We start from the raw sequence: 72089 nt of genomic DNA on the forward strand, positions 1-72089 counted from the left end.
AAAGAGCAGAAGAACCAGGTTCCCATGTATGGAACTAGAATATTTATAGACTGTATTGCAGTCGTTTCCAACATCCATCCATCCATTGTCTTCCACTTATTCCTGTTAAGGGTCATGGGGGTGGAGCCTATCGCAGAGTCTACAGGTGAGAGGCGGGGTTCACCCTGGACAGGTCACCAGTCCATCACAGGACCAACACATAGAGACAGACAACCATTCACTCTCACAGTCACACCTACAGTCAATTTAGAGTATCAATCAGCCTCGTCCCCTCTTGATGTCTTTGGACTGTGGGAGGAAGCTGGAGTACCAGAGAGAACCCACACAGGAACAGGAGAACATGCAGACTCACACAGAAAGATCCTGTGCTCCAGCCGGGACTGCAACCCTGAACCTTCTTGCTGTGAGGTATTTTTATCTCACAAGTGGAAAAATGTAGAATCTTCATGTCATTACATGTCGTTCTCCATTGGGTCACTAGGGGGCAGCACCTACCTGCATCACCAATATGAACCTTCAGTCTGTCAGGGGGTAGAATTCAGTCACCACCAATGACATCAGAGTCAGAGTTTAGACATCAAAGACAGACATTAAAGCCTCTCTGATAAAACAAAAATATACTGCAATATTTTTTTCCAAAGTGAGACCCTCTTTATTCTCTAGTTTAATCTGCTGCAATAATAATGAGCATCTTTGTCAGTCTACTGATGAATGTCAGATATCTTTGATGACCAAACCTGGACGTTTGTCTCAGTTTGACTGGAAGTCTCATTCATTCATTTCTCCTCCATGATTTCCTGCCATGATTTCCTGGTTCTGCTCCATTCAGGTTCAGAGAGCTGAGATTAAAATCACTCAGGAATAAAAGAGGAGACACCAACAAGTCAGCATGGAAGAGGAGCAGCTTTTCAAACTGGTCACCCTGGCTGCTGGTCTGGGCCTCCCTTTGCCTCGGTGCTCCTTGAACCAGTGAAGGTCCTGGTCCAGTCTTCTCCACTGAGTCCTCGTCAACAGGGAGCACCTCCCCACCAGAGAGGTGCAGGGCAAAGGAAAGGAAAACTCCAACCAGAATGAACGCTGCACTAAAAACTGCCCTCCATTTCTTGAGGGGAACGTTGGGTCTTCCTCAGGCAAATGGCAGTCAGCAGTGGCTCAACATCTGAACTGAGCCCAGACCAGGTCAGCTGATCATTCACCAGCTCAGCCCCTCCCACTCATGACGAAGACCTTGAAAACCCCAACATCACCTCCTCCACCTCAGTCTGGCGTGTGTGGATGGAGGGCTGTGACGTCAGCAGCGATGACATCACTGACACAAACACACTGATCTCTGACTGGTCTGGTCTGAGTGGGATTCAGTGACATCACACAACCTGCACCAGATGAAGGGGCGGGGCATCCAGGAGCTGTGACATCACTGGTGACTCTTGTTGGGCCGCCTTCTTGGCCAAAGTGGAGGAGAACAGGACCCAAATACAGACGGGGGAGAGGAGCGTTCAACAAAAGGAGGCTTGAATGATGAAAAGACAAAGAACAACAAAGGAACTCAAAGCACCAACAGAGGAGAAAAGACAAAGTAGCAAACAAAAGCCAAACTTCCACTGGAAACTTGGAGGAGCTGGAACAGGAGGGAGAGAACATGAGGCTGAGAACCCTGGAGAATGAGAGGTGGACAAATCCACCAGCGCAGCATCAGGAGAGCAAAGAAACCAGAAGGAGCTTTGAGGAGCTGCTGACATGCAGCCAGGGAGCGTCTGCCTGAGATGGGAGGAGCTGCTCATCCACCCAGATGGAGAAGCAGCCATCTTGCTCTTCTGACGCCGACCGGCAGAAGGAACAGAGGAGGTGAGGGGCCTCATGTTGTCATGGCAACATGGAAACATTCCACTCTGTCAGCGATGCCTCCATCAGACGCACTTTGTCTTTGTGAAGATCAAAGTGAAAGGAAATAATAAAATAAAACAATGAAGGCTGCATGAACTGAGTGACACACTTGAGGATGACATCAGCGAAATGTGTGATGTCACACTGCTGAGTCGTGAGGTCACCACCAGAGAACAAATGAGTGATGAGATGCTGATTATTGACTCTCTACTTTAAATGATCTCACTCTCTTCCAGCTTGAAGAAGTTTGAGGATGAATGAAGTCAAGAACTGGAAAAATGGAGAACGTTCACGTCATTACATGTTGTTCTCCACTGGGTCACTAGGGGGCAGCACCTACCTGCAACTCCTGGGAGCCCTCAGTCTCACCTCATTTTCAGGCTCCAACTAAAATGAAGCTTCAACTCTTCTGAATCCTCTCCACCTGTCAGATCTGTTTGAAACTTCCAGGTTTGATCAACATCCCAGTCTGAACACATCTACAGGTCAGCAGTGACCACAGCGCCACCTACTGGCAGCAGGAAATGACAGATTTGACACTGAGATGTCCTCGTCACGGCGTGATGGAGAGTTCTGATGATTCATCAGCACAATCAGACTCTGAGAACTCCTCCCTGCATGGTTGATGAGGGTCAAAGTTCCCATGTGTCTCACTTCAGGTGGAGGACCAGAGATTTTAGGCTCATGTGAGTGGTTGATTCTAATGTAAGAATAACAGACCACAGACTAGTCAGTGAATAAAACTGCCGACATCTTTATAGACAGAAAATGTCAGAAAAACAAAAACTATTGGTACCAAACCCTTTACATCCACACACATTCAATAAAGGAGTCTCCCTCCAACCAACAGACAGAAACCAAACCTCAGGAGAATCAGGTTATTGACCTCTTTTGAGTCTTATTTGAAGTTAACCCGACTTATTTGAGTTGAGGTTTAATTTGGTGGCTGGATTTCTATGATTGTTTGTTTACTTCACGGTGTCTATTTGAGTTTCCTCAGTCTAGGTTCTCATTTGATCTTGGTTCAGCCTATTTATGAGTTTTAGTTCTACGTTCCCTCTTCCTGTTGGGTTGTTTCACCGGCTCTATCCAAGCTTGAACTCCCTTTCAACAACCCACTCATGTAACACCGATTTGGCACACAATCAGGAAACGTGAACAAAACAAAGTCATAAAAATAAAACTCAGGGCCAAAGTATTTCAATTTACAACTCAATCTCACAAATCAATGATCAGAGTCTCTCCCGTTCATCAGCAGTCTTTTCGTTCAGTCCGTTATCAGTCCAAAAGAAATTCAAGGTGTCTCTGTGAAACCTGTCAGTTCTGTCCTACCACAATCCCACCGTCAGGGTCAGTGTCACCTGGGTGGGTGAGGTTTGCAGCGCCATTTTCCACTCCGACTCTCTCTCTCCTGTGGGTGGCTCGCCATCTTTTCTCCACAGCGTCAGGTGTGTTTGCACACCAGTGATCCCGCCTACAAAACCTGGCCAAATCCTCGTTCACAACGCAATCAACACAATCCAGAATCATGGACAGCAGTTGAGTCCAGTGTCTTCTCAAAAAATGAAGGAACCAAGGAGAAAACCTCAAAAGAGTCTGCTTTGTTTACTCTTTCCTCTCTCATTCTCGAGTCGTCCGTCTGCTTTAGTTTAGTTTATTTATATTTGTACAGCACTTTTCATCCAGAGACTGCAACACAAAGTGCTTCACAGAACTGAGAGAAAACAGGCAACATTCAATAAAATATAAAACAATACAATAAATACATGTTAAGAACCCGGCCTTCCCAACCCACATGACCTCATACATGCACACACCACCCCCCCCACACACACAAATACACACACGCATACACACATACACACACTGACTGTCAGTAGGAACATGGCAGGGCACTGAAAATCCTAGTGAGGAAAGACCACCTATGGGGGCCATCCTCACCAGGAGGTGCCACAGCCCACAACCACAGGGAGCGCCGCCACCCAGACCCCCCGACCCGGACAGACCGGGTACACTCCACATATAATGCAGAGCCCCCCAGCTCTCCGGGCCTGGACGATCCCAAGGACGACGCCCCTGTGGGCGGACCAGACACACCTCCCAGTGTGGAGGGCCCCCACCAGGACACACTGGAGCTAAAAACTAAAAGACTCAAAGAAGGTAGAGTAGGAAAGAACAGAAATTACAATGATATTAAAGTATCAGAATGACATAAAATATATATAAAATCTAAAAGTTTTAAGAACTAATAAAAAAGTAGAATAAAATAATTAAAAGACTAAAGTAACAATAAGATATCGTGATAAAATGAAAGGATAAGAGAGACTAAGTCAGTTAAAAGCTAAGCTAAAAAGGGGAGTCTTGAGCCTCCTTTTAAAAACATCAACAGTCTCGCGGTCCTTCAACACCTCACTGGCGCTGTCACCTGTCCCCACCTGCCTAAAGACTGCCACTATTGTCCCTGTCCCCAAGTGCTCCACAGTGACAGGCCTAAATGACTACCGACCCATTGCACTCACCCCAGTAGTCATGAAGTACTTGGAGAGGCTGGTCAAGGCCCACATAGAGGCCTCCATCGACGTCTCTGTGGACCCCCACCAGTACGCCTACAGGCAACACCGCTCCACTGATGACGCCATTTCACCAGTGGTCCACACAGCCCTCACCCATCTGGAGAGCAGGAACTCCTATGTCCACCTTCTCTTCCTGGACTTCTCCTCTGCCTTCAACACCATCATCCCACATGGGGGACCTGTTCAGTGGACCTGAGGACTGGTGACCTGTTCAGGGTGAACCCTGCTCTCACCAAATGTCACCCCCCCATAACCTTTAACAAATCAGTGGTACAGAAAATGGATGGAGTGACTGATTCACTGCAGAGGCACAGTGATGTTATTAATGGAGGAGTCTTTTCATTAAAGACTGAAGCTCCATACAAGACAGAGTCTGTAGACCAGAACATCACAACCTGGGAAGCTTTCACTTCTTTGGACAGACAGCTTTGATTTCAGCTTCTACCTCTGTAAAATTGAAAGTAAAGTAAATGGAGCACCTGTGAAGGTAAAACTGATGATGTCATGACTTGTTCAGTCCTGCAACGTTAAAGTCCAACACGCTTTTGATTGTCTCTGATTCTCTGTGGCAAAATCCTACAAGAGGAAACAGAAAATCTTGAGGTTGTCTCACTTTTTTTTTAAAGAAACTCTGCATAGGACAGTGATAGGAGGCTTGTTTCCTTGATGAAAGAGACTGGTGCTCTCATCTTCTTCAACATTGACTTGTTCTACCAGGACAAGAGAATCTGAGCTTGGATGTCATTTAGCAGTCAAAGGCTTGTTAAACTGGTCAACATCAGCTGGTGTTCACTCTGATGATGTAGCGATGGTCTGGATTCTTCCTTCTGGAGCACCAAGCTGCTGGGAAGAAGCCTGATGATGTCAGAGTTGTGTTCAGTGGCTCCTGCTGGGTCCATTTCTGACAAATGGGCTCCAAAGAGTTCAGCTGTTTCAAAGGCTCAGAGAAAGCAGCACATCATGGTGGTCAGGAGACGAGGTGGCCGAGTGGTTAAGGTGATGGACTGCTGATCCATTGAGCTCTGCAGGCGTGGGTTCCAATCCCATCCTCGTCGTAGGAGACTTTGGTTTCTACTCCTAGATTCTGGAATTACTGTGAGGCTTTTAACTGACAGACACCAGTTGAGTCAACTTCCCTTTCACAACCTGACCAAAACAACTCTGACACCCAGAGCTCACATGTGTCAATCACCTCTGGAGAAGGTCCCGCCCCCACAGAGCAAAAATCCTCCCATCAGTGAAGAAAACTGCAGACACCTCTTGGATGAGAGCTGAAGTGTCTTCTAGAAACCTGAAACAGTCCACTTGGAACGTTTAAATAATTCTACAATCCTACAGTTTCATTGAGCATTTGTCCAAAGCCACGTGCATGTCTCACATGTATATAATATATATGTGACACTCTTTCATCTACTCATTGACCAAAAATGCAGTCTAATACCAGTAAATTTGTGCAGAAGAAAACGTTATTTGTGCTGCTTCTTTATTTATTTATTTAGTTTAGTTAGTATTTTTTAATGTATTTTCTTTCAAGTCACATTTTGTCCATTAACTTCATAATCAGAGTCACCATCTCATCACATGACTAAAGTCTGGGTTCTGTATTGGTGGTAAAATATCCTTCCATGCCCCTCACTAGTTTGCACACAGAAAAGCATATTTTACTGGTTTCAGATCTCTTAGCTTGTTCTCTCTCTTAAACCTGCTGAGGCAGCTTTCATTGTGTGATTGATTTTAAAATATAAATATGGAACAGAACCATTGGAATCAGATGTCAGGACATTTGAAGGAATGTCAATCTCCTGTTGAAATGTTGCAGTGTGCAGCTGAGGCTCTCTGGCAGTGGCACCAGGAGCCACAATGGCAGAACCTGGACCCTCCTGGAGGAGAACCACAGGTGAGGGCCTTCTTGGCTCCAGATTGATGGAAATCAAGTGTCTGAGGCTGTTAGCAGCCATGAAGTTGATCTGGTTGGCACTGGTATTTGTTCTTGCTGCAGCTCAGGAGTGATTCAGGAGAAGAGGTTCAGAACAGCCAAGGTTGGGGACTGGAATTCTAAAATTTCCCCTGGAACCAAACAACCTTGGAGGGTAAAAGCTCCAATCATAGCCACTCAGATGCAGCAGCAGAAGAAGCTGTCATCCACCCTGACAGTCAGAGCATCAAGTCAAGGAAACATCACCATCTTGTAGTTCCAAACCTCCACCTGTCAGATTCAGCTACTTCTTATTGTGGGACTTTAAACTTGAACACAATGGAATTTGGACAAGGAGTTTTCCTTCCAGTCCAAACATCATCGTCCAGCCTCCAACCAGAGGTCCATCAGTTATCATGGAGCGACAGGTGGAGTCTGGATTCTTTTCTAGAATGAGACGGCAATGAGAGTCCTGCCAAGTGACATCACTGACATGAATGGATGACTTCAGTCACGTGACTGGAGGACACCCAGATAGCAAAGGTCCACTCATGTGTGTCCTCACTGCTCCACAGGTCTGTCAAATGTTCTGTAAAATAGTTGGACCCAGCAGAGCTGCTAGATTAGGAGTTGATGGAGTCGTTGCAGATACCAGGGTCCAAAGTCCAGCTTGAACCTGGTTTGTGCAGTTCTTTGTCAAGCTAGCAGCCATTCTTTTCACTGCCAAGCTAAAGTGACTTCTGTCAACAAAGGTCAACATACAAAAGGATATTTCTACTGTCAGTTCAAGATTTTGATCAAACTCCTTTTTCAGAGCTGGAACCTTCCTCTTGTGTCAGCTTTCTGTTCCCATCTCCATGGTAACGGTCAGTTTTGACCCACGTCTTCAATCAGCTGTCAAATAAACTAAAACAGTTTTCTATCCTCCAAGTTGTTTCCATCTCTTGGTGACCTTGTTAGGCTTCCTTATCCATGGAAATATTGGTTTGAAGATTTAGTTGTGGGCCTCTGGACCTTTTTTTAGTCACTAAACCCTGGATTTATTTTTTCAGCAACAGAACTTTAATACAAACACAAAATGAAAAGCAGAACAAGCCAGAACCCTAAATATGGATTTGCAAGGTCAACAAACAACAACCAGTCAAGCAAACCAAACCAACAGAAACCAACTACAAACTGTTTGAGTCATGACAAAGTCCAGGACCCACTTTTCACCCTACAATGTAAACCAATGGGAGGCTGTCTCCTCAGACACACATAGCCTCAAACTGACGCTTCTCTCGTCTACACTGTAACTCTCTCCACTTCACAAATAACTTCACTACATTCCTGACAAAAATGCCGACGAAAATATGTTACATTCAACTTTTGACCACAATCTGGGGATTGATGAGCCTTTTTCAAACAACAAACTCTCCAAAAATCCTCTCTCCTCTCCACTCTGACAGAGAGCAGCGGGGGAGGGGCTCTTAAGAGGCTCAGCTCTGATTCTCACTTGGTGTCACACTGAGGCTTCTACCTCCTAAACTACAAGTCCCACCGCTCTCATAAAATACATCCTTGGATTCAGGACGACTCCTGCTACTTTTCTGCAGTGGACAGAAGGAGGCTCAGGCCCTAACAACACTGCCTCCAGCTTTAATTAAGACCTCAGTTTTGTTCTCTGCCTCCATGACAGGTTAATGGACATCAACTGGTCCTGAGTCACCGGGAGACACGGCGATGTCCAGCTGAGTGACATCAGCAGGACTGTGGAGGTTTATACTGAGTCTCCTGACGACAAGTGGCAGTACAGAGATATTAAAGAGGGTCTGAGCTAAAACTGAACCTTGGGGAACTTCAACCTTTGATCTCAGAGTTCTATTTTTAATCTTAGAATTCTTTCTTTGATCTCTCCTTGATTTCTCAATGATTTCTTTGTGGACTCCAATTGTCTCTGATCTCTCAGTGAGACAAAGACAGAGCAGCTCCAACCTCAGCCTCCAGGAGGCCCTGATCCTCTAGTGGTCAGTCCTCTGTGTTGTGGCTGCAGCAACCCTGGTTTGAATCAGGGTCCCAGCAGCAACATTCCTACTGACTAGTGTTTGTTGTTCAACTGGACAGTTTGTCTGGTGAAGCTCTCTCAGACACTCCTTTCTTCATCCTGCCTTCAGGCTCAGCAGCATCAGAGTCAATGTGTCTGACTCAGACCAGAACCCTCAACCTGGAGGCTGTGGTGCAATGAGAACACATCTGACAACCAATCAGAGGAGGGTCTGTTTGACCCCTGAAAACTCCATGAAAGCCTGAGAGGAACTTGTTCTTCATCTCCAAATTCCCTCCCTGCACGTTGTCTCTCCAGAAATCATTCCAGTCCAAGTTGAACCTTAGACTAAAAGCTCCCAGTGGGTGATGCAGGCTTCACCTCACTCCTGGTTCTGGAACCTCACCAGTTCTTGCTCTCTCACCACTTGGATCTCATGTTCCTGACATCTCTGAGCTTGTTTCCTATCCACCTGTCTCATGTTGATGAGGTCATCCAGCCTGATGATCTCCATGGTTCTCCTTTGAGTGGTTCCCTCTGGGAGAGTTCTCTCTCTGTAACTTGTGTGTGTGTTTGCTCGTATCCTGTTTCTCCTTGACAGCACTTTAGTGTTTTTTCCACTGGTGTCTCATCTGTGGTTCACCTTTTATTTTACTTCTTTGTCAAAGATGAAGGTGTTTGTGGTCATTCATCAATCATGTGATGGCTCATGTGACTGTGAGTCTGATGGAGAGCTTGTAGCGTCTCTCACTCTGATCACTTCAGGCTATTGAAGCTACTCAGATGTAGCCTGACTAGCTCAGTCGGTAGAGCATGAGACTCTTAATCTCAGGGTCGTGGGTTCAAGCCCCACGTTGGGCGTTCATCTTGAACATCCCTGCTTGTCCTCTCACTTTCTGCAGCTGTGGGGCTTTGATTGGAATTGAAAGAAAAATCGCTGAATGAACAACACAAACACAGGCTGTGTCTGAAGGTCCACACCTGCACCCGACTCAGAATGAAAAAACCAGTGTGGACTCAATTGTATCCACTGTCAATTCTGATTCTGGAGAAATTTCTTCATATGTATTGATGGGCGCGAGCCAAGCAGAAATTTCCCACAATGCCGTAGTGTTTGGTCAGTGTTGAGCAGGCGTCAGTCTGACAATGATCTCATATTATTGTGTCATCACCTGACCAGACCCAAAAGTAGGCTCAGGTATCAGTTTCTTCTCAATGCTAATGTCTGCTAGCTTAGTCTGCTACTTTGATGGCTCTGCCTGCTCAAAGGTCCAGACCCAAAAGTAGGCTCAGGTATCAGTTTCTTCTCAATGCTAATGTCTGCTAGCTTAGTCTGCTACTTTGATGGCTCTGCCTGCTCAAAGGTCCAGACCCCTGGATGTGGTGGTTCCTACCTGAACGTAGATTCTGTCAGCTCATGTTGTTAAATCAACTCACCAGGAACACCAGTAGATTTCAATGGACTGACAATGAGTCTCATTGAATGGGTGTCTCGTCCAACGAGAAACAATCAGTCTCAGGTTGAAGCTCATCAATGAGGTCTTGTGGATCAGTGGCTTGCATGAATGAATGAGTTGGAAGACTTCTTGGAAATTAAAGTGGATTTAATACAATGAAGAAAACCCTTAAGACAGAGTGATAATTCCAGCAGAGTAATTAAGGCCCATATTGAGTAGCAGGTATGAATTAGCCTGGATTTATCTGAGCTTGAACATGAATGGATGACTTCAGTCACGTGACTGGATGACTTCAGTCACATGACCCAAACAGCGACCATCAGTCTCCTTCCAATCCTGTACTTTGGTAAACAACAAAAACAGAGTAAAAGTCTCTGGCAACATATTTGTTTCCTGTAGGGTTTCTTCATGTATGTGTGGTGTACTTGCTCTCCCAGAGGACTGCCATCTTTGTTCTGTGGGCTGACATGTTTTAGTGTCAGCACAGGTCATAGCGCTGAGACTTAACTCTCATTCTCCTCCAAGTATTATTTCCACCTCACACTCCTGCATATATTCAAGTGAACAGGGAACACAAATTCATGCTCAACTTCTCCTGTGTATTCATCCACAGTCACTAAACAACAACCAAACCAAACAAAAGAGGTTTGCTAGCATGGCGATCAGCTGTAGTTCACCATCATCTGGGTTCAAATCCCACCACTGCCATCATGTCCCAGGTCACAGGAGAGGTATGGCAGGTCTCTCGCAGCCTTTCCTTTCACTTCCACAGGTATCTTCAAACCTGTGACCAAAAGAAGAAGTAGGTCCTGAAAACTCTCCAGCTGGTCCAGAACACTGCTGCCCGTGTGTTGACTAGAACTAGTAGAAGAGACCATGTCTCTCCTGTACTGGCTTCTCTGCATGGCTCCCTGTCACATTCAGAATAGAATTCTAAATTCTCCTTCTACCATCAAAGTCCTCAACAGTCAGGCTCCTTCCTACCTGACAGAGCTCCTAGTCCCCTATTATCCAGCTAGAACCCTTCGCTCCCAGGATGCAGGGTTACTGGTGGTTCCTAGAGTTCTAGAAGTAGAATGGAGCCAGAGCCTTCAGCTATCAGGCTCCCCTCCTGTGGAACCGTCTCCCAGTTTCAGTGCTCACAGTGGTCCTCAGTGAGCTCAGGGAGCTTGTGAGGATAACCAGACACATGAAAAACTACAGGGAACATTGGCTGGAGCTCAGTATCTCCTGATGTACATGGCAGGGAAGCTGCTGCTGATGTCATCAAAATGAGCCCTGGAATCACAAGGTTTGCTGTGACGAGAGGCACTGACATCAAGACATGTTTGGAGCTGTTTATGGTTGATGGTTCTGTTCATGCCACTGTCACTAAAAAGAGTCAGCATTGCTGTGACAAACCTCAAAGGAAAAAAAGTCCATGGTGACAAGTGGAAAGACATTGATGAGGGACACCTGGATGCTTCTGTTGGTGTTCTTCTTCTTCCTGGAGTGTTCAGATCCTGCAGTGAGGCCACTGATCGTCTCTGGGACGCATCGACAGGCAGAAATATTTTCCGGGCCACAAGGCCACTTCAGAACTTTCAACGAACATCAAGAGTCCTCAGATTTGACGACAGAGACACCGGAGCAAGAACTGACAAGCTTGCCCCCATTGGGGATGTCTGGGAAAGATGGGTGCAGCTCCTTGCACCAACATTCATCCCAGGGCCAGAGGTGAGAGTGGATGAACGTCTTGTCCCTTTCTGAGGAAAATGCCCCTTCCAGCAGTCCATGCCCAGTAACCAGGAAGGACGGCAGAGCAGAGTTTGTGTTCTGGCTTGTTCTGCTTTTCATTTAGTGTTTATATTAAAGTTCTGTTGCTGAAAAAAAGACTTTTATGCCAAACCCAAAGGTTCATTTTATCATTTTTTTAATTGAAATCAAGGGTTTACTGACTAAAAAAAGGTCCAGAGGCCCACAACAAAATATTCAAATCAATATTTCCATGGATAAGGAAGCCTACCAAGGAAACCAAGAGATGGAAACAACTTGGATGATAGAAAATTGTTTTTAGTGAATTTTACAGCTGATTGAAGATGTGGGTCAAAACTGACCGTTACCATAGAGATGGGAACAGAAAACTCAAATGGAAGCTCAAAAGGGGACTTAGCTCCAATGGTAGAGTGCTAGCTTAGCATGTGGGAGGTAGAGGGATCCATGCCCTCATTCTCCAGAATACTTCAGCTTGTTCTGTTGATCAGAGGAGCTGCTGGGTGATGAATGCTGATGTTTGTCCACTGCTGTGATAAAGTGTCCCCTGTTACTGAGATGAGAATGAACACCTGCTCAGGTCAAAGCTGCAATCAAACCAGGGACTCTGAACCTCCCACACAGTGAAGGAGTTTGTCCTGCAGGTTGATGGACGCTTATTAAGTTCTATCTTTGATCAAATATAAGAAATGTAAAATAATTCAACATTGATTGCATTTCCCTCCTTTCTTTGGTGCCCTCAGACTTTCTGAGAACTGTAGGAGGAACTGCTCTCTGTTTTGTGTTTGTTCTGCTCAGTGTAGGAAGGAACGAAAGACCGGAGCTCTAAGTTTTCCAGTTCCTACATCAGTGAACAGACTTTCTGTGCTGCGAGGAACCAAAGCTACTAAGGAGGATTACAGAGTTTGGGAGTCAGTGACTTAATAGAGTCTAACAAAGGGTTGAACCTGAATGAGACAGTCACCCTTCAACATGGGGCCATGGCAGAGTGAACCAAGAACACTACAATGGGGGTGAGAGTGGAGGCATGATGGATTCACAGTTCATCACCTCCACCATCATGTGGACCACCTGATCACCTCTCCCTCAACCTCTAAATAACTCATTCCCTGACTGGGAATCGAACCCAGGCCGCGGCGGTGAGAGCGCCGAATCCTAGCCACTAGACCATCAGGGACCACATTGAGCTCTCCAACAACAGAGACTATAGACAATGACTCAAGAACACAGGACTCTGTGGTCTCAGCTTGAGATGCAGAGGGTCCACCAAGACCACCACACACCTCACCCTCCTAAAGACAGTCCACCCCAAGGATCCTGTCCCCCTCTGCTCCAACTCAGCCCTCCATTCATAACTGACTTTGTCTCAGTCTCTTCACAATGCCAGTCACTGAAACACTGACAATGTGATGGGGCTTCCTGTCTTTATTACATTTTCTTCAAAGGATCCCGTGTGTCTTCTTTCTCTCTGTCTGTACTTGAGTGTGGTACCAGGCCCAGCTTGAACGGGTGACTGTGTCTGAGTGGGTCGAGGCTGGGCTGCAGGTATTGGGAGGTTAGAACCCATCTGTGAGGCTCCAGGTGGAGCGATCACCTGTGAGGGTCCAGGGACAGCAGGAAGCTGCACAGATGGTAAAGACATGGAGGGGAGACAGGTGGTGCTAGAGCAGTAACAGGAAGTGTCTGGCATTTTGGTTCATCCTGTGAGATGACGTGAGGTTGTGGTTTTGCCTCCAGCCTCACCTCCTCATCAGTGTTCAAAAGGTTCAAAGGTGAAAAAATGGGATTCAACCAAACAGCTGGAATGAAGAGTTGGTAACACTTGCAGAGCTGCAGGGAGCTGGACAGGTCTCACCATGGGGGGATTTGTCCCACAGATCCTGCTGAAGTGGCTCCTCCTCCTGAGACCTGCAATGCTGGCTGGACCTTTGGAAAAAGAACACAACAAATTTTCATAAACATTTACTTCAGCAGGAACACACAAGAAGGTGGGACTGGTTCCTTTTTCATGTTCACTATTTTGTCGTCTTGGTTCATGTTTTGGTTGTCAAAGTTAATTCTGAATATTTGTGGAAAGTTCGCCTGCCTTTACTTGTACCAGTACTTCCTTTAGTAACAAATTAAAAAGCTCAAGCTAAACTTCAGTCAGGACAACCATTCTTTCTCATTCTTCGACCTCTGTTTTATGTCCATGACCATCCTGTCTGTCACCTTTGGTGATGGAGACATCAGTTGATGACATCAGCAACGGTCCTCAACCTAACTGCCTCTGCCAGAAGCGAGCTGTCATCTGTCTCAGGGGACACAGTCAAGTGGACCGGGGCGGATGAGGGCCTGCTGCTTCCTTGAAATATTTCTCAATATTTCAGTTGCAACTGTATAGTGATGGTGGGTCAGTTTAGAGCTGTCAATCAATGTTAATAATTGATCTTAGCATCTGGAGATTATTTTAGGAACACAAATACTTTTACTTCATTCTGAGGATGAGCAGACATTCAATATAATGATTATTTATTAGTCAAAGACTCCTGCTGGTCAGAGAGGATCTGGGCTGGATTGGAAAGCTTCAGAGAGGGAAACCTTCACTCTGGATTGGACTGAGAACGGAGCAGCCTCAGCTTCCTGGAGCCTGACTTGCCTCTGTGGTCTAAGGTTGTGTGGGCTGACATCACAGTGAAACTACCTAGATCACAGAGCCTTTGAGATCACAGGCTGACTTCCTTTTTTCCCTAAAATGAAGAATAATAATTTAAAAAATGTTGTGTCTGTGTTTGTGTTGCTGCATCAGTTAAACAGTGACTCTGACAGAGGGGATGTAGCTCAGTGGTAGAGCGCATGCTTTGCATGTATGAGGCCCTGGGTTCAATCCCCGGCATCTCCAGCTGGTCCTTTGGAGCCTTCATCTTATCAGCTAAATTGATCCATAAATGTGACAACAGTTGATAACAAACTACCAGAAGAGAAACCAGTCTGTTGCATATCAAAGTATTTGTAGCTGCGTCAGTGTGACTGTGAGCCTTCATTTGTTTCCTCCAAAAAGTTTAAAATGAACTCAATGCTGAATCCCTCGTCGTCATCACTGAGCTGCAGAACTGGTCCATGCAGGAGGCTGAGCAGGTCTTCCTCTCTGGTCCAGTGTCTCAGCACAGGTCAGAGTAGAGAATTAAAACATGAACACAAAACTTTATCAGCTGTTTACTGATATCAGTGACTACCTTCAAGTAAGAGTGTTCGTGAATGGACCCTTTTTAAAGTTTATGTTATAATGTTTGAAAAATGATGCTCACAAAATCAATATAAAAGTGTTTGTGCTAAAATGATTCCAGTAGATTTTATTGCCATTTTAAGAGTTCAAGCGTAATTTGATGACATTGTTTGATGTCATGACTCTCAGTTACTTTAGCAGGACCATCGTGACATGAAATCTTCCTCATCATCCCATATTGACCCTCAACCCCTCACACAGAACCAGGAGCCCTCAACTGAAGGAACCTTTAAAACTGAGAAGTTGGACAGAAAGCAGTATTTTGGTGGAACGAACCTTTAAAACTATAAATTAGAAAGTATTTTGTTGGAATGAACCTTAAAAACTATAAATTAGAAAGTATTTTGGTGGAACGAACCTTTAAAACTATAAATTAGTAAGTATTTTGGTGGAATGAACCTTTAAAACTATAAATTAGAAAGTATTTGGTGGAGTGAACCTTTAAAACTATAAATTAGAAAGTATTTTGGTGGAATGAACCTTTAAAACTATAAATTAGAAAGTATTTTGGTGGAACGAACCTTTAAAACTATAAATTAGAAAGTATTTTGTTGGAACGAACCTTTAAAACTATGAATTGTAAGAGTTGCTAATGAACTCAAAATGATGCTAACAGTAATGTAGTGATAGTTGCTAATCAACTCAGTGATGCTTACCGTAATGTAGTAAGTGTTTCGAATAACCTCTAAGTGATGCTGACAGTCATGTAGTAAGAGTTGCTACGAACCTCAAAATAATGCGACAGTAATGTAGTAAAAGTTGCTACGAACCTCAAAATTTTGCGACAGTGATGTCGGAAGAATTGCTAATGAACTTAAAATGATGCTAACAGTAGTGTAGTGATAGTTGCGAATCAACTCAGTGATACTTACAGTAATGTAGTAAGTGTTTCGAATAACCTCAAAAGTGATGGTGACAGTCATGTAGGAAGAGTTGCTACGAACCTCAAAATAATGCGACAGTGATGTAGTAAATGTTGCTACGAACCTCAAAATTATGCGACAGTGATGTCAGAAGAATTGCTAAAGATCTCAAAATGATGCGAAAGTGATTTCGTAAGAATTGCTCATGAACTCAAAATGATGCTAACAGTAATGGAGTTAACGTTTCGAATAACCTCAAAGTGATGCTGACAGTCTTGTAGTAAGAGTTGCTACGAACCTCAAAATAATGCGACAGTGATGTCGGAAGAATTGCTAATGATCTCAAAATGATGCGACAGTGATGTAGTAAGAATTGCTCATGAATTCAAAATGATGCTAACAGTAATGGAGTGAACGTTTCGAATAACCTCAAAGTGATGCTGACAGTAATTTAGTAAGAGTTGCTACGAACCTCAATATAATGCGAAAGTAATGCAGTAAAAGTCGCTACGAACCTCAAAATATTGCGACAGTGATTTAGTCCGAATTGCTAATGAACTCAAAATGATAGTAACAGTAATGGAGTGAACGTTTCGAATAACCTCAAAGTGATGCTGACAGTCATGTACTAAGAGTTGCTACGAACCTCAAAATAATGCGACAGTGATGTCAGAAGAATTGCTATTGAACTCAAAATGATGCTAACAGTAATTTAGTGATAGTTGCTAAGAAACTCAGTGATGCTTACAGTAATGTAGTAAGTGTTTCGAACAACCTCAAAGTGATGCTGACAGTCATTTAGTAAGAGTTGCTAATGAACTCAATTTAATGCTACAGTGATGTCGTGAGAATTGCTCAACAACTCAAAATTATGCTAACAGTAATGTAGTGATAGTTGCTAATAAACTCAAAGTGATGCTGACAGTAATGTAGTAAGAGTTGCTACGAACCTTTAAATAATGCAACAATAATGTAGTAAGAGTTGCTACGAACCTCAAAATATTGCGACAGTGATGTCGTAAGAATTGCTAATGATCTCAAAATGATGCGACAGTGATGTAGTAAGAATTGCTAATGAACTCAAAATGATGCTAACAGTAATGGAGTGAAACTTTCAAATAACCTCAAAGTGATGCTGACAGTAATGTAGTAAGAGTTGCTACGAACCTTTAAATAATGCAACAGTATTGTAGTAAGAGTTGCTACGAACCTCAAAATAATGCGACAGTGATGTCGGAAGAATTGCTAATGATCTCGAAATAATGCGACAGTGATGTAGTAAGAATTGCTAATGAACTCAAAATGATGCTAACAGTAATGGAGTGAACGTTTCGAATAACCTCAAAGTGATGCTGACAGTCATGTAGTAAGAGTTGCGACGAACCTCAAAATATTGCGACAGTGATGTCGGAAGAATTGCTAATGATCTCAAAATGATGCGACAGTGATGTAGTAAGAATTGCTAATAAACTCAAAATGATGCTAACAGTAATGTCGTGATAGTTGCTAATAAACTCAAAGTGATGCTGACAGAACTGTAGTAAGAGTTGCTACGAACCTTTAAATAATGCAACAATAATGTAGTAAGAGTTGCTACGAACCTCAAAATAATGTGACAGTGATGTCAGAAGAATTGCAAATGATCTCAAAATGATGCGACAGTGATGTAGTAAGTGTTTCGAACAACCTCAAAGTGATGCTGAAAGTCATGTAGTAAGAGTTGCTACAAACCTCAAAATAATGCGAAAGGGATGTCGGAAGAATCGCTAATGATCTCAAAATGATGCGACAGTCATGTAGTAAGAATTGCTAATGAACTCAAAATGATGCTAACAGTAATGGAGTGAAAGTTTTGAATAACCTTAAAGTAATGCTGACGGTCATGTAGTAAGAGTTGCTATGAACCTCAAAATAATGCGACAGTGATGTAGTAAAAGTTGATACGAACCTCAAAATATTGCGACAGTGATGTCGTTTGAATTTCTAATGAACTCAAAATGATGCTAACAGTAATGTAGTGAGAGTTGCGAATCAACTCAGTGATGCTTACAGTAATGTAGTAAGTGTTTCGAACAACCTCAAAGTGATGCTGAAAGTCATGTAGTAAGAGTTGCTACGAACCTCAAAATAATGCTACAGTAATGTAGTAAAAGTGGCTACGAACCTCAAAATATTGCGACAGTGATGTCGGAAGAATTGCTAATTAACTCAAAATGATGCTAACAAATGTAGTGATAGTTGCTATTCAACTCAATGATGCTTACAATAATGTAGTAAGTGTTTCGAACAACCTCAAAGTGATGCTGACAGTCATGTAGTACGAGTTGCTACTAACCTCTTTTAATGCTGCAATGATGTCTATGAATTGCTAATAAACTCAAAATGATGCTAACAGTAATGTAGTGATAGTTGCTAATAAACTCAAAGTGATGCTGACAGTAATGTAGTAAGAGTTGCTACGAACCTCAAAATAATGCGGCAGTGATGTAAGAAGAATTGCTAAAGATCTCAAAATGATGCGACAGTGATTCAGTAAGAATTGCTAATGAACTCAAAATGATGCTAACAGTAATGGAGTGAAAGTTTCGAATAACCTCAAAGTGATGCTGACGGTCATGTAGTCAGAGTTGCTACGAACCTCAAAATAATGCGACAGTGATGTAGTAAAAGTTGCTACGAACCTCAAAATATTGCGACAGTGATGTCGGAAGATTTCTAATGAACTCAAAATGATGCTAACAGTAGTGTAGTGATAGTTGCTAATCGACTCAGTGATGCTTACAGTAATGTAGTAAGTGTTTCGAACGACCTCAAAGTGATGCTGACAGTCATGTAGTAGGAGTTTCTTCGAACCTCAAAATAATGCGACAGTGATGTCGGAAGAATCGCTAATGAACTCAAAATGATGCTAACAGTAATGTAGTGATAGTTGCTAATTAACTCAGTGATGCTTACAGTAATGTAGGAAGTGTTTCGAAAAAAACAAAAAGTGGTGCTGACAGTCATGTAGTAAGAGTTGCTACGAACCTTTAAATAATGCAACAGTAATGTAGTAAAAGTTCTTACGAACCTCAAAATAATGTGACAGTGATGTCAGAAGAATTGCTAATGATCTCAAAATGATGCGACAGTGATTTAGGAAGAATTGCTAATTAACTCAAAATGATGCTAAGAGTAATGGAGTGAACGTTAGCATCATTTTGAGTTCATTACAATTCCCTGGTTCAGATTTGACTCGTCTGAATCCAAACACAGCAGTGTTCTTCCACCAGGCCAGATGAGTTGATCATGATAACAAGATATCTTCATGCTACTACAACACACAAACTCATCACAAGAAAAGACTTCATGGTGGAACAACAAATCTCTTCCCAATGGGAAAAACACTGAGTTGAACAATCAACTTTTCCATGATGACATGGAGACCTTGGCAGCAGCAGCAGGCTTCCATTGGGGGCTGATATGCCAGCTCCACTTAGCCTTCTTTGGAATGGTTTCACCTGGAGTGATGCTGTTATTGAGACCTTTTATCTGGAACAACACCACCTGCATGGAGACTGAGGACTTCAACAGATGCAGATGTTGACCCAGAATAAATCTAAATATTCCAGATGTGTTAAATCAATCCAGCAGCAGTGGCGGGAGCGTCGTAAACTCACTCACTCAGCAGCCGTCAGCCTCCGTACCTGCACGGAGTCCAGCCTGATGTGGTCTCTGTTGTCTGCTCCCAGAGGTGGTCTGTCACTCTGAACCAGGGGGCTCATCTCTCTGGTGGGAGGTTAGTGGAGGAGCTGCAGCGGGGGAGGCCAGGATGGGCTCCTGTAGGAGGAGCTCTGGCCCTCCTTCAGCACCAGCCAGTGGGAGGGAGTTTGGAAACCTGAGGAGACACAGGAGGAGCTACAGGGGGAGGGAAGGTGGATCAGAACCGTTCTAACAAGAGCGCCGAGGGGACACAGGAGGAGCTACAGGGGGAGGGAAGGTGGATCAGAACCGTTCTAACAAGAGCGCTGAGGGGACACAGGAGGAGCTACAGGGGGAGGGAAGGTGGATCAGAACCGTTCTAACAAGAGCGCTGTCCCACTAATGTTCCTCACCAGAATCCTCCTGGGGGAACTGTCCATGGGTGCTGATGCAGCGGACTGAAGGTTCAACGTAGTCCATGCTGAACTGGTCTTTAGGCACCAGGTGGACTTTGTGCTAAAAACAGCAGAAAAAAAAGACAAAAAGGGGAGAATTTCAACAAAAGTATGCAAATGAGCTGAAGATCAAAATACAAAAAGTAAATCAAGGTTTTTTCAAATGATTGCCAGCTATTTAGCTAAGAGAAGGACAAATGTCAATCAAGATGTCAGAATGGAACGATCCCACTGGCTTCTGGTCAAGGGAACCATGGAGATGCTAACTTCCTGTTGGACTATCAGGGTGTCTCATCCCTGACATGCTAACTTCCTGTTGGACGATCAGGGTGTCTCATCCCTGACATGCTAACTTCCTGTTGGACGATAAGCGCGTCTCATCCCTGACATGCTAACTTCCTGTTGGACGATAAGCGTGTCTCATCCCTTACATGCTAACTTCCTGTTGGACGATAAGCGTGTCTCATCCCTGACATGCTAACTTCCTTTTGGACTATCAGGGTGTCTCATCCCTGACATGCTAACTTCCTTTTCGACTTTCAATCACTTTCATCAATCATCTTTCAATTCATTCGTAGTATTCGTTCCTCCGCCGTAGCCTGAAACGCGCCTCCAAAAAATCCTGCTTAAGCATCGCGTCGACGCGTGGTGACGTCAACGTCGAGGACTGTGATTGGTCCGCTCAGAACGTTATTTCCGGTTCAGTCGCAGCACAACACCGCCATTTTCAAAGTTTCTGTGGTGAAGGCTCCAAGAAAAAATGGACCAAGCTGAAGAAAGGATTATCGAGGAGGTGCTCAAGTACGACCACCTCTACAACTCCTCTTCGCGGCACTACAAAGACTGACAAATGGCCAACAATTGTTGTCTGTGACCGGAAGAAAACCAAGGAATCTGACAAGAGCCCCGTAAACAATACAAAGACAAAGCCACACCCCCTAGCGGTTCGGCGGTGTATTGCAGAGCAACGCGTTCCCTCGACGCAGAATAAACCAGGCTTTCCAGTCGCACCTGTTTTACGCCCCCGTGCCAGATAAGGACCCCCATCGGGCTGTGCCACTCTGGAGGGAGCGCGTCTCACAGTCAGTCAGCGGAACCATGCGGATCCGGGTCTGAGCTGTGGGAAGGAGCGCCAATTGTATCGGGTTGTTGTTTTCTGGACTGCAGCAGAACAGGAGCAGCCGGGACTGGAATGTAGACGTAGGTTATCTTGAAGTTGACTCAGTTATGGTGAACGATATTGTGGTTCAACACTTTAATGAGCTTTAAGGCAAACATATTTCATGAGGAAACAACGCCGGAATTGGACGGATTTCAGCGGCACACAACAACGTATCCGATACACCTCATTGGAAACCTGGTGGTCTAAGACTAAGAAACACCAGTCACCATGAAGAAAGGAACTTTTAGCTGAGTACTCATGTTCTTTTCTGCAGGTTGAATGTGGCATTTGTTGGACAGAAGCGTCTCATCTCAACAAAAGCACCTCTTCAGTGCTGAGGCATGATGGGGCCAGGCATGAGAATGAAGTCCCAGATCCACCAGGATGAACTCAGGTATACAGCCACTCTCCAACTGACTCACAGTTGCTTCATTGAGAATTAATTCCTATTCATTTCTTCTCTCCTTCATCTTTAACCATCCAGCTTCCAGGAAGCAGATGCTGGATGAGGCTCTGCTGAATTTGATCCTGAAGGACTGCCAGCCCCTCAGCATTGTTGAGAGGGAAGGGTTCAGGGAACTGGTTCAGGTCCTTGAGCCTCATATGTTTGCCAACCAGAAAGGTTTGTGTGGAAATGATCTAAAGCAGTCGTTGATATCTCCAGTTTATTTCATCTCTAATTTCAATGTATTGATTTACTCTGGGCGTCATTTTCAGACCATCAAACAAACGGTGGCCAAAAAGTACCAGGAGGAACGGGAAGGAGTGAAAAAGGAAGTCCAGCTGCCATGTGGACATCTGTGGACATGGAGGCTCCCTTGGCTCTGACCTGTCACTGCATTCATGAGAATGAATGTGTTGGGAGTGCAAGACTTTCCACAAAGTCACCCTGCATCATTTTGAGGTTCCTAGCAACTCTCACCACATCACTGTCGCATCATTTCTTAGGTTAGTTGCAACTCTCATTACATCACTGTAGCATCGTTTTGAGATTCGTAGCAAGTCTCACCACATCACTGTAGCATCATTTTGAGGATCGTAGCAACTCTCACTACATCACTGTCGCATCATTTTGAGGATAGTCGCAACTCTCACGACATTACTGTAGCATCGTTTTGAGATTCGTAGCAACTCTCATTCCATCACTGTAGTATCATTTTGAGGATCTTAGCAACTCTCACTACATCACTGTCGCATCATTTTGAGGATAGTAGCAACTCTCACCACATCACTGTACCATCGTTTTGAGATTCGTAGCAACTCTCATTACATCACTGTAGTATCATTTTGAGGATCGTAGCAACTCCCATGACATTACTGTAGCATCATTTTGAGATTCGTAGCAACTCTCACTACATCACTGTCACCTCATTTTGAGGATAGTAGCAACTCTCATTACATCACTGTCGCATCATTTTCAGGTAATTAACAACTCTCACCACATCACTGGAGCATCATTTCTTTGGTTAGTAGCAATTCTTAAGACATCACTATAGCATCGTTTTTGAGGTTTTTAGCCACTCTCACTACATCACTTTCAACATCATTTTGAGGTTAGTAGCAACTCTCACTACATCACTGTAATTTCATTATGAGCTTCATCGTAATTATCACATCACTGTCGCATCATTTTTAGGATAGTAGCAACTCTCACGTCATTACTGTAGCATCATTTTGAGATTCGTAGCAACTCTCACTACATCACTGTAGCATCATTTCTTCGGTTAGTAGCAACTCTCATTACATCACTGTTGAATCATTTTGAGGTTCGTAGCAACTCTCACCACATCACTGTAGCATCATTTCTTAGGTATGTAGCAACTTTCATTACATCACTTTAGCATGATTTTGAAATTACTATCAACTCTCACCACATGAATGTAGCATCATTTTGAGGATCGTAGCAACTCTCACTACATCAGTCGCATCATTTTGACATTTGAAGCAACTCTCAATTCATCACTGTAGCATCATTTCTTAGGTCAGTAGCAACTCCCATGACATGACTGTAGCATCATTTCTTAGGGAAGTAGCAACTCTCATTACATCACTTTAGCATGATTTTGAAATTACTATCAACTCTCACCACATCACTGTAGCATCATTTCTTAGGTTTGTAGCAAATCTCATTACATCACTCTAGCATCATTTTGAGATTAGTAGCAACTCTCATTACATCACTGTAGCATCATTTCTTAGGGAAGTAGCAACTCTCATTACACCGCTTTAGCGTTATTTTGAAATTACTATCAACTCTCACCACATCACTGTAGCATCACTTCTTAGATTTGTAGCAACTCTCATTACATCACTTTAGCATCATTTTGAGATTAGTATCAACTCTCACTACATCACTATCAGCATCATTTTGAGATTTGTGTCAACTCTCACTACATCATTGCCACCTCATTTTGAGGATCGTAGCACCTCTCACCACATCACTGTCGCATCATTTTGAGGATCGCAGCAACTCTCACTACATCACTGTCGCATCATTTTGAGGATAGTCGCAACTCTCGCGACATTACTGTAGCATCATTTTGAGATTCGTAGGAACTCTCATTACATCACTGTAGCATCATTTTGAGGTTCGTAGCAACTCTCACCACATCACTGTCGCATCATTTCTCAGGTAAGTAGCAACTCTCATTACATCACTTTAGCATGATTTTGAAATTACTATCAACTCTCAGCACATGTCTGTAGCATAATTTCTTAGGTTGGTCGCAAATCTCATTACATCACTCTAGCATCATTTGGTCATTTGTAGCAACTCTCATTACATCACTGTAACATCATTTCTTAGGTTTGTAGCCACTCTCATTACATCACTTAAGCGTCATTTGGACATTTGTAGCAACTCTCATTACATCACTGTTGCATCATTTTGAGGATAGTCGCAACTCTCACGACATTACTGGAGCATCATTTTGAGATTCCTAATAACTGTCATTACATCACTGTACCATCATTTTGAGGTTCGTAGCAACTCTCACCACATCACTGTAGAATCATTTCTTAGGTAAGTATCAACTCTCATTACACCGCTTTAGCATTATTTTGAAATTAGTATCAACTCTCACCACATCACTGTAGCATCACTTCTTAGGTTTGTCGCAACTCTCATTACATCACTGTCAGCATCATTTTGAGATTTGTGTCAACTCTCACAACATCATTGCCACCTCATTTTGAGGATCGTAGCACCTCTCACCACATCACTGTCGCATCATTTTGAGGATCGCAGCAACTCTCACTACATCACTGTCGCATCATTTTGAGGATAGTCGCAACTCTCGCGACATTACTGTAGCATCATTTTGAGATTCGTAGGAACTCTCATTACATCACTGTAGCATCATTTTGAGGTTCGTAGCAACTCTCACCACATCACTGTCGCATCATTTCTCAGGTAAGTAGCAACTCTCATTACATCACTTTAGCATGATTTTGAAATTACTATCAACTCTCAGCACATGTCTGTAGCATAATTTCTTAGGTTGGTCGCAAATCTCATTACATCACTCTAGCATCATTTGGTCATTTGTAGCAACTCTCATTACATCACTGTAACATCATTTCTTAGGTTTGTAGCCACTCTCATTACATCACTTAAGCATCATTTGGACATTTGTAGCAACTCTCATTACATCACTGTTGCATCATTTTGAGGATAGTCGCAACTCTCACGACATTACTGGAGCATCATTTTGAGATTCCGAGCAACTGTCATTACATCACTGTACCATCATTTTGAGGTTCGTAGCAACTCTCACCACATCACTGTAGAATCATTTCTTAGGTAAGTATCAACTCTCATTACACCGCTTTAGCATTATTTTGAAATTAGTATCAACTCTCACCACATCACTGTAGCATCACATCTTAGGTTTGTCGCAACTCTCACCACATCACTGTAGCATCATTTTGAGGTTTGTAGCAACTCTCACTACATTACTGGAAGCATCAGTTTGAGCATCGTACCAACTCTGCCTACATCACTGTAGCATCATTTCTTCGGTTAGAAGAAACTCTCATGACATCACTTTAGCATGATTTTGAAATTACCATCAACTCTCACCACAACACTGTCAGTATAATTTCTTAGGTTAGTAGCAACTGTCATAACATCACTGTAGCATCATTTTGAGGATAGTCGCAACTCTCACCACATCACTGCAGCATCATTTCTTAGGTAAGTAGCAACTCTCAATACATCACTCTAGAATCATTTTGAGATTCGGAGCAACTCTCATTACATCACTTTAGCATCATTTTGAGGTTCGTAGCAACTCTCACCACATCACTGTATTATCATTTCTTAGGTAAGTAGCAACTCTCATTACATCACTTTAGCATCATTTTGAGGATCGTAGCAACTCTCAAGACATCACTTTAGCGTGATTTTGAAATTACTATCAACTCTCACCACATCGCTGGAGCATCATTTTGAGGATCGTAGCAACTCTCACGACATCACTTTAGCGTGATTTTGAAATTACTATCAACTCTCACTACATCACTGTTGCATCATTTTGACATTTGTAGCAACTCTCATTATATAACTGTAGCATCATTTCTTAGGTTAGTAGCAACTCCCATGACATCACTGCAGCATCATTTTGAGGTTTGTAGCAACTCTCACTACATTACTGGAAGTATCAGTTTGAGGTTCGTAGCAACTCTCACCACATCACTGTAGCATCATTTGTTTGGTTAGAAGCAACTCTCATGACATCGCTTTAGCATGATTTTGAAATTACTGTCAACTGTCACCACAACACTGTCAGCATCATTTCTTAGGTTAGGAGCAACTGTCATAACATCACTGTAGAATCATTTTGAGGATCGTAGCAACTCTCACTACATCATTGTCGCATCATTTTGAGGATAGTCGCAACTCTCACGACTTTACTGTAGCATCATTTTGAGATTCGTAGCAACTCTCACCACATCACTGTAGCATCATTTCTGAGGTAAGTAGCAACTCTCATTACATCACTTCAGCGTGATTTTTGAAATTACGATCAACTCTCACCACATCACTGTAGCATCATTTCTTAGGTTTGTAGCAACTCTCATTACATCACTCTAGCATCATTTGGACATTTGTAGCAACTCTCATTACATCACTGTAGCATAATTTTGAGGATAGTCGCAACTCTCACGACATTACTGGAGCATCATTTTGAGATTCCTAGAAACTCTCATTACATCACTGTAGCATCATTTTTAGGTTCGTAGCAACTCTTACTACATTATTGTTGCATTATTTAAAGGTTCGTAGCAACTCTTCCTACATTACTGTCAGCATCACTTTGAGTTTATTAGCAACTATCACTACATTACTGTTAGCATAATTTTGAGTTTTTTAGCAATTCTTACGACATCACTGTCGCATTATTTTGAGGTTAGTAGGAACTCTTACTACATGACTGTCAGCATCACTTTGAGGCTGTTCAAAACTCTTACTACATTACTGTTAGCATCACTGAGTTTCTTAGTAACTATCATTACGTTACTGTTAGCATCGTTTTGAGGTCAATAGCAATTCTTACGACATCACTGTCAGGATCATTTTTAATTTACTCGCAACTCAAACCACATGACTGTCAGCATCACTTTGAGGTTTTTCAAAACTTTCACTCCATTACTGTTAGCATCATTTTGAGTTCATTTGCAATTCTTACTACATCACTGTCACATCATTTTGAGATCATTAGCAATTCTTCCGACATCACTGTCGCATTATTTTGAGGTTCGTAGCAACTCTTACTACATGACTTTCAGCATCACTTTGAGGTTATTCGAAACGTTCACTCCATTACTGTTAGCATCACTGAGTTGAATAGCAACTATCAGTACATTACTGTTAGCATCATTTTGAGTTCATTAGCAATTCTTACTAAATGACTGTCAGCATCACTTTGAGGTTGTTCGAAACTCTTACTACATTACTGAAAGCATCACTGAGTTTCTTAGCAACTACAACTACATTACTGTTAGTATCATTTTAAGTTCATTAGCAATTCTTCCGACATCACTGTCGCAATATTTTGAGGTTCGTAGCAACTTTTACTACATGACTGTCAGCATCACTTTGAGGTTATTCGAAACGTTCACTCCATTACTGTTAGCATCATTTTGAGATCTTAAGCAATTCTTCCGACATCACTGTCGAAATATTTTGAGGTTCGTAGCGACTTTTACTACATTACTGTCGCATTATATTGAGGTCCGTAGCAACTCTTACTACATGACTTTCAGCATCACTTTGAGGTTATTCGAAACACTTACTACATTACTGTAAGCATCACTGAGTTGATTAGCAACTATCACTCCATTACTGTTAGCATCATTTTGAGTTCATTAGCAATTCTTACTAAATCACTGTCGCATAATTTTGAGATCATTAGCAATTCTTCTGACATCACTGTCACATTATTTTGAGGTCCGTAGCAACTCTTACTACATTATTGTTGCATTATTTTAAGGTTCGTAGCAACTCTTACTACATTACTGTAAGCATCACTGAGTTGATTAGCAACTATCACTCCATTACTGTTAGCATCATTTTGAGTTCATTAGCAATTCTTACTAAATCACTGTCGCATCATTTTGAGTTCATTAGCAATTCTTCTGACATCACTGTCACATTATTTTGAGGTTCGTAGGAACTCTTACTACATTATTGTTGCATTATTTTAAGGTTCGTAGCAACTCTTACTACATGACTGTCAGCATCACTTTGAGGTTGTTCGAAACTCTTACTACATTACTGAAAGCATCACTGAGTTTCTTAGCAACTATCACTACATTACTGTTAGCATCATGTTGAGTTCATTCGCAATTCTTACGACATCACTGTCCCATCAGTTTGAGATCATTACCAATTCTTCTGACATCACTGTCGCATCATTTTGAGATCTTTAGCAATTCTTCTGACATCACTGTCGCATTATTTTGAGGTTCGTAGCAACTCTTACTACATGACTGTCAGCATCACTTTGAGGTTGTTCGAAACACTTACTACATTACTGTAAGCATCACTGACTTGATTAGCAACTATCACTACATTACTGTTAGCATCATTTTGAGTTCATTAGCAATCTTCCGACATCACTGTCGCAATATTTTTAGGTTCGCAGCAACTCTTACTACATGACTGTCAGCATCACTTTGAGGTTATTCGAAACTTTCACTCCATTACAGTTAGCATCATTTTGAGTTCATTAGCATTTCTTACTACATCACTGTCGCATCATTTTCAGATCATTAGCAATTCTTCTGACATCACTGTCACATTATTTTGAGGTTCGTAGCAACTCTTACTACATTATTTTTGCATTATTTTAAGGTTCGTAGCAACTCTTACTACATTACTTTCAGCATCACTTTGAGTTTATTAGCAACTTTCACTACATTACTGTTAGCATCATTTTGAGTTTATGAGCAATTCTCACGACATCACTGTAGCATCGAATTGAGTTCATTAGCAACTCTTACTAAATGACTGTCAGCATCACTTTGAGGTTGTTCGAAACCCCTTCTACATTACTGTACGCATCACTGAGTTTCTTAGGAACTATCACTACATTACTGTTAGCATCATCTTGAGTTCATTCGCAATTCTTCCGACATCACTGTCGCAATATTTTGAGGTTCGTAGCAACTTTTACAACATTACTTTCGCATTATTTTGAGGTTTGTAGCAACACTTACTACATGACTGTCAGCATCACTTTGAGGTTATTCGAAAGTTTCACTCCATTACTGTTAGCATCATTTTGAGTTCATTAGCAATTCTTACTACATCACTGTCGCATCATTTTCAGATCATTAGAAATTCTTCCGACATCACTGTCGAATTATTTTGAGGTTCGTAGCAACTCTTAGTACATGACTGTCAGCATCACTTTGAGGTTATTTGAAACGTTCACTCCATTACTGTTAGCATCATTTTGAGTTCATTAGCACTTCTTTCAAAATCACTGTCGCATCATTTTGAGATCTTTAGCAGTTCTTCTGACATCACTGTCGCATTATTTTCAGGTTCGTAGCAACTCTTACTACATGACTGTCACCATCACTTTGAGGTTATTCGAAACACTTACTACATTACTGTTAGCATCATTTTAAGTTCATTAGCAATTCTTCCGACATCACTGTCGCAATATTTTGAGGTTCGTAGCAACTTTAATACATTACTGTCGCATCATATTGAGTTTCGTGGCAACTCTTACTACATCATTGTTGCATTATTTTAAGGTTCGTAGCAACTCTTACTACATTACTGTCAGCATCACTTTGAGGTTATTCGAAACGTTCACTCCATTACTGTTAGCATCATTTTGAGATCATTACCAATTCTTCTGACATCACTGTCGCATCATTTTGAGATCTTTAGCAATTCTTCTGACATCACTGTCGCATTATTTTGAGGTTCGTAGCAACACTTAGTACATGACTGTCAGCATCACTTTGAGGTTGTTCGAAACACTTACTACATTACTCTAAGCATCACTGAGTTTATTAGCAACTATCACTACATTACTTTTAGCATCATTTTGAGTTCATTAGCAATTCTTACTGAATCACTGTCGCATCATTTTGAGATCTTTAGCAATTCTTCTGACATCACTGTCGCATTATTTTGAGGTTCGTAGCAACTCTTAGTACATGACTGTCAGCATCACTTTGAGGTTTTTCGAAACACTTACTACGTTACTTTTAGCATCATGTTGAGTTCATTAGCAATTCTTACGACATCACTGTCCCATCAGTTTGAGATCATTACCAATTCTTCTGACATCACTGTCGCATCATTTTGAGGTTCGTAGCAACACTTAATACATGACTGTCAGCATCACCTTGAGGTTATTCGAAACTTTCACTCCATTACTGTTCGCATCATTTTGAGTTCATTAGCAATTCTTCCAACATCACTTTCGCAATATTTTGAGGTTCGTAGCAACTCTTACTACATTACTGTTGCATTATTTTAAGGTTCGTAGCAACTCTTACTACATGACTGTCAGCATCACTTTGAGGTTGTTCGAAACACTTACTACATTACTGTCAGCATCACTTTGAGTTCATTAGCAATTCTTCCGACATCACTTTCGCAATATTTTGAGGTTCGTAGCAACTTTTACCACATTACTGTCGCATTATTTTGAGGTTCGTAGCAACACTTAATACATGACTGTCAGCATCACCTTGAGGTTATTCGAAACTTTCACTCCATTACTGTTCGCATCATTTTGAGTTCATTTGCAATTCTTCCAACATCACTTTCGCAATATTTTGAGGTTCGTAGCAACTCTTACTACATTACTGTTGCATTATTTAAAGGTTCGTAGCAACTCTGACTACATTACTGTCAGCATCACTTTGAGTTTATTAGCAATTATCACTCCATTACTGTTAGCATCATTTTGAGTTTATTAGCAATTCTTACGACATCACTGTAGCATTAAATTGAGTTTAGTAGCAACTCTTACTCCTCCTGGAACCGTCACCTTACCGTGGTGGAGGATTTTGAGTGCCCTAGTGACCCTAGGAGTTATGCTGTCGGGGGCATTTTTCCCCTGGTAGGGTCAACCTAGGCAGACTGGTCCTAGGCGAAGGGCCAGACAAAGAACGGTTCAACAGACCCTTCATGGAAAATCCAGCAAGTGCTACATGTACCCTGCCCGGAGGGGCACTGGGGCCCCGCCCTGGAGCCAGGCCCAGGGTGGGGGCTCGAAGGCGAGCGCCTGGTGTCCGGGCCTTGGTCCGTGGGGCCCGGCCAGGCCCTGCCCGAAGAGGAGACACAGGCACGTCCTCCCTTGGACTCACCACTCATCGGGGGAACCGGAGGGGTCCGGTGCAATGTGGTTTGGGTGGCAGTTTCAGGCGGGTGTCTCGACTGTCTGAACCACAGACATGGAAGCTGGCTTTTGGGACATGGAACGTTACCTCTCTGGTGGGGAAGGAGCTGGAGCTGGTGGAAGAGGTTGAGTGTTACCGGCTAGATATAGTCGGCCTCACCTCCACACATCGCTCTGGGTCCGGAACCCGAGTCCTTGAGAGGGGTTGGACTTTCTCTTTTGCTGGAGTTGCTCCGGGTGAGAGGCGGAGGGCGGGGGTGGGCTTTTTGGTTGCCCCTCGACTCTCTGCCTGTACGTTGGGGTTTACCCCCGTGGACGAAAGGGTTGCTTCCCTGCGCCTTCGGGTCGGGGAACGGGTCCTGACTGTGGTCTGCGCATATGCGCCGAAAACTAGTTCAGAGTACCCACCCTTTTTGGAGTCCTTGGGAAGGGTACTGGATGGTGCCCCGGCTGGGGACTCCATTGTCCTACTGGGAGACTTCAACGCTCACGTGGGCAACGACAGCATGACCTGGAGAGGTGTGATTGGGAGGAACGGCAGGCTCGACCTGAACCCGAGTGGTGTTCAGTTATTGAACTTCTGTGCAAGTCGCAGTTTGGCCATAACGAACACCATGTTCGAGCATAAGGATGCCCACCGGTGCACATGGCACCAGGACACCCTAGGTCGCAGGTCTATGATCGATTTTATAGTCGTATCATTTGACCTGCGACCGCATGTTCTGGACACTCGGGTGAAGAGAGGAGCTGAGCTGTCAACTGATCACCACCTGGTGGTGAGTTGGATCAGATGGCAGGGGAAGATGCCGCGCAGACCTGGCAGGCCCAAACGAGTAGTGAGGGTTTGTTGGGAACGCCTGGCAGAAGAACCAGTCAGAACGATCTTTAACTCCCACCTCCGGCAGAGCTTTGATCACATCATGGGGGTAGTGGGGGACATTGAGTCCGAATGGGCCATGTTCCGCTCTGCCATTGTCGAGGCGGCTGCTGTGAGCTGTGGCCGCAAGGCTGCTGGGGCCGGCCGCGGGGGTAATCCTCGAACACGCTGGTGGACACCAGAGGTGAGGGGAGCCGTCAGGCTGAAGAAGGAGGCTTACAGGGCATGGCTGGCCTGTGGGTCTCCAGAGGCAGCTGACCGCTACCGGCAGGCCAAACGGTGTGCAGCTGTGGCGGTCGCCAAAGCAAAAACTCGGGCATGGGAAGAGTTCGGTGAGGCCATGGAGAACGACTATCGGTCGGCTCCAAAAAGGTTCTGGCAAACCGTCCGTCGCCTCAGGGGGGGAAGGCGGCAACTTGCCCACACTGTTTACAGTGGGGGTGGGAGGCTGCTGACGTCAACTGGGGAGATAATTGGGCGGTGGAAGGAATACTTTGAGGAACTCCTCAATCCCACCAGCACGTACTCCGTGGAGGAGACAGAGTCTGGGGAGTGCTTGGGGGGGGGGTCGTCCAATCTCAGGGGCAGAAGTCGCCGAGGCAGTTAAACAACTCCGCGGTGGCAGAGCCCCGGGGGTGGATGAGATCCGCCCCGGGTATCTCAAGGCTCTGGATGTAGTGGGGCTGTCTTGGCTGACAGGTCTCTGCAACATTGCGTGGACATCGGGGGAAGTGCCTTTGGAGTGGCAGACCGGGGTGGTGGTCCCCGTCTTTAAGACAGGGGACCAGAGGGGTGTTCCAACTATCGGGGGATCACACTTCTCAGCCTCCCTGGTAAGGTCTACGCCAGGGTACTGGAGAGGAGGGTCAGGGCGATAGTCGAACCTCAGATTGAGGAGGAGCAGTGTGGTTTTCGTCCTGGCCGTGGAACCATGGATCAGCTCTTCACCCTCGCAAGGGTGCTGGAGGGGGCATGGGAGTTTGCCCAACCAGTCCACATGTGCTTTGTGGACTTGGAGAAGGCTTATGACCGTGTTCCCAGGAGCATACTGTGGGGGGTACTCCGGGAGTACGGGGTGGATGGCCCTTTACAAAGGGCCATTCGGCCATTCTACCGGAGGAGTGAGAGTCTGGTCCGTGTGGCCGGTAGTAAGTCGGACTTGTTCCCGGTGAGGGTTGGACTCCGCCAACGCTGCCCTTTGTCACCGGTTCTGTTCATAACTTTTATGGACAGAATTTCTAGGCGCAGCCGGGTGGTGGAGGGGGTTGAGTTTGGTGGCGGGAGGATGTCGTCTTTGCTGTTTGCGGATGACGTAGTCCGCTTAGCGCCATCGGGCCACGACCTCCAGCTCTTGCTGGGACAGTTTGCAGCCGAATGTGAAGCAGCTGGGATGAGAATCAGCACCTCCAAGTCTGAGGCCATGGTCCTCAGCCAGAAAAGGGTGGTTTGCCCACTCCGAGTCGGGGGGGAGGTCTTACCTCAGGTGGAGGAGTTTAAGTATCTCGGGGTCTTCTTCACGAGTGAGGGTAAGATGGAGCAGGAGATTGACAGGCGGATTGGGGCGGCATCCGCAGTCTTGCGGTTGCTAAACCAGTCTGTTGTGGTGAAGAGGGAGCTTAGCCAAAAGGCCAGGCTCTCGATTTACCGGTCAATCTACGTTCCAATCCTCACCTATGGTCATGAGCTTTGGGTAATGACCGAAAGAACAAGATCGCGAATACAAGCGGCCGAAATGAGTTTCCTCCGCAGGGTGGCTGGGCTCTCCCTTAGAGATAGGGTGAGAAGCTCAGTCATTCGGGAGGGACTCAGAGTAGAACCGCTGCTCCTCCATGTCGAGAGGAGCGAGTTGAGGTGGTTCGGGCATCTGGTGAGGATACCTCCTGGGCGCCTCCCTCTGGAGGTTTTCCAGGCATGTCCAACTGGGAGGAGGCCGACCCAGGACACGGTGGAGGGATGATATCTCTCGGCTGGCCTGGGAACGCCTCGGGATCCTCCCGGAAGAGCTGGTTGAAGTGGCTGGGGAGAGGGCAGTCTGACTTCCTTGCTGAGACTGCTGCCCTCGCGACCCGGACCCACCGGATGAAGCGGAGGACGACGAAAGACGACGAAAGAAACTCTTACTACATGACTGTCAGGATCACTTTGAAGTTGTTCGAAACTCTTACGATATGACTGTCAGCATCACTTTGAGGTTGTTCCAAACACTTACTACATGGGTGTCAGCATCACTTTGAGGTTGTTCGAAACACTGACTACATTACTGTAAGCATCACTGAGTTTATTAGCAACTATCACTACATTACTGTTAGCATCATTTTGAGATCATTAGCAATTCTTCCGACATCACTGTCGCAATATTTTGAGGTTCGTAGCAAAACTTACTACATGACTGTCAGCATCACTTTGAGGTTATTCGAAACTTTCACTCCATTACTGTTAGCATCATTTTGAGTTCATTAGCAATTCTTACTACATCACTGTCGCATCATTTTGAGATCATTAGCAATTCTTCTGACATCACTGTCACATTATTTTGAGGTTCGTAGCAACTCTTACTACATTATTGTTGCATTATTTAAAGGTTCGTAGCAACTCTTACTACATTACTGTAAGCATCACTGAGTTTATTACCAACTATCACTACATTACTGTTAGCATCATTTTGAGTTCATTAGCAATTCTTACTAAATCACTTACGCATCATTTTGAGATCTTTAGAAATTCTTCTGACATCACTGTCGCATTATTTGAGGTTCGTAGCAACTCTTACTACATGACTGTCAGCATCACTTTGAGGTTGTTCGAAACACGTACTGCATTACTTTAAGCATCACTGAGTTGATTAGCAACTTTAAGTACATCACTGTTAGCGTCATTTTGACTTCATTAGCAATTCTTACTACATCACTGTCGCATCATTTTGAGATCATTAGCAATTCTTCCGACATCACTGTCGCATTATTTTGAGGTTCGTAGCAACTCTTACTACATTACTGTTGCATTATTTAAAGGTTCGTAGCAACTCTTACTACATTACTGTTAGCATCACTTTGAGATCATTAGCAATTCTTACTCCATCACTGTCGCATCATTTTGAGATCATTGGCAATGTTTCCAACATCACTGTCGCATTATTTTGAGGTTTGAAGCAACTATCACTACATCACTGTTAGCATTATTTTGAGTTCATTAGCAATTCTTCCGACATCACTGTAGCACTATTTTGAGGTTTTGAGGTAAACTTACAAAGCTGAGAAATGTTCATGAAGAAGAAAGGCACACGTTATGATTGAGGCCAGAAACTAAAACTCCACACCAAATGTACTTTGACTTGTAGGATAATGAACTTGAATGTGTTGAAACAGCAGATCAATGAATCCACTACCACACAACAAGATGATGACCCCCTACCACAAGATGGCGTCACAGATCCTGACGCTCTGAGCAGGAAACACCGAGCAAAACATTACAACAAAGCTCCTGTTGTTCCCTCCAGGAAAAACTGTGGCTCTGATGAGAAGAAGGATCCCAGCGTCCTCTGAGGATCCATGGCCGCACCATTGGGTAGAAGGACGATGGGGTCGGCACCAGGAGGAACCCTGGTGTCTCCGATGCAGGGAAGATGGAGCAGTGAAGAGGCCACATTGTGGCGTCCTAAAGAGGACATTTGGTGGAGCCTGAGACAGCAAACATCACGCCCCCTTCATCAGAAGAACCACAGCACCAGAAGAAAGAATCCCGGCAGTGACGACAGGGAGGATCAGGGTGACCTCCTCACCTCCACCTTTGAACCTTCAAATGAACTTCAAAAAGCTTTAGAGTGGAGAAGGATTTTAAAACATTTTATTGTTTTTTCCTTTCATTCTCATTTGTGCGATTGTCTGATTTATTAGAAATAAACACTGTCTGCTGGGTTTCCATTGACTGTGATTCTCTTTTTGCATGCAAGTTGAAAGTTCTGCCAATAAAAACACAAGTATTTGAAGACCAAAGGAAGAACCCCCAAAGTCACGACCCTGAGATCAAAGTGAACGCTCTGATCTCAGAGGTCTGGGATATTTCCCATCCCATGGTCCTTCAAATAAGAGCCCTGTGCCTCTGTCTCAAAGTTTTCAACCGTATTTGTTTGTTAAATTAAAACCAGACGACCACTGTGGTCCTTTTTACACGGTAAGTAAAGCACAGATGCCCTGGTGGACCTGTTGGCACCCTGGACTTTGAATCCAGTGACCTGAGTCCAAGTCTCAGTTCAAGCAGTTTTCCTGCAGCCTTCAGCAGAGCTGCCATGTTTCTCTGTAGAGAACTTAGTGATGCTCTCAGCAGGTTGAGGGCACCACCAACAAGTGAGGTATGAACCTCTGACTTCCTTCTTGTCAAACAGGAAACTCCTAATACCTCATTTGAGTAAAGTACCTCATATTCCTGACATCCAAGTAGTAGTGAAGTGGAGGAAGAAGGGAGGAGATCTCCAACAGGATCCTTCTTTCCTCTGTCCTCCTTGATCTCATGGATCACCACAGTCAAGTGGAGACCCAAGCTCCCGGATGGATCTGGCACTCAGGAACTGCTGAGTTTTCCAGTGGACTTTGTTCCATCCATGGTTCAGGAACAGGACTCCTCCTGGTTAACCTGGTATCTTTCCACCCAACTGTGGGTTCTTGGAGAATTTTTCATGTCGTGTCAAGAAATCAGGCTGGTGGGTTTTTCAATGAGAGAAATTCTGGTAACTTAATTAAGTGGCATGTTTGTTGAAGCAGTAATTAACTGATAAATTAAAGAAGGCCTGGCCAGTCTTTGCTCCCAGGTCATACGATGGAGTTAGAAAGTCCTGAATCAATCTGGAGTTCCATGATTTCCTTGTGGTTCATGATCCTTTTGCCAATGTAGTCTGGAACAAGAGCAAGATGAACCTCCAAATAGCAACAGGTTGATTGCAGGTGATGTCAAGTGGTATTTAGAGGAACCTCCTCCTTGTATTTGGTTCCATGGTGGAATGGTGAGCCCTCTGGACTCTGGATCCAGTGATCCCAGTTCAAGTCTTGGTGGGACCTTCCTGTCTGGAATGTGTCCCATGTAACAAACTGATCAAGAGATGCAATGTGGCTCTAATGTTCTGGTTCATTTCTTACTGCCATGAACACAGACTGTGTGTTTAATGTTAACAATAAATGCAACAACTAAGGAGCCAGTAGCTCCTGTGGAAAAAAATTCTACTTTGTCAGTGAATTAATTCAGTCTGCAACTGTCAGTGTCTGTCAGGATGGCCGAGCGGTCTAAGGCGCAGCGTTCAGGTCGCAGTCTCTCCTGGAGGCGTGGGTTTGAATCCCACTTCTGACAAAGGACATTTTCTCCACATTCCCATGCATCCACAGTGGTACATTCCAAACCCAGTTGAAGCTGCTCTCCACTGATGGGAGTGAGTGGTTAAACTGGCAGCAGAGGAGGCAAAGGAGCTTCCCTGTGATGGTCCAACATTGCCTGGTTTCCTCCAACATGGAGCAGCCACCAAACTCTAACTTCAATGTTGGATTAAAGTCTGCTGAAGAAATGTGTTTGGTTCAAAAACCCATTTGTGTTCATCCTTCAATTCACATTTTGTCCATTAACTTCATCATCAGAGTCTCCATCTCATCACATGACTAAAGTCTGGGTTCTGTATTGGTGGTAAAATATCCTTCCATGCCCCTCACTAGTTTGCACACAGAAAAGCATATTTTACTGGTTTCAGATCTCTTAGCTTGTTCTCTCACTTAAACCAGCTGAGGCAGCTTTCATTGTGTGATTGATTTAAAATATAAATATGGAACAGAACCATTGGAATCAGATGTCAGGACATTTGAAGGAATGTCAATCTCCTGTTGAAATGTTGCAGTGTGCAGCTGAGGCTCTCTGGCAGTGGCACCAGGAGCCACAATGGCAGAACCTGGACCCTCCTGGAGGAGAACCACAGGTGAGGGCCTTCTTGGCTCCAGATTGATGGAAATCAAGTGTCTGAGGCTGTTAGCAGCCATGAAGTTGATCTGGTTGGCACTGGTATTTGTTCTTGCTGCAGCTCAGGAGTGATTCAGGAGAAGAGTTTCAGAACAGCCCAGGTTGGGGACTGGAATTTTAGAATTTCCCCTGGAACCAGACAACCTTGGGAGGTAAAACCTCCAATCATAGCCACTCAGATGCAGCAGCAGAAGAAGCTGTCATCCACCCTGACAGTCAGAGCATCAAGTCAAGGAAACATCACCATCTTATAGTTCCAAACCTCCACCTGTCAGATTCAGCTACTTCTGATTGTGGGACTTTAAACTTGAACACAATGGAATTTGGACAAGGAGTTTTCCTTCCAGTCCAAACATCATCGTCCAGCCTCCAACCAGAGGTCCATCAGTTATCATGGAGCCACAGGTGGAGTCTGGATTCTTTTCTAGAATGAGACGGCAATGAGAGTCCTGCCAAGTGACATCAGTCACACGACTGCATGACTTCAGTCACGCGACTGGATGACTTCAGTCACGCGACTGGATGACTTCAGTCACGTGACTGGATGACTTCAGTTACGTGACTGGATGACAGTGTAGATGCCATTGTAGAGGTTGGGGAAATAGTCTCTGAGAATCCAGCTTGAACCCACAGCCTCCTTGTTTTCCAAAAACCCAAACAGCGACCATCAGTCTCCCTCCAATCCTGTACTTGGGTAAACAACAAAAACAGAGTAAAAGTCTCTGGCAACATATTTGTTTCCTGTAGGGTTTCTTCATGTATGTGTGGTGTACCTGCTTTCCCAGAGGACTGCCATCTTTGTTCTGTGGGCTGACATGTTTTAGTGTCAGCACAGGTCTTTGCGCTGAGACTGAACTCTCATTCTCCTCCAAGTATTATTTCCACCTCACACTCCTGCAGATATTCAAGTGAACAGGGAACACAAATTTATGCTCAACTTCTCCTGTGTTTTCATCCACAGTCACTAAACAACAACCAAACCAAACAAAAGAGGGTTTGCTAGCATGGCGATCAGCTGTAGTTCACCATCTTATCCAGGTCATATGACTCAGGAGTAGCGTGGCCGTCTGGCAACCAAAGGGTGGCTGGTTTGATCCTCACTTTCTCCAGTGACCATGTCAAAGTGTCCTTGAGTAAGAGACTGAACCCCTAAATACTTCTGATGAGTAGGTTGGCTCCTTGCATGGCAGCCTTCAGCATCAGTGTGTGAGTGTGTGTGAATGAGAGGACATTGTTCAGCTCCTTGAGGGCTGCTGAGGTAGAAAGGCTCTGTACAAACTGAGTCCTTTTACCATTTCTTTCCTGCTTCTAGCAGCGCTGTCGTCACTTCCTGTGACCGTGGAGGAAAGGGGTCCCCCTTCAGAATAAGTTTGATATCATTGTTACTTCCTCTTCAACATGCCTTTAGCAGACCAACTCAGAGAGCAGCACAGTGAGGTAGTGTGGCCGAGCGGTCTAAGGCGCTGGATTAAGGCTCCAGTCTCTAAGGAGGCATGGGTTCAAATCCCACCACTGCCATCATGTCCCAGGTCACTGGAGAGGTGTGGCTCTCACAGCCTTTCCTTTCACTTCCACAGGTATCTTCAAACCTGTGACCAAAAGAAGAAGTAGGTCCTGAAAACTCTCCAGCTGGTCCAGAACGCTGCGGCCCGCGTGTTGACTAGAACTAGTAGACAGTACTCCTGTACTGGCTTCTCTGCATGGCTCCCTATCACATTCAGAATAGAATTCTAAATTCTCCTTCTACCATCAAAGTCTTCAACAGTCAGGCTCCTTCCTACCTGACAGAGCTCCGAGTCCCCTATTATCCAGCTAGAACCCTTTGCTCCCAGGATGCAGGGTTACTGGTGGTTCCTAGAGTTCTAAAAGTAGACTGGGAGCCAGAGCCTTCAGCTATCAGGCTCCCCTCCAGTGGAACCGTCTCCCAGTTTCAGTCCAGGATGCAGACACCCTCTCGACCTTTAAGAGCAACCTTTTTGATCAGGCTTATAGTTGGGCTGCTTAGGGTGGCCCTGAGATATGCTGCTATAGGCTTAGGCTACTGGGGGATCTCCCATGGTGCACTGGGCTTCTCTCTACTCCTCTCTGTCCTCCTTTATTTGTCATTTATAAATCATACTCAGATGTGTCACTAACTCCCTCTCCCTTCATCCCAGATGTCGGTGCTGCTGGAGGAGGCTGCAGACCTGAAGAGGCTCAAGCTGCCACCCGTAGCTCCACCTGCTCATCGTCTGTCCATCAGTCTCTTCCCTTCTCTCTCTCTTTATCTCTGTCCCTCTCTTTCCTTCTGTATATCTGTCTTCCTCCATTCTCTGTCTTTGTCTCTGCCCCGCTCTCCTGCTCTCTTTCCCCCCAACCGGTCAAAGCAGAAGGCCGTCCCCACTGATCCTGGATCTGCTCGATGTTCCTGCCTGTTAAAAGGAAGGTTTTTGTCACCACTGTTGAAGGATGTGCTGCTGGTGGAGAACTGTTGGGTGGAGGTTCATTGAAGGAGTTTGGTGCTGGACCTGCTCTACTAGTAAAGAGTCATGAGAGAACTTTGTTGTGATTTGGTTCAATACAAATAAAACTGACTTGACTTGACTACATCTATATACATGTACATCTCTATAGGTTTATCTTTACATCTCTATAACAACATCTTGTCTTATTATGGCAAAAGGTTTCTGAGGTTTGTACAGTAACTTGGGGGGGGGGGTACCACAGCATTAGCTGTTTCCCATGGACTCTGCATCATTCACAACTCCTAAGCAGGTTACTAAAACAATATTATGAAGAATAATAATCATTTACAATATTTTCATAAAGCAGCAAACCGACAGATCCTTGTCCCTGATTCTTCTCTCTCTCTGCCCTCCATGCAGGTTCTACCTCAGACGGTGCTCACAGTGGTTCTCAGTGAGCTCAGGGAGCTTGTGAGGATAACCAGACACATGAAAAACTAGAGGGAACATTGGCTGGAGCTCAGTGTCTCCTGATGTACATGGCAGGGAAGCTGCTGCTGATGTCATCAAAATGAGCCCTGGAATCACAAGGTTTGCTGTGACGAGAGGCACTGACATCAAGACATGTTTGGAGCTGTTTATGGTTGATGGTTCTGTTCATGCCACTGTCACTAAAAAGAGTCAGCATTGCTGTGACAAACCTCAAAGGAAAAAAAGTCCATGGTGACAAGTGGAAAGACATTGATGAGGGACACCTGGATGCTTCTGTTGGTGTTCTTCTTCTTCCTGGAGTGTTCAGATCCTGCAGTGAGGCCACTGATCGTCTCTGGGACGCATCGACAGGCAGAAATATGTTCCGGGCCACAAGGCCACTTCAGAACTTTCAACGAACATCAAGAGTCCTCAGATTTGACGACAGAGACACCGGAGCAAGAACTGACAAGCTTGCCCCCATTGGGGATGTCTGGGAAAGATGGGTGCAGCTCCTTGCACCAACATTCAACCCAGGGCCAGAGGTGAGAGTGGATGAACGTCTTGTCCCTTTCTGAGGAAAATGCCCCTTCCAGCAGTCCATGCCCAGTAACCAGGAAGGACGGCAGAGCAGAGTTTGTGTTCTGGCCTGTTCTGCTTTTCATTTAGTGTTTATATTAAAGTTCTGTTGCTGAAAAAAAGACTTTTATGCCAAACCCAAAGGTTCATTTTATCATTTTTTTAATTGAAATCGAGGGTTTACTGACTAAAAAAAGGTCCAGAGGCCCACAACAAAATATTCAAATCAATATTTCCATGGATAAGGAAGCCTAACAAGGAAACCAAGAGATGGAAACAACTTGGATGATAGAAAATTGTTTTTAGTGAATTTTACAGCTGATTGAAGATGTGGGTCAAAACTGACCGTTACCATAGAGATGGGAACAGAAAACTCAAATGGAAGCTCAAAAGGGGACTTAGCTCCAATGGTAGAGTGCTAGCTTAGCATGTGAGAGGTAGAGGGATCCATGCCCTCCTTCTCAGAATACTTCAGCTTGGTCTGTTGATCAGAGGAGCTGCTGGGTGATGAATGCTGATGTTTGTCCACTGCTGTGATAAAGTGTCCCCTGTTACTGAGATGAGGATGAACACCTGCTCAGGTCAAAGCTGCAATCAAACCAGGGACTCTGAACCTCCCACACAGTGAAGGAGTTTGTCCTGCAGGTTGATGGACGCTTATTAAGTTCTATCTTTGATCAAATATAAGAAATGTAAAATAATTCAACATTGATTGCATTTCCCTCCTTTCTTTGGTGCCCTCAGACTTTCTGAGAACTGTAGGAGGAACTGCTCTCTGTTTTGTGTTTGTTCTGCTCAGTGTAGGAAGGAACGAAGGAACGGAGCTCTAAGTTTTCCAGTTCCTACATCAGTGAACAGACTTTCTGTGCTGCAAGGAACCAAAGCTACTAAGGAGGATTACAGTTTGTCCTTGCAGGAGTCAGTGACTTAATAGAGTCAAACAAAGGGTTGAACCTGAATGAGACAGTCACCCTTCAACATGGGGCCATGGCAGAGTGAACCAAGAACACTACAATGGGGGTGAGAGTGGAGCCATGATGGACTCACAGTTCATCACCTCCACCATCATGTGGACCACCTGATCACCTCTCCCTCAACCTCTAAATAACTCATTCCCTGACCGGGAATCAAACCCCGGCCGCGAGAGCGCCGAATCCTAGCCACTAGACCATCAGGGACCACACTGAGCTCTCCAACAACAGAGACTATAGACAATGACTCAAGAACACAGGACTCTGTGGTCTCAGCTTGAGATGCAGAGGGTCCACCAAGACCACCAGACACCTCAGCCTCCTAAAGACAGTCCACCCCCAGGATCCTGCCCCCCTCTGCTCCAACTCAGCCCTCCATTCATAACTGACTTTGTCTCAGTCTCTTCACAATGCCAGTCACTGAAACACTGACAATGTAATGGGGGCTTCCTGTCTTTACTGCATTTTCTTCAAAGGATCCCGTGTGTCTTCTTTCTCTCTGTCTGTACTGGAGTGTGGTACCAGGCCCAGCTTGAACGGGTGACTGTGTCTGAGTGGGTCGAGGCTGGGCTGCAGGTATTGGGAGGTTAGAACCCATCTGTGAGGCTCCAGGTGGAGCGATCACCTGTGAGGGTCCAGGGACAGCAGGAAGCTGCACAGATGGTAAAGACATGGAGGGGAGACAGGTGGTGCTGGAGCAGTGACAGGAAGTGTCTGGCATTTTGGTTCATCCTGTGAGATGACGTGAGGTTGTGGTTTTGCCTCCAGCCTCACCTCCTCATCAGTGTTCAAAAGGTTCAAAGGTGAAAAAATGGGATTCAACCAAACAGCTGGAATGAAGAGTTGGTAAAACTTGCAGAGCTGCAGGGAGCTGGACAGGTCTCACCGTGGGGGGATTTGTCCCACAGATCCTGCTGAAGTGGCTCCTCCTCCTGAGACCTGCAATGCTGGCTGGACCTTTGGAAAAAGAACACAACAAATCTTCATAAACATTTACTTCAGCAGGAACACACAAGAAGGTGGGACTGGTTCCTTTTTCATGTTCACTATTTTGTCGTCTTGGTTCATGTTTTGGTTGTCAAAGTTAATTCTGAATATTTGTGGAAAGTTCGCCTGCCTTTACTTGTACCAATACTTTCTTTAGTAACAAATTAAAAAGCTCAAGCTAAACTTCAGTCAGGACAACCATTCTTTCTCATTCTACGGCCTCTGTTTTATGTCCATGACCATCCTGTCTGTCACCTTTGGTGATGGAGACATCGGTTGATGACATCAGCAACGGTCCTCAACCCAACTGCCTCTGCCAGAAGTGAGCTGTCATCTGTCTCAGGGGACACAGTCAGGTGGACCGGGGCGGATGAGGGCCTGCTGCTTCCTTGAAATATTTCTCAATATTTCAGTTGCAACTGTATAGTGATGGTGGGTCAGTTTAGAGCTGTCAATCAATGTTAATAATTGATCTTAGCATCTGGAGATTATTTTAGGAACACAAATACTTTTACTTCATTCTGAGGATGAGCAGACGTTCAATATAATTCTCATTTCCTGGTCAAAGACTCCTGCTAGTCAGAGAGGATCTGGACTGGATTGGAAAGCTTCAGAGAGGGAAACCTTCACTCTGGACTGGACTGAGAACGGAGCAGCCTCAGCTTCCTGGAGCCTGACTTGCCTCTGTGGTCTAAGGTTGTGAGGGCTGAAGTCACAGTGAAACTCCTGAGATCACAGAGCCTTTGAGATCACAGGCTGACTTCCTTTTTTCCCTAAAATGAAGAATAATAATTTAAAAAATGTTGTGTCTGTGTTTGTGTTGCTGCATCAGTTAAACAGTGACTCTGACAGAGGGGATGTAGCTCAGTGGTAGAGCGCATGCTTTGCATGTATGAGGCCCCAGGTTCAATCCTCTGCATCTCCAGCTGGTCCTTTGGAGCCTTCATCTTATCAGCTAAATTGATCCATAAATGTGACAACAGTTGATAACAAACTACCAGAAGAGAAACCAGTCTGTTGCATATCAAAGTATTTGTAGCTGGCTCAGTGTGACTGTGAGCCTTCATAGCCAGCATGAAGGAGCTGGTTTTCATCTTTGCTGGGGAAATCCCACACACAGCTGCTCTCAGTTCCAAAAGTGTGTGTCCTAACTCCTCCGTCCTCCTGCTGCCCTCAGAATACAGACACAATTCAACCTGGCAAGTTTGGAGCATAGAAGTGCTCCTGAAGAGATGTGTGTCAGCCCACAGCTGGCTGTTCTTACCTGGGACCTCAAGATGAAACTGCTTCCACAGACTGGAAATGAATCTGATGTTGACTTTTGGACAAATCACCTGTTCATCAGTTCATCATCACTTCCATCCATTTTCTACTGCTTATCTTGTTATAGAAAGGAGTCTATCTGCTGTGTGACTGAGGCAGTTACTGTGAGCTGCTGCATGTCTCAGTGTGTGTGTGTGTGTGTGGGGGGGGGCTGTGTGTGTGAGACTGGTCAGCTGCCAAGGATTATTGATGAGATCAATCATGATCAGCTCAGAGATCACGGCACAGAAGAAGGAGACTTTTTGATTTTTGGGGGTTCAGTTTCTAAGTCAGACACATCATCACAATTTGAAGTTTTCCTCCAGTAAAAAACAAAACAACACAAAACCAAACAAAAACATGATTTGACTTTTGATGTCTACATTTTTTGGAAATTGTGAGTCCAACAAGCAGGAGGCCGTTTGAGCTTGGAAACTGTGAAGCATCACCAGTAACTGCTGGTTAATTTACAGGTGTTTCCTCCAAAAAGTTTAAAATGAACTCAATGCTGAATCCCTCGTCGTCATCACTGAGCTGCAGAACTGGTCCATGCAGGAGGCTGAGCAGGTCTTCCTCTCTGGTCCAGTGTCTCAGCACAGGTCAGAGTAGAGAACTAAAACATGAACACAAATCTTTATCAGCTGTTTACTGATATCAGTGACTACCTTCAAGTAAGAGTGTTAGTGAATGGACCCTTTTTAAAGTTTATGTTATAATGTTTGAAAAATGATGCTCACAAAAAACACAATAAAAGTGTTTGTGGTAAAATGATTCCAGTAGATTTTATTGCCATTTTAAGAGTTCAAGCATATTTTGATGACATTGTTTGATGTCATGACTCACAGTTACTTTAGCAGGACCATCGTGACATGAAATCTTCCTCATCATCCCATATCGACCCTCAACCCCTCACACAGAACCAGGAGCCCTCAACTGAAGGAACCTTTAAAACTGAGAAGTTGGACAGAAAGCAGTATTTTGGTGGAATGAACCTTTAAAACTATAAATTAGAAAGTATTTTGGTGGAATGAACCTTAAAAACTATAAATTAGAAAGTATTTTGGTGGAATGAACCTTTAAAACTATAAATTAGAAAGTATTTTGGTGGAACGAACCTTTAAAACTATAAATTAGAAAGTATTTGGTGGAATTAACCTTTAAAACTATAAATTAGAAAGTATTTTGGTGGAACGAACCTTTAATACTGTAGTTAGAAAGTAGTATTTTGCTATCATCTAATTCGATAGGTGCCGCTGTCACCAAAAAACTAAAGTCCAGGACTGCATTTTATCATCCAATTCAGTAGGTGGTGCTGTGGGGCCCTGGAACTGCAGCTCTCTGGTGCTGCAGGATCTCCTCTTGAAAAGCCTCACACTTCAGAGTCGTTCCAGAATCTAGGAGCAGAAACCAAAGTCTCCTACGACGAGGATGGGATTGGAACCCACACCTGCAGAGCTCAATGGATCAGCAGTCCATCACCTTAACCACTCGGCCACCGCGTCTCCTGACCACCATGATGTGCTGCGTTCTCTGAGCCTTTGAAACAGTGAACTCTTTGGAGCCCATTTGTCAGAAATGGACCCAGCAGGAGCCACTGAACACAACTCTGACATCATCAGGCTTCTTCCCAGCAGCTTGGTGCTCCAGAAGGAAGAATCCAGACCATCGCTACATCATCAGAGTGAACACCAGCTGATGTTGACCAGTTTAACAAGCCTTTGACTGCTAAATGACATCCAAGCTCAGATTCTCTTGTCCTGGTAGAACAAGTCAATGTTGAAGAAGATGAGAGCACCAGTCTCTTTCATCAAGGAAACAAGCCTCCTATCACTGTCCTATGCAGAGTTTCTTTAAAAAAAAAGTGAGACAACCTCAAGATTTTCTGTTTCCTCTTGTAGGATTTTGCCACAGAGAATCAGAGACAATCAAAAGCGTGTTGGACTTTAACGTTGCAGGACTGAACAAGTCATGACATCATCAGTTTTACCTTCACAGGTGCTCCATTTACTTTACTTTCAATTTTACAGAGGTAGAAGCTGAAATCAAAGCTGTCTGTCCAAAGAAGTGAAAGCTTCCCAGGTTGTGATGTTCTGGTCTACAGACTCTGTCTTGTATGGAGCTTCAGTCTTTAATGAAAAGACTCCTCCATTAATAACATCACTGTGCCTCTGCAGTGAATCAGTCACTCCATCCATTTTCTGTACCACTGATTTGTTAAAGGTTATGGGGGGGGTGACATTTGGTGAGAGCAGGGTTCACCCTGAACAGGTCACCAGTCCTCAGGTCCACTGAACAGGTCCCCCATGTGGGATGATGGTGTTGAAGGCAGAGGAGAAGTCCAGGAAGAGAAGGCGGACATAGGAGTTCCTGCTCTCCAGATGGGTGAGGGCTCTGTGGACCACTGGTGAAATGGCGTCATCAGTGGAGCGGTGTTGCCTGTAGGCGTACTGGTGGGGGTCCACAGAGACGTCGATGGAGGCCTCTATGTGGGCCTTGACCAGCCTCTCCAAGTACTTCATGACTACTGGGGTGAGTGCAATGGGTCGGTAGTCATTTAGGCCTGTCACTGTGGAGCACTTGGGGACAGGGACAATAGTGGCAGTCTTTAGGCAGGTGGGAACAGGTGACAGCGCCAGTGAGGTGTTGAAGGACCGCGAGACTGTTGATGTTTTTAAAAGGAGGCTCAAGACTCCCCTTTTTAGCTTAGCTTTTAACTGACTTAGTCTCTCTTATCCTTTCATTTTATCACAATATCTTATTGTTACTTTAGTCTTTTAATTATTTTATTCTACTTTTTTATTAGTTCTTAAAACTTTTAGATTTTATATATATTTTATGTCATTCTGATACTTTAATATCATTGTAATTTCTGTTCTTTCCTACTCTACCTTCTTTGAGTCTTTTAGTTTTTAGCTCCAGTGTGTCCTGGTGGGGGCCCTCCACACTGGGAGGTGTGTCTGGTCCGCCCACAGGGGCGTCGTCCTTGGGATCGTCCAGGCCCGGAGAGCTGGGGGGCTCTGCATTATATGTGGAGTGTACCCGGTCTGTCCGGGTCGGGGGGTCTGGGTGGCGGCGCTCCCTGTGGTTGTGGGCTGTGGCACCTCCTGGTGAGGATGGCCCCCATAGGTGGTCTTTCCTCACTAGGATTTTCAGTGCCCTGCCATGTTCCTACTGACAGTCAGTGTGTGTATGTGTGTATGCGTGTGTGTATTTGTGTGTGTGGGGGGGGTGGTGTGTGCATGTATGAGGTCATGTGGGTTGGGAAGGCCGGGTTCTTAACATGTATTTATTGTATTGTTTTATATTTTATTGAACGTTGCCTGTTTTCTCTCAGTTCTGTGAAGCACTTTGTGTTGCAGTCTCTGAATGAAAAGTGCTGTACAAATATAAATAAACTAAACTAAAGCAGACGGACGACTCGAGAATGAGAGAGGAAAGAGTAAACAAAGCAGACTCTTTTGAGGTTTTCTCCTTGGTCCCTTCATTTTTTGAGAAGACACTGGACTCAACTGCTGTCCATGATTCTGGATTGTGTTGATTGCGTTGTGAACGAGGATTTGGCCAGGTTTTGTAGGCGGGATCACTGGTGTGCGAACACACCTGACGCTGTGGAGAAAAGATGGCGAGCCACCCACAGGAGAGAGACAGTCGGAGTGGAAAATGGCGCTGCAAACCTCACCCACCCAGGTGACACTGACCCTGACGGTGGGATTGTGGTAGGACAGAACTGACAGGTTTCACAGAGACACCTTGAATTTCTTTTGGACTGATAACGGACTGAACGAAAAGACTGCTGATGAACGGGAGAGACTCTGATCATTGATTTGTGAGATTGAGTTGTAAATTGAAATACTTTGGCCCTGAGTTTTATTTTTATAACTTTGTTTTGTTCACGTTTCCTGATTGTGTGCCAAATCGGTGTTACATGAGTGGGTTGTTGAAAGGGAGTTCAAGCTTGGATAGAGCCGGTGAAACAACCCAACAGGAAGAGGGAACGTAGAACTAAAACTCATCAATAGGCTGAACCAAGATCAAATGAGAACCTAGACTGAGGAAACTCAAATAGACACCGTGAAGTAAACAAACAATCATAGAAATCCAGCCACCAAATTAAACCTCAACTCAAATAAGTTGGGTTAACTTCAAATAAGACTCAAAAGAGGTCAATAACCTGATTCTCCTGAGGTCTGGTTTCTGTCTGTTGGTTGGAGGGAGACTCCTTTATTGAATGTGTGTGGATGTAAAGGGTTTGGAACCAATAGTTTTTGTTTTTCTGACATTTTCTGTCTATAAAGAAGTCGGCAGTTTTATTCACTGACTAGTCTGTGGTCTGTTATTCTTACATTAGAATCAACCACTCACATGAGCCTAAAATCTCTGGTCCTCCACCTGAAGTGAGACACATGGGAACTTTGACCCTCATCAACCATGCAGGGAGGAGTTCTCAGAGTCTGATTGTGCTGATGAATCATCAGAACTCTCCATCACGCCGTGACGAGGACATCTCAGTGTCAAATCTGTCATTTCCTGCTGCCAGTAGGTGGCGCTGTGGTCACTGCTGACCTGTAGATGTGTTCAGACTGGGATGTTGATCAAACCTGGAAGTTTCAAACAGATCTGACAGGTGGAGAGGATTCAGAAGAGTTGAAGCTTCATTTTAGTTGGAGCCTGAAAATGAGGTGAGACTGAGGGCTCCCAGGAGTTGCAGGTAGGTGCTGCCCCCTAGTGACCCAGTGGAGAACAACATGTAATGACATGAATGTTCTCCATTTTTCCAGTTCTTGACTTCATTCATCCTCAAACTTCTTCAAGCTGGAAGAGAGTGAGATCATTTAAAGTAGAGAGTCAATAATCAGCATCTCATCACTCATTTGTTCTCTGGTGGTGACCTCACGACTCTGCAGTGTGACATCACACATTTCGCTGATGTCATCCTCAAGTGTGTCACTCAGTTCATGCAGCCTTCATTGTTTTATTTTATTATTTCCTTTCACTTTGATCTTCACAAAGACAAAGTGCGTCTGATGGAGGCACCACTGACAGAGTGGAATGTTTCCATGTCGCCATGACAACGTGAGGCCCCTCACCTCCTCTGTTCCTTCTGAGTCGGCGTCAGAAGAGCAAGATAGCTGCTTCTCCATCTGGGTGGATGAGCAGCTCCTCCCATCTCAGGCAGACGCTCCCTGGCTGCATGTCAGCAGCTCCTCAAAGCTCCTTCTGGTTTCTTTGCTCTCCTGATGCTGCGCTGGTGGATTTGTCCACCTCTCACTCTCCAGGGTTCTCAGCCTCATGTTCTCTCCCTCCTGTTCCAGCTCCTCCAAGTTTCCAGTGGAAGTTTGGCTTTTGTTTGCTACTTTGTCTTTTCTCCTCTGTTGGTGCTTTGAGTTCCTTTGTTGTTCTTTGTCTTTTCATCATTCAAGCCTCCTTTTGTTGAACGCTCCTCTCCCCCGTCTGTATTTGGGTCCTGTTCTCCTCCACTTTGGCCAAGAAGGCGGCCCAACAAGAGTCACCAGTGATGTCACAGCTCCTGGATGCCCCGCCCCTTCATCTGGTGCAGGTTGTGTGATGTCACTGAATCCCACTCAGACCAGACCAGTCAGAGATCAGTGTGTTTGTGTCAGTGATGTCATCGCTGCTGACATCACAGCCCTCCATCCACACACGCCAGACTGAGGTGGAGGAGGTGATGTTGGGGTTTTCAAGGTCTTCGTCATGAGTGGGAGGGGCTGAGCTGGTGAATGATCAGCTGACCTGGTCTGGGCTCAGTTCAGATGTTGAGCCACTGCTGACTGCCATTTGCCTGAGGAAGACCCAACGTTCCCCTCAAGAAATGGAGGGCAGTTTTTAGTGCAGCGTTCATTCTGGTTGGAGTTTTCCTTTCCTTTGCCCTGCACCTCTCTGGTGGGGAGGTGCTCCCTGTTGACGAGGACTCAGTGGAGAAGACTGGACCAGGACCTTCACTGGTTCAAGGAGCACCGAGGCAAAGGGAGGCCCAGACCAGCAGCCAGGGTGACCAGTTTGAAAAGCTGCTCCTCTTCCATGCTGACTTGTTGGTGTCTCCTCTTTTATTCCTGAGTGATTTTAATCTCAGCTCTCTGAACCTGAATGGAGCAGAACCAGGAAATCGTTGCAGGAAATCATGGAGGAGAAATGAATGAATGAGACTTCCAGTCAAACTGAGACAAACGTCCAGGTTTGGTCATCAAAGATATCTGACATTCATCAGTAGACTGACAAAGATGCTCATTATTATTGCAGCAGATTAAACTAGAGAATAAAGAGGGTCTCACTTTGGAAAAAAATATTGCAGTATATTTTTGTTTTATCAGAGAGGCTTTAATGTCTGTCTTTGATGTCTAAACTCTGACTCTGATGTCATTGGTGGTGACTGAATTCTACCCCCTGACAGACTGAAGGCTCATATTGGTGATGCAGGTAGGTGCTGCCCCCTAGTGACCCAATGGAGAACGACATGTAATGACATGAAGATTCTACATTTTTCCACTTGTGAGATAAAAATACCTCACAGCAAGAAGGTTCAGGGTTCCAGTCCCGGCTGGAGCACAGGATCTTTCTGTGTGAGTCTGCATGTTCTCCTGTTCCTGTGTGGGTTCTCTCTGGTACTCCAGCTTCCTCCCACAGTCCAAAGACATCAAGAGGGGACGAGGCTGATTGATACTCTAAATTGACTGTAGGTGTGACTGTGAGAGTGAATGGTTGTCTGTCTCTATGTGTTGGTCCTGTGATGGACTGGTGACCTGTCCAGGGTGAACCCCGCCTCTCACCTGTAGACTCTGCGATAGGCTCCACCCCCATGACCCTTAACAGGAATAAGTGGAAGACAATGGATGGATGGATGTTGGAAACGACTGCAATACAGTCTATAAATATTCTAGTTCCATACATGGGAACCTGGTTCTTCTGCTCTTTAACATCCTGCAATAGGAATGGACCGTCTATGACAAAGTATCAATAAATCTATCAAGGAGGAAGAAGAATTCTGATCAAAGAATTGAAGTCAATCTGGAGATCAGTTGATCTCTGGAAGGAGGAGGAGGAGGCATCCTGTGCTTTTATCTCTCTGTTCATGTTTCCTGCTGAGTGTGTGTGTGTGTGTGTGTGTGTGTGTGTGTGTGTGTGTGTCCCAGCTGCAGCAGTCAGTTCAGGTTCCTTCAGTGTGACTGAGGGAGGTTTCTGTCCGATGGTTTCTCCCAGTGTGAACACAGCCTGACTGCTGATGCTGTGCCGACTCTGACAGTGGTTCAGTTTTTCTCAGTGGCTTTGTTGCTGCTCTCAGATCAGAATGAAAGTTCTCTCAACTCTGAGTTCAGCCTCCACAACATGGAGTCACTTGTTTCTCCTTCCTTTGATCAAATAGCGAACGCTTTTGGACGAGGAGGGAGGAAACCACGGCGTTTCACTGCTTTACATTTCGAATCTCACGCCAAGCCGGAGAAGCAGGTCCTGAATCAGTCACGTGGTCACTGCCGGCTGGAGAGGCTTCGGACGTCACCATATACGTCATCAATACGCGCTTCACAGAACGAGACGAAGACGCGGGACGTTTCAAACAACAAGGAAAGATGGAGAAGTCCGTGAACCCCCGGCCTCGGTCTTTGTCTCCTGAAGGCTGAGTGGCGCCGTAGAACCTCAACATGTGCGCCGCGCAGCTGCTGCGGGTGTCGGTCCAGGAGCGGATCCTCGCCGCCGCTGAAGACTTCCTGCTGCAGCTGGGAGAAGGAGACTCAGCGGCTGGAGTCCCGGTGCTGAGAGCGCTGCTCACCGAGCGGCTGGCGGCGGCCGCGGAGCAGATCGTGGCTCTGCTGGAGGAAACCGTGGCGGAGTACGAGCGGGAGAACCGCCGGCAGAGGTTGCTGCTCGATGCCGTGCTGAAGCCCCGAGTCAGGCTGGACAGAGCAGGTGAGTCCCCTCAGGGACCTGCTGCATTGTTCCCAACATAAAGGGAGGTTTTAGTAGCTCAGAAACAAAGTCTAGGAATTCTAGCTGGAGCTTCATCAGACCAAGTGGTCCAGACCAGCTGGAAAAACCCCTGAGACAAAGTCAAAGAGCAGGCAGCACAATGTTGGTGGGACTCAGTCAGCACACACACACACACACACACACACACACACACACACACACACACACACGTGTCAGCAGTCTCTCTGTCTCCAGCAAGTCACATGATATCCAAATGAGTCCCGTCAGAATGAACCAATGTTACAGTCGATTTAGGGGACAAAATCCAAAGGCAAACCTCCTGCAGACACCAGTGAAGCTCTGTTGTTTCATTTCAATGCAGTTTCAGTCCAGATCAGTGAGTCCAGAGCTGCTAGCTTGACAGCTAAACATGAGCATCACAACACTCAGCAGAACCATAGCTTTTCTTTAATCTCTTCTTTTTAATCCTCCCTTTTCTTTCTCACCTGTCTTCATTCTTTTTGACAGTTTTTCCACACTATCATCACGTTCAAGTCAAGTCAATTTTATTTGTTTGAACCAAATCACAACAAAGTTCTCTCATGACTCTTTACTAGTAGAGCAGGTCTCGAACCAAACTCCTTCAATGAACCTCCACCCAACAATTCTCCACCAGCAGCACATCCTGCAACAGTGGTGATGAAAACCTTCCTTTTAACAGGCAGGAACGTGGAGCAGATCCAGGATCAGTGGGGACGGCCTTCTGCTTTGACTGGTTGGGGGGAAAGAGAGCAGGAGAGCAGGGCAGAGACAAAGACAGAGAATGGAGGAAGACAGATATGCAGAAGGAAAGAGAGGGACAGAGATAAAGAGAGAGAGAAAGGAAGAGACTGATGGACAGACGGGGACGTGAGCAGGTGGAGCTACGGGTGGCAGCTTGAGCCTCTTCAGGTCTGCAGCCTCCTCAGCAGCACCAGGATCTGGGATGAGGGGAGAAGAGGAGTTAGTAATGTGTGTGATTTATGTATGACACATATAGGAGGACAGAGAGGAGGAGAGAGAAGCCCAGTGCCCAGTTCTGTGTTGAGGGAATGCGTTGCTCTGCAGCTCACCTCCAAGCTGCTAGGGGGTGTGGCTGTGTCTTTCTATGGTTTCGGGGGCTCTTGTCAGATTCCAAAACAAAACTATTTCCAACAGAAAGTCCAGTGCTTCTCTTTGAACGACTTTGTTTTCATGAATCAAACTTAAAACCTTGAACATGAAAAACACGACTTGTGGCCATTTTCTTCCGGAGACGCACATTTTGTCGTGGAGGTTCTTCCACCTCTAAATGCATTCGGCGACTCCTCTGAACGGACCAATCACAGTCCTTGATGTTCACGTCACGACGTGTCGACACAATGAATAGTCAGGACATTTTGGAGGTGCACGTCTGCTGCGGCGTAGGGTCCATGTAGGTCTGCGTCGACAGTGTAGGTACGGCGTTGATGCCATGCAGAAGCATAAACCAGGTTGAAGCCTACAGCAAAATATCGAAGGGCCGGTTTAAGCTGTCCTAACTATAAGTTTGATCAAAAAGGAAGGTCTTGGGGGGGGGGGGGGGCATCCCGGACTCAAACTGTTCCACAGGAGGGGAGCCTGATAGCTGAAGGCTCTGGCTCCCATTCTACTTTTAGAACTCTAGGAACCACCAGTAACCCTCCATCCTGGGAGCGAAGGGTTCTAGCTGGATAATAGGGGACTAGGACTGCTTCACTCAGCCTTGCCGTGTCGTGTGTGTGTGTCAGGCTGGCCCAGGATGCTGTGCATGTTGCTTCTTTTTTGACATTAAGATGTAGGCTGACACGGATATTATAAAGGCCTACTTTAAAAAAGAAAGATTTTTCTTGGCGACCTTGGGTTGGACTGGCCGTTCAAGAATTGTCCATTTGTCCCATTATAGACACTAACATTCCAACGAGTGAATGTGATTATGAATGGACAAAGGCATTCAGCAGAGGGGACCTATGACCTTTGACCTGGGTGACACAACGTTGATCCAAGCATCTGAAGCCAGCGTTTCTGTTCCCAGTTTGCTGACTGGTCGTCAGTAGCAGGACGTCTCTTTTCATTGAGTTGATTTCTGTTTCTGTCTGTTGCTCCGCTGTTTCAGAGTCAAATGAAGAGATTTCTGATGTTGCTGTTTGTGTCCTGCAGATGTGGAGCAGCTGCTGGTGATTAAAGAAGAGGTTCCCCCTGAGCTGCAGGACCCAGAGCCCCCCCACATTAAAGAGGAGTGGGAGGAGCTCTGGACCAGTGAGGAGGGAGCGCAGCTTCAAGGGCAGGAGGAGGCTGATATCACCACGTTCCCCTTCACTCTGGTCCCTGTGAAGAGTGAAGGGGACGAAGAGAAACCTCAGTTCCCACAGCTTCATCAGAGTCTAACTGAGGAGAACTTGAAAGAAGAGTCTCTGAGCAGGAGCCCAATTCATCCTCTGAAAACAGAAGCTGATGGAGAAGAGAGTGGAGGACCAGAACCAGAACCAGCCAGCAAGGTAGATCCAGATACACTTGTACAACCTAAGACTGAAGACCAGATGTCAGACTCTTCTGAAGCTGAGACTGAAGTCAGTGAGGACGATTGGGTCAGACCTGATAACACGGCCACCTCTGAGCACAAGGAACCCTTTGGCTCAAGGAGGAATTTGCTTCAGAAACTGAGCCCAGGACAGGAAGTGAGTCATTGCAGCTCAAAAGAGCAAAAACTAAAAACTGGAAGAGAATCAGAAATCATCAGGAACGTGACCTTTGGTCCTTCTGAATCTGAGACAGAAGTCAGTGAGGATGAGCGTCCATTTAGGTGCTCAACATGCAGTAAAGGTTTTCGTTACAGAAGTAGTTTGGATACTCACATGAGAACACACTCTGGTGTGAAACCATTCCCATGCTCAGTGTGTGGCAAAAGATTCTCAGAAAAGCGACATCTTAAAACGCACATGAGAACACATACTGGAGAAAAACCATTCCCCTGCTCAGTTTGCGGCAAAAGATTTTCTGTAAAGGGATGTCTGAATAGACACATGAGAACACATACTGGAGTGAAACCATTCCCATGCCCAGTTTGTGGTAAAAGATTCTCAACGGGGAATCTGAAATCACACATGAGAACACACACTTTGGAGAAACCATTCCCCTGCTCAGTTTGTGGCAGAACGTTTTCAGAAAAGGGATGTCTGAAAAGACACATGAGAACACACACTGGAGAGAAACCTTTTCCATGCTTACTTTGTATCAAAAAATTTTCAGAAAAGGGATGTCTGAAAAGACACATGAGAACGCACACTGGGGAGAAACCATTCCCCTGCTCTGTTTGTGGCATAAAATTTTCAGATAAGGGATGTGTGAAAAGACACATGAGAACACATACTGGGGAGAAACCATTCCCTTGCTCAGTTTGTGGCACAAGATTCTCAGTGAAGGCACATCTAGAATCACACGAGAGCACACACTGGGGAGAAACCATTCCCCTGCTCAGTGTGTAGTAAAAGATTCTCAGAAAAGGGACATCTGAAAAGACACATGAGAATGCACACTGGGGAGAAACCATTCCCCTGCTCAGTTTGTTGCAAAAGATTTTCAGAAAGGGGATGTCTGAAAAGACACATGAAAGTGCACACTGGGGAGAAACCATTCCCTTGCTCAGTATGTCATAAAAGATTCCCAGAAAAGGGACATCTGAAAAGACATATGAAAATGCACACTGGGGAGAAACCATTCCCCTGCACTGTGTGTGGCAAAAGATTCTCAGAAAAGGGATGTCTGAAAAGACACACGAGAATGCACACTGAGGAGAACCCTTCCCCTGCTCAGTTTGTGGTAAAAAATTCTCAGAATAGGGACATCTGAAAAGTCACATGAGAACCCACACTGGGGAGAAACCATTTCTCACGACTTGGCTCTGAAGCAATGGCAAAACAGTGGGAGATGTGGGTAGGAAGCCAAATAATGTTTTTTTTAACCAAGAAAACAACAACAAAACAAAATAGAACAAAAAGAGCCATGGGATTTGACAGGCAATGGAGTCAATGTTATGGTTGCATGAGTGTAAGGGAGCTGTAAGGAAGAGATGTTGGCTGCTGAAAATGAAAGTGACAATGGATGAGGAGGAAGAGCGGCTCCTGGCCGGCAAGGCGGGTTCTTTATGAAGAGAGCAACTAACCAACTAGGAGGAATGAACAGCTCCCCACTCTCCAGCTCCCTGCTGCAACACAAGAAACATCATGAAAGACATCAGCCAAGGGACCATCACACCCCCCTACAAGAACAGGGTCCTGAAGGGAATCCCGCTACCAAAATACCATGAATGTAATTTTTCTTGAATCCCAAAATGATAATTCACTAAACCTCTAAAAACCATATACGTCCCCCATTGGACTGCTCAGATAAGGTCAAACTATCAGGAGGGGAACCAGTGGCCTGCTCCGGTGGTCCAGCATCTCTTGTTGCAATTTAAGAGGCTAGGAAAAGACAAGAGGAGAACCAGAGAGAGGAAAACCGGTCACAATCAAATACCACACTGAGGAACTCTAGACAACACGTCCACCACCACTTTGTTGGTCCCCTTCACATAGCGAATATCCAGTATGACTGCAGGAACAGAGACCACCTGACTGGTCTCTGGTTGGGACACTGCAACGAATGAAGGAAGGTGAGTGGATTATGGTCAGTGGAGACAACGTGTCTACATGGAGAACAATGATGAGAACACACAGCTGAGAGACATCAGTCTTGCTGAGTTAGTTAACAAAGCTCCTCAGGTCAGGAAAACTTGAGACGACGCAACAGAGAAACTTCCTTTGTCCATCCTGTGTTGTGTGACTGAAGCTGAGGAGAAACTGAAACTAATCATGGTGGTGGAGGCCAGACATGAAGGTTGTGGGTGTAAAGAGTTTTTGAAAGCAGAAGGGAAAACACATCAGGAAAGAGACAGGATGAAGCTGAAATCATGGAGCCACCATTGGACAGGAGGGTGTGAGGGCTGATCTGATTTCTCTGAGGTCACCATCAAAGATCCACTTGGCACCAAGTACTGATCTTTATATTGATGTATTGATCCCTGATCAAACACTGAATTGTCTTTGAGATGTGTGAAAATAAATGAGTGGGCGGAGTCTCTGATATCAGTGATGTCATCCAGCTGATGGAGAAATATGTGACATCAGCTGGAGCCTCCGGTGAAGTACCTTTAGTAGTAGTACACATGCAGTATACGCTCAGTACCGGCTCCTACACAGACACAGCGAGCGCTGCTTTAACAAATACATGGTTCCTATGGGAGGGATTGGTTGGATTTCCGGTGTATCAGGACCAGGACTGAAGTTGGTCCCTGACCGTCCTGGAGGGGCGGCTGTAACACAGGATGAGTTTTCACAGTGAAGGTCTTCTTCTTCTACAGCTGAATTAAAGTGTAAACAGCCGTCTACACACCTTTAACTGTCCTTATAAACTTGTCTTTTAATAAACTTTCTGTTCTCTTTTAAAGTTGTCAGTGCTTTTGTTGACATGCAGAGGCTCTACTTGATCACCACCCTGGTGTTTGACTATTTGGAGTGGATGTTCTTGTTATGATTTGTCTGTTTATCTGCTGCCCCCACGACCTGCGGTGGGAGCTAATTAGCAGTATGCACCAAAACCTAGTTAGACATGGATGCTCTCAAACCAAATCCCTGCCATCGTTCGAAATAATAAAAACACAAGAACACATCTGAGGTTCCTTTTTAGCTGGAATGTTCCTTTCAGAGCTTTAAGACTGAGGAGAAGGATTTTAAACTCTGTTCTGGATTGGTGATGTGGTCTCTCCTCCTAGTTCCTGTCCATGCACTTCTTCCTCCACTTCAAGACTGCAGCTGCTTTCTGGAGCAGCTGCAGTCTTGAAGTGGAGGTTCACTTTTCTGGACCTTTGGCCTTCCCAGCTCACCAGGGTGCTCCCAGCAACTGGAGACAGTTCTGGACCCATTGGGTCTGGTCCTGCTGACGCTATCTGCAATGCTCGTGCTAGCGCGAGTGGATAGGCCTGCCATTTAAATACCATCTTACTCACTCCACAGCAAATTCCAGGCGACTGAAATAAAACTCCAGAATATCAATTTAAAGTGTTTGTTGATAGAATCTTTCTGGGGAGGAAACTTTTAGTACATCGCGGTTCTTTTTGAGGGACAAACCTCAGATTTCAGGTGTAATTTTACCTCTCCTCTAGTCGGTAGAAGTGGGCTCACGTTACAGCTTCAGAGGACTGTTATGCTACTGACTGAATGTATTCCTCAGCCATTGATGAGTCGGCCGATATTTATCGATAATATATATTTATATATCCAGTGACTTCTACCAGTGCTGTCTCTGTGCTGGGCTCTAAAACCAGACTGGAACCCTCAAATCAACTCTTGTTATGGAGGAAGTCACTCAGCTGATTAGCAGCTGCTTTCTCCAGGATTTTAGAGAGGAGGGGAGGTCAGCTATCAGTCCATAGTTGGCTAGAACCTCAGGGTATCCACAGCTTCCCTGACCAGGACTTGAACCCTAGGCTGTGGCAGTGAGAGCACCAATTCTAGCCACTAGACCATCAGGGACCACACTGACCAGAGTTTGTCCTTGCAGGAGTCAGTGACTTAATAGAGTCTAACAAAGGGTTGAACCTGAATGAGACAGTTTCCCTTCAACGTGGGGCCATGGCAGAGTGAACCAAGAACACTACAATGGGGGTGAGAGTGGAGCCATGATGGACTCACAGTTCATCACCTCCACCATCATGTGGACCACCTGATCACCTCTCCCTCAACCTCTAAATAACTCATTCCCTGACCGGGAATCGAACCCGGGCCGCGGTGGTGAGAGCGCCGAATCCTAGCCACTAGACCATCAGGGACCACACTGAGCTCTCCAACAACAGAGACTATAGACAATGACTCAAGAACACAGGACTCTGTGGTCTCAGCTTGAGATGCAGAGGGTCCACCAAGACCACCAGACACCTCAGCCTCCTAAAGACAGTCCACCCCCAGGATCCTGCCCCCTCTGCTCCAACTCAGCCCTCCATTCATAACGTGACTTTGTCTCAGTCTCTTCACAATGCCAGTCACTGAAACACTGACAATGTGATGGGGGCTTCCTGTCTTTACTGCATTTTTTTCAAGGCTCACAACTGCTACTTCCTACAGTCGTCTCTACTGTGTACTTGTACTACCAGTTGTTATGAGCAACTGTGGATTTCTAAATATTCCAGTCCTCAGTTTGCAACTGTATAGTGATGATGGGTCAGTTTAGAGCTGTCAATCAATGTTAATAATTGATCTTAACATCTGAAGATTATTTTAGGAACACAAATACTTTTACTTCATTCTGAGGATGAGCAGACGTTCAATATAATTCTCATTTCCTGGTCAAAGACTCCTGCTAGTCAGAGAGGATCTGGGCTGGATTGGAAAGCTTCAGAGAGGAAAACCTTCACTCTGGACTGGACTGAGAACGGAGCAGCCTCAGCTTCCTGGAGCCTGACTTGCCTCTGTGGTCTAAGGTTGTGTGGGCTGACATCACAGTGAAACTACTGAGATCACAGAGCCTTTGAGATCACAGGCTGACTTCCTTTTTATCCCTAAAATGAAGGAGAAAAATGTTGTGTCTGTGTTTGTGTTGCTGCATCAGTTAAACAGTGACTCTGACAGAGGGGATGTAGCTCAGTGGTAGAGGGCATGCTTTGCATGTGTGAGGCCCCGGGTTCAATCCCCGGCATCTCCAGCTGGTCCTTTGGAGCCTTCATCTTACCAGCTAAATTGATCCATAAATGTGACAACAGTTGATAACAAACTACCAGAAGAGAAACCAGTCTGTTGCATATCAAAGTATTTGTAGCTGGGTCAGTGTGACTGTGAGCCTTCATAGCCAGCATGAAGGAGCTGGTTTTATCTTTGCTGGGGAAATCCCACACACAGCTGCTCTCAGTTCCAAATGTGTGTGTCCTCACTCCTCCGTCCTCCTGCTGCCCTCAGAATACAGACACAATTCAACCTGGCAAGTTTGGAGCATAGAAGTGCTCCTGAAGAGATGTGTGTCAGCCCACAGCTGGCTGTTCTTACCTGGAACCTCAAGATGAAACTGCTTCCACAGATTGGAAATGAATCTGATGTTGACTTTTGGACAAATCACCTGTTCATCAGTTCATCATCACTTCCATCCATTTTCTACTGCTTATCTTGTTATAGAAAGGAGTCTATCTGCTGTGTGACTGAGGCAGTTACTGTGAGCTGCTGCATGTCTCAGTGTGTGTGTGTGTGGGGGGGGGGGGCTGTGTGTGACTGGTCGGCTGCCAAGGATTATTGATGAGATCAATCATGATCAGCTCAGAGATCACGGCACAGAAGAAGGAGACTTTTTGATTTTTGGGGGTTCAGTTTCTAAGTCAGACACATCATCACAATTTGAAGTTTTCCTCCAGTAAAAAACAAAACAACACAAAACCAAACAAAAACATGATTTGACTTTTGATGTCTACATTTTTTGGAAATTGTGAGTCCAACAAGCAGGAGGCCGTTTGAGCTTGGAAACTGTGAAGCATCACCAGTAACTGCTGGTTAATTTACAGGTGTTTCCTCCAAAAAGTTTAAAATGAATGAATAAACCTTTAATACTACAGTTAGAAAGTAGTATTTTGCTATCATCTAATTTGATAGGTGGCGCTGTCACCAAAAAACAAAAGTCCAACAAATGCATTTTATCATCCAATTCAGTAGGTGGTGCTGTGGGGTCCTGGAACTGCAGCTCTCAGGTGCTGCAGAATCTCCTCTTGCAAAGCCTCACAGTTCAGAGTCGTTCCAGAATCTAGGAGCAGAAACCAAAGTCTCCTACGACGAGGATGGGATTGGAACCCACGCCTGCAGAGCTCAATGGATCAGCAGTCCATCACCTTAACCACTCGGCCACCTCGTCTCCTGACCGCCATGATGTGCTGCTTTCTCTTAGCCTTTGAAACAGCTGAACTCGTTGGAGCCCATTTGTCAGAAATGGACCCAGCAGGAGCCACTGAACACAACTCTGACATCATCAGGCTTCTTCCCAGCAGCTTGGTGCTCCAGAAGGAAGAATCCAGACCATCGCTACATCATCAGAGTGAACACCAGCTGATGTTGACCAGTTTAACAAGCCTTTGACTGCTAAATGACATCCAAGCTCAGATTCTCTTGTCCTGGTAGAACAAGTCAATGTTGAAGAAGATGAGAGGACCAGACTTTTTCATCCAATGCTGGAACAGCGTTAGACTGAAGGTCTGAAGGTCCCTGGTCTGGTCCAGGTTTCAACAGGGGACCAGCATCAGCCAGCATTTAAATGTGGACAGCAGTGGAGGTGAAGCCCACATCAAGGAAACCAGCCTCCTATCACTGTCCTGTGCTGAGTTTCTTTAAAAAATGTGAGACAACCTCAAGAGTTTCTGTTTCCTGTGTTGGATTTTGGCTCAGAGAATCAGAGCCAATCAGAAGCTTGTTGGTCTTGGATGCTGGTCATCAGGAGCAATGAGGGGCTCAGTGTCTTGCTCAAGGACACTTCAACATGGTCACCAGCTGAAGTGAGAACTGAACCAGCAACTCTGCTAGACGGCCACTCTTCCTCCAGGCCGTGCCCCCCGAACCTGAATCATCATGATGTCATTATTTGTTGCTTTAATTCACCAAATGTGTGACGTGGTGAGTTTGTCAGGAGTTTAAAGACCAAAGTTGTGAACACACAGAGAAGTAAACCTGTCAAAGCTGCTTCACTTGATGAGTGAAACTGAGGAACTGATAGAAGAGCAACAAAGGAAATGGAGTCAGAAGGTCGTCTTCTTCACCGCTCAGTCACAACACTGACACACACACACACACACACACACACACACACACACACACACACACACACACACACACACACACACACACACAAATAGTTTGTCTTTGAGAGAGGACAAAAAATGTTTGACTGTGCTGACATGAACTTTCATTGTCTAATTTCAGTCTCCTACAAAAGTGTGTGAATGTGGTCGTTGTGGCCGAGTGGTGAAGGCGATGGACTAGAAATCCATTGGGGTCTCCCTGCTCAGGTTGGAGTCCTGCCAACAACGTTAAACTGTTTAAAATTTAAATTTGACGCATTTTTCCTCTACACTGTCCTTCATCACAGCATTTAACATCAGGACTGCTCCCAGATCAGCTCCATGACCTCATCTTTGCACCAGAGTACCGCCCAAGTTCATCAAAAACGGCCAAGCATAAATATATAATATGTATATAATGTGAACACACCTTTACAGGTGCGTTAACGTGCTTAATAATAGAGAATGAGTGAAGGGTGCGTTCAGAGTGGAGTGCAGTACCACAGTCAGGCCAGCAGGTGGGGCTTTCGTTGGTGCTGTCTACCTAATTGCGGTGTCTGTGCTCTGCCAGCAGAGGTCGTGCTTCCCCACCAATCTTCTCGGGTGTCTGAGTGGTGCCGCCATGTTCAGGTCGTAGCAGGAGGACGTAGGTTGGTACTTGGCAGTTCGGACGTTGCGAAAGTCACGTTATGAATGGAGGGCTGAGTTGGAGCAGAGGGGGCAGGATCCTGGGGGTGGACTGTCTTTAGGGGGCTGAGGTGTCTGGTGGTCTTGGTGGACCTTCTGCATCTCAATCTGAGACCACAGAGTCCTGTGTTCTTGAGTCATTGTCTATAGTCTCTGTTGTTGGAGAGCTCAGTGTGGTCCCTGATGGTCTAGTGGCTAGGATTTAGCGCTTTCACCGCCGCGGCCTGGGTTTGATTCCTGGTCAGGGAATGAGTTATTTAGAGGTTGAGGGAGAGGTGATCAGGTGGTCCACATGATGGTGGAGGTGATGAACTGTGAGTCCATCATGGCTCCACTCTCACCCCCATTGTAGTGTTCTTGGTTCACTCTGCCATGGCCCCATGTTGAAGGGTGACTGTCTCATTCAGGTCCAACCCTTTGTTAGACTCTATTAAGTCACTGACTCCCAAACTCTGTAATCCTCCTTAGTAGCTTTGGTTATTGATGATCTGCAATGGTTCGTGGGGGTGGAGCCTATCCCTCAGGTGAGGGGCGGGGTTTATCCTGGACAGGTCACCAGTCCATGGCAGGGCCAACACATAGAGACAGATTGATTATAAAAATGTTCATCCCCAGTTTGAAGTTAGAGACAGGATTTAAGTCTGGAAGGTTTTTGTCTTCAATTTAATTCAAAGTGTTGGAAACTGTTTCTAACAAACTCTGCTGTTCAACAGTCAAAATGTTTTCTAACCAAGCTGAATGCTCTCATATACTTTTTAAAGTTGAGTTCCTTTCATGTCCTCCTGAGATCAAAGACAGAATTCTAGGTACAAATAAATACACTATCAAAGCCCTGATGACATCATCATCAATTCTGACTTTGATCTGGAGGCTCTTGCTTTCTTGCTTCAAATAAAAAACGTTGTTCCAGGGAAAAGTCTGCACATAAACACACACACACACACACACACACACACACACACGCACACACACACACACACACACACACACGCACAGCCTGTCTTCAGTATAAAATGGTCTGTCACGTTCTCTCACGTTGGAAGATTTCTCTGACTCCATTGTGAATACAGAGATTCTTCATCTGCCACCTGAGTCTTGATCCACTGATTCCTCTGATCCACCTCTTTCTGCTCCAACAAGGCTGACATGGATCAGGTGGGTCCATGTCATCCAATCAGGAGGTTTCTCCTCTCAGTTAATTTTCTTCATCCCAGTTTAGATTGATTCTTCTCAGCCTCATGAAGGAGCATCTGATCAGGTGTTTGGGTGCTTGTTGGTTGTAATTCCATAGATTTTAATCTCAGATGTTATAGAATTAATAAGAACATCTTAAAGACCTTTGTCCAACACTTGAAACTCTCCTGTCTGTGGAGGCCCAACTGGCCTTTGGTAGTGAGGTGGTGGATGCATGTGTTTGAAATGAGGCTGGTGTTGCTGTGAGGAGCCACTAGAGGGAGACACCTGTCGTTCCTCCCAGCTGACAACGAGGCTTCACAGCTGCATTGGAAGCTGTCCTTTATTGGTCCCAACTGTCTTGAGCTCAGGGGCCAAACTCACCAACAACACTTCCTCCTGGTCATGTGGTCTGTTTGTCAGGAGATTCCCAATCCAAAGTTGTTGACACACAAGAGAAGAAAACACGTCAAAGTTTGTTCATTTTTATGAATCAAACTGAAAATGAACAGAAGAGTGACAGTGAAAATGGATTCAAAAATAATGAATAATCATGAATAATGAATAAATGCTCAGAATTTACTGGCATTTGACTGCATTTAGTGGTTAATCAGTAGATGAAAGAGGAACATATATATTCTATACATGTGATGTACGTACGTGGCTGTGGACAAAAGCGTCTGCTCAATGAAATTGTAGGATTGTAGAATTCTATAAATCTAGAATATAATTGTAGAAATGCTCTCTCTCACCACCCCCAACGTCTGTGCCAGGGTCTCTGGCCAGTGGTCAATGGCTCCTATCACCTGCCCAGGATGGATCCAGCTTGCTTGTCTTTGTAATTCTGCACTTATTAGAGACCTGGAAACAAAGGAATGCTGAAAAAGAGAAAATAGGACCTCACACAAATGGGCTTGTGACAGAAATTAAGATCATTTTGTGAATATCCATCCTCTTCAAATGTGTGTGTGAATGTGGTCGTTGTGGCTGAGTGGTGAAGGCGATGGACTAGAAATCCATTGGGGTGTCCCTGCTCAGGTTGGAGTCCTGCCAGCAACGTTAAGCTGTTGATGTTCTATGTCAGGGTGAACGTCCTACCTGTGCCTGATTCAGTGTGGTGGCTCACACCTGAATTTATCCAAACTAGCTAACTTCTTAACGCCAATCTACACAGTTTGAATCATCAAAACCTCAAACTGCAGTAAGAATTTTCAATTCTCTCATCCACAACAATCCTCATCAATAAAATCTGGAAGAAGGAACCGCAGAAAGTCTGCAGGAGAACGTAGACGAGTGCTGCCACCGACCCGTCATGGGGAGGACCGGTAACGTGGTGACCCCACTTCCCAAAAGAAGCCGACCGTCCAGCGCACCCTCATCACCCAATAAGGACCTCGGGGACATCCTGGACTCAGTTGACAGGAAACTAACAAGTTTCGATGCTGGACTCTCTCGTGGAAATCCTCCACAAAGAGCCTCCATGAGTCTCTGGAACTCAGCCAGCAAAAGGTGGCTTCACTGGCCGCTAAAAATCAAGCCCTTCAAGCCTCCAGCCTCCCATCACTGTTTCCTCCCTCTCAAATATGTATCCTGAAATATGGATTTGAGTCTTTAGATGCTGTAACGTCCAAAGATCATATTCTTATTGACCCTCCCCCTTCTTTGTTCCACCATGGAAAGAGGAGAACTCTATTCTAGTTTAGTGGATGAACATAGAGGGACTACACCTGGATCTCTGTGTTTAACAAACAATTGAGTTAAACATCAGGAGTCGTGAGTTTGCTCAAAACTAATGACTTGGACTGAGTTCAATGAGTATATAGCCAACAATTCTCCATCAGCAGCACATCCTGCAACAGTGGTGATAAAAACCTTCCTTTTAACAGGCAGGAACCTCGAGCAGATCCAGGATCAGTGGGGACGAGGTTACAAACAAAGGTACCTCAAAACCTCAAAACAGTGATGTCGGAAGAATTGCTCATGATCTCAAAATGATGCGACAGTAATGGAGGAAGAGTTGCTAATGAACTCAAAATAATGCTACAATGATGTTGTAAAAATTGCTAATGAACTCAAAATGATGCTAACAGTAATGTAGTGAAAGTTTCGAATAACCTCAAAGTAATGCTGACAGTGATGTAGTAAGAGTTGCTACGAACCTCAAAATAATGCGACAGTGATGTTGGAAACATTGCCAATGATCTCAAAATGATGCGACAGTGATGTAGTAAGAATTACTAATGAACTCAAAATGATGCTAACAGTAATGTAGTGATAGTTGCTAATAAACTCAGTGATTCTTTCAGTAATGAAGTGAAAGTTTCGAACAACCTCAAAGTGATGCTGACAGTCATGTGGTAAGAGTTGCTACTAACCACAAAATAATGATACAGTGATGTCGGAAGAATTGCTAATGAACTCAAAATGATGCGAACAGTAATGTAGTGAAAGTTTCGAATAACCTCAAAGTCATGCTGACAGTCTTGTACTAAGAGTTGCTACGAACCTCAAAATATTGCGACAGTGATGTCGGAAGAATTGCTAATGAACTCAAGATGATGCTAACAGTAATGGAGTGAAACTTTCGAATAACCTCAAAGTGATGCTGACAGCCTTTTAGTAAGAGTTGCTAATGAACTCAATGTAATGCTACAGTGATGTCGTGAGAATTTCTCAAAAACTCAAAATGATGCTAACAGTAATGTAGTGATAGTTGCTAATAAACTCAAAGTGATGCTGAAAGTAATGTAGTAAGAGTTGCTACGAACCTCAAAATAATGCAACAGTAATGTAGTAAGAGTTGCTACGAACCTCAAAATATTGCGACAGTGATGTCGGAAGAATTGCTAATGGTCTCAAAATGATGCGACAGTGATGTAGAAAGAATTGCTAATGAACTCAAAATGATGCTAACAGTAATGGAGTGAAACTTTCGAATAACCTCAAAGTGATGCTGACAGTCATGTAGTAAGTGTTGCTACGAACCTCAAAATATTGCGACAGTGATGTCGGAAGAATTGCTAATGAACTCAAAATGATGCTAAAAGTAATGTAGTGAGAGTTGCTAATAAACTCAGTGATGCTGACAGTAATGTAGTAAGAGTTACTCATAACCTCAAAATAATGCTACAGTGATGTCGTAGGAATTGCTAATGAACTCAAAATAATGCGAAAGTAATGTCGGAAGAATTGCTAATGATCTCAAAATGATGCTACAGTGATGTCATAAGAATTGCTAATGAACTCAAAATGATGCTAAGAGTAATGTAGTGATAGTTGCTAATAAAATCAGTGATGCTGACAGTCATGTAGTGAGAGTTGCTTCGAACGTAAATAATGCGACAGTGATGTTGGAAGAATTGCTGATGATCTCAAAATGTTGCGACAGTGATGGAGTAAGAATTGCTAATAAACTCAAAATGATGCTAAAAGTAATGTAGTGATAGTTGCTCATGATCTCAAAGTGATGCTGACAGAAATGTAGTAAGAGTTGCTACTTACCACAAAATAATACTACAGTGATGTCGGAAGAATTGCTAAAGATCTCAAAATGATGCGACAGTGATGGAGTGAAAGTTTCGAATAACCTCAAAGTCATGCTGACAGTCATGTACTAAGAGTTGCTACGAATCTAAAAATAATGCGACAGTAATGTAGTAAAAGTTGCTACGAACCTCAAAATATTGCGACAGTGATGTCGGAAGAATTGCTAATGAACTCAAGATGATGCTAACAGTATAGAGTGAAACTTTCGAATAACCTCAAAGTGATGCTGACAGCCTTTTAGTAAGAGTTGCTCATGAACTCAATTTAATGCTACAGTGATGTCGTGAGAATTTCTCAACAACTCAAAATGATGCTAACAGTAATGTAGTGATAGTTGCTAATAAACTCAAAGTGATGCTGACAGTAATGTAGTAAGAGTTGCTACGGTCCTTAAAATAATGCAACAGTAATGTAGTAAGAGTTGCTACGAACCTCAAAATAATGCAACAGTAATGTAGTAAGAGTTGCTACGAACCTCAAAATATTGCGACAGTGATGTCGGAAGAATTGCGAATGGTCTCAAAATGATGCGACAGTGATGTAGAAAGAATTGCAAATGAACTCAAAATGATGCTAACAGTAATGGAGTGAAACTTTCGAATAACCTCAAAGTGATGCTGACAGTCATGTAGTAAGAGTTGCTACGAACCTCAAAATATTGCGACAGTGATGTCGGAAGAATTGCTAATGAACTCAAGATGATGCTAACAGTAAGGTAGTGATAGTTGCTAAGAAACTCAGTGATGCTTACAGTAATGTAGTAAGAGTTTCGAACAACCTCAAAGTGATGCTGACAGTCATGTACTAAGAGTTGCTACGAACCTCAAAATAATAAGACAGTAATGTAGTTAAAGTTGCTACGAACCTAAAAATAAATACGACAATGATGTCGGAAGAATTGCTAATGAACTCAAGATGATGCTAACAGTCATGTAGTGATAGTTGCTAAGAAACTCAGTGATGCTTACAGTAATGTAGTAAGAGTTGCTACGAACCTTAAAATAATGCAACAATAATGTAGTAAGACTTGCTACGAACCTCAAAATAATTTGACAGTGAAGTCAGAAGAATTGCTCATGATCTCAAAATGATGCGACAGTGATGTAGTAAGAATTGCTCATGAACTCAAAATGATGCTAAAAGTAATGGAGTGAAAGTTTCCAATAACCTCAAAGTGATGCTGACAGTCATGTAGTGAGAGTTGCTACGAACCTCAAAACAATGCGACAGTAATGTAGTAAAAGTTGCTACGAACCTCAAAATATTGCGACAGTGATGTCAGAAGAATTGCTAATGAACTCAAAATGATGCTAACAGTAATGTAGTGATAGTTGCTAATCAAGTCAGTGATGCTTACAGTAATGTAGTAAGTGTTTCGAATAACCTCAAAGTGATGCTGACAGTCATGTAGTAAGAGTTGCTACGAACCTCAAAATAATGCGACAGTGATGTCAGAAGAATTGCTAAAGATCTTAAAATGATGCGACAGTGATTTAGTAAGAATTGCTCATAAACTCAAAATGATGCGACAGTAATGTAGTGACAGTTGCTAATAAACTCAAAGTGATGATGACAGTAATCTAGTAAGAGTTGCTACGAACCTTAAAATAATGCAACAATAATGTAGTAAGAGTTGCTACGAACCTCAAAATAATGCGAAAGTAATGTAGTAAAAGTTGCTACGAACCTCAAAATATTGCGACAGTGATGTCGGAAGAATTGCTCATGAACTCAAGATGATGCTAACAGCAATGTAGTGATAGTTGCTAAGAAACTCAGTGATGCTTACAGTAATGTAGTAAGAGTTTCGAATAACCTCAAAGTGATGCTGACAGTCATTTAGTAAGAGTTGCTAATGAACTCAGTTCAATGCTACAGTGATGTCGTGAGAATTGCTCATGAACTCAAAATGATGCTAACAGTAATGTAGTGATAGTTGCTAATAAACTCAAAGTAATGCTGACAGTAATGTAGTAAGAGTTGCTACGAACCTTTAAATAAAGCAACAGTAATGTAGTTAGAGTTGCTACGAACCTCAAAATAATGTGACAGTGATGTCAGAAAAAGTGCTAATGATCTCAAAATGATGCGACAGTGATGTAGTAAGAATTGCTAATGAACTCAAAATGATGCTAACAGTAATGGAGTGAAAGTTTCCAATAACCTCAAAGTGATGCTGACAGCCATGTAGTAAGAGTTGCTACGAACCTCAAAACAATGCGACAGTAATGTCGTAAAAGTTGCTACGAACCTCAAAATATTGCGACAGTGATGTCGGAAGAATTGCTATCGAACTCAAGATGATGCTAACAGTAATGTTGTGGTAGTTGCTAATCAACTCAGTCATGCTTACAGTAATGTAGTAAGTGTTTCGAATAACCTCAAAGTGATGCTGACAGTCATGTCGTAAGAGTTGCTACGAACCTCAAAATAATGCGAAAGTAATGTAGTAAAAGTTGCTACGAACCTCAAAATAATGCGAAAGTAATGTAGTAAAAGTTGCTACGAACCTCAAAATATTGCGACAGTGATGTCGGAAGAATTGCTAATGAACTCAAGATGATGCTAACAGTAATGTAGTGGTAGTTGCTAATCAAGTCAGTGATGCTTACAGTAATGTAGTAAGTGTTTCGAACAACCTCAAAGTGATGCTGACAGTCATGTAGTAAGAGTTGCTACGAACCTCAAAATAATGCGACAGTGATGTCGGAAGAATTGCTAATGATCTCAAAATATTGCGACAGTGATGTCGGAAGAATTGCTAATGAACTTAAAATGATGCTAACAGTAATGTAGTGATAGTTGCTAATGACCTCAAAGTGATGCTGACAGTCATGTAGTAAGTGTTGCTACAAACCTCAAAAAAATGGGACAGTAATGTAGTAAAAGTTGCTACGAACCTCAAAATATTGCGACAGTGATGTCTGAAGAATTGCTAATAAACTCAAGATGATGCAAACAGTAATGTAGTGATAGTTGCTAAGAAACTCAGTGATGCTTACAGTAATGTAGTAAGTGTTTCAAACAACCTCACAGTGATGCTGAAAGTCAGTTAGTAAGAGTTGCTAATGAACTCAATTAAATGCTACAGTGATGTCGTGAGAATTGCTCATGAACTCAAAATGATGCTAACAGTAATGTAGTGATAGTTGCTAATAAACTCAAAGTGATGCTGACAGTAATGTATTAAGAGTTGCTACGAACCTGAAAATAATGCAACAAAAATGTAGTAAGAGTTGCTACGAACCTCAAAATATTGCGAAAGTGATGTCGGAAGAACTGCTAATGATCTCAAAATGATGTGAAAGTGATGTAGTAAGAATTGCTAATGAACTCAAAATGATGCTAACAGTAATGGAGTGAAAGTTTCGAATAACCTCAAAGTGATGCTGACAGTCATGTAGTAAGTGTTGCTACGAACCTCAAAATAATGCGACAGTAATGTTGTAAAAGTTGCTACGAACCTCAAAATATTGCGACAGTGATGTCGGAAGAATTGGTAATGAACTCAAAATGATGCTCAAAGTAATGTAGTGATAGTTGCTAATCAAGTCAGTGATGCTTACAGTAATGTAGTAAGTGTTTCGAATAACCTCAAAGTGATGCTGACAGTCTTGTACAAAGAGTTGCTACGAACCTCAAAATAATGCGACAGTGATGTCGGAAGAATTGCTAATGATCTCAAAATGATGCGACAGTGATGTAGTAAGAATTGCTAATGAACTCAAAATGATGCTAACAGTAATGGAGTGAAACTTTCGAAAAACCTCAAAATGATGCTGACAGTCATGGAGTAAGTGTTGCTACAAACCTCAAAATAATGCGACAGTAATGTAGTAAAAGTTGCTACGAACCTCAAAATATTGCGACCGTGATGTCGGAAGAATCTCTAATGAACTCAAGATGATGCTAACAGTAATGTAGTGAAAGTTGCTAAGAAACTCAGTGATGCTTACAGTAATGTAGTAAGAGTTTCGAACAACCTCAAAGTGATGCTGACAGTCATTTAGTAAGAGTTGCTAATGAACTCAATTCAATGCTACAGTGATGTCGTGAGAATTGCTCATAAACTCAAAATAATGCGAACAGTAATGTAGTGATAGTTGCTAATAAACTCAAAGTGATGCTGACAGTAATGTAGTAAGAGTTGCTACGAACCTTAAAATAATGCAACAATAATGTAGTAAGAGTTGCTAATGAACTCAATTCAATGCTACAGTGATGTCGTGAGAATTGCTCATGAACTCAAAATGATGCGAACAGTAATGTAGTGATAGTTGCTAATAAACTCAAAGTGATGCTGACAGTCATGTAGTAAGAGTTGCTACGAACCTTAAAATAATGTGACGGTGATGTCAGAAGAAT

General features: G+C 44.3%; 3 non-coding genes across 3 annotated transcripts; 2 read left to right on the plus strand and 1 right to left on the minus strand.

Annotated features, from left to right (window-relative positions):
• The first annotated feature begins 9183 nt into the window (after positions 1-9183).
• trnak-cuu (transfer RNA lysine (anticodon CUU)) lies at positions 9184-9256 on the plus strand. Its single transcript has one exon. It is a non-coding gene; the product is annotated as a tRNA-Lys (tRNA).
• Positions 9257-12709: 3453 nt separating this feature from the next.
• trnae-cuc (transfer RNA glutamic acid (anticodon CUC)) lies at positions 12710-12781 on the minus strand. Its single transcript has one exon. It is a non-coding gene; the product is annotated as a tRNA-Glu (tRNA).
• Positions 12782-14413: 1632 nt separating this feature from the next.
• trnaa-ugc (transfer RNA alanine (anticodon UGC)) lies at positions 14414-14485 on the plus strand. The gene has a single exon. It is a non-coding gene; the product is annotated as a tRNA-Ala (tRNA).
• The last annotated feature ends 57604 nt before the right edge of the window (positions 14486-72089 follow it).

This window comes from Aulostomus chinensis, chromosome 1, assembly GCF_037954235.1.
Source record: "Aulostomus chinensis isolate RoL2024-O1b breed Wild chromosome 1, RoL_Achi_v1.0, whole genome shotgun sequence".
Lineage (NCBI taxonomy): Eukaryota > Metazoa > Chordata > Actinopteri > Syngnathiformes > Aulostomidae > Aulostomus > Aulostomus chinensis.